The following is a 72,089-nucleotide window of genomic DNA, read 5'->3' on the forward strand; positions in this document are numbered from 1 at the left end:
TTATACAGCACATTTCAGACATGGATGCAACGCAATGGTTTCACAGGGGGAAAAAAAACAGAAATATTTAGTACACAACAAACGGAGGATAAAAAACAAGATTAACAACTGAAAGACTAATGAACATACTAAGGAAATGCCATTGATTAAAATATTAACAATTGGATGCAACATCCAACCCAAAATATCAGCTTGTTTTACTACATTGTTTGTTGTTACGTTTCCAAGCAAGAAAAATCTAAAATGTTGCTCAAACCGAAGAGGAACTAATAAAGAGTCACTGACAACAACCACAACTAAACATGTGGGTTTTTAGGAGGGGCTCTGAAAGACACTATGGGGGTGTCCACTGAAAGTTGACTAGTAACAACAACTGGGACCTAAAAGACACCCACCATGAGACCCACTAAATCTGCCCAAGAAGAGGAAAACAAACGAAAAACCCACACCAAACTTAAAGACAGGACGCAAACCAAAAAAGCGGAGCAACTAAAGGTGTTGACTCGCCACATCTATCAAGACAACTGGAGCACTGGGCCAGACACTCTTAAATAGAACCTGGACCAGCTCAGGTGAAACACCTTCCCACTAACGAGATGGACAAGTCAGCACAGGTGTAACACATACTGACTAACGAGGTGACCAATCAGTGCGTCCTACGTGCTAACGAGCTAGACGTGCTAACGAGCTAACACCAATCAGTGCACCGAAGACAAATTTCAGTTGTACAACTGACTTGGTATCCCCCTTTCCTACGTGCTAAAGTCCAACCTCAAAACATAAATGGAAAAACCAAAGCCTGAAACACCTTCCCCCTTAAGACAACAAATATATCCAATGTTTTTGTTGGACAAGTTTGCTTACCAACAACAGAAAACAACTTCCATTTCACATAATCATCTACAATGCTTCACCTTCTACAAAATAAGCATGGTGTCTACTGGCTGTCAACAATTAAAAACAAGAAAAAAACACGTATTTCTAAATAATAATATACAATCGTGTTATTTTTTTGTCCTATAGAATCCTAAAACTCACTAGCTTCTAGAACTCTCGTCTTCCTAAAACTCACTAGCTTCTAGAACTATCGTCCCCTTGGAACGAGCACAAACAAAACTCATCTCCAATACGGAAAAACGTGTCAAAATAAATTGTGATCCATGGTAACGCACTGACTAAACGCAAAACACAAATCTTTTTAACTGCCCAGCCTTGAGACAATCAGCAACCAAGTTGTCCTTACCACAGACATGTCTGATTTCAAGAGGCAACTCCTGCAATATCTGTAGTAACTTTCCCCCTCACTGCAGAGCTTCTCTCTCTTTTCAGGGTTCACTAGATAGGCATGTTGTTGGATCGGGCCCAGTCCCCAATGTCATGCTCTAGTACATTTGGGTTGGCACATGTGAGAATTAACCCTAATATTCTAAAAGCAGGGCAACAATGTCAATAAAATTCTCAGTTGGTTACATAAATAATTATGATTACTAAATGTTACATGAAATGTAAATATGAAATATTTGGTTGCATAGTCCTTTTTTCAAAGTATTTTCAATGACATTTTTCTAGGTGGGATAGCCCAATGTCAAAACACAGTTCTAACGTGTACAAATCAATAACCAATATGCAGAAACAGTTTGTGATATATTGAAAACCTAAACATAAAATGGGCCATACTGCATACACAAACATCTGCCACAACAATCATATTACTTTTTAAAAACAAGCACCTTATAAACTGAACAAGCTCCAAAAACGCTGTTGTTTTGACAAGTAGCAATAAATCACTGATATCGATAAGGGGTGAAATCAGGTTGTACGGGATGTTGAAACTAACACAACTAAAAAAACACATGGAAATGGGAGATATCTGTTAACTCACTGATTAGAGGACAACCTTTCAGAAGACAGTCAGCTACATTTTGGACTGATGCATTTCAATTTAGGGGTCGCTAAACAAAGGAACACAACACTTATTTGTCATAACTCATCGCTAAAATAATTTGTGCGAGAGGAGGAAGATGAGGTTGCATGTCCTGTTAAAACTAACAGCTCAAAAACCACACGGAATCTGGGAATAATGTGTACAACCCTGGTTAGAGGACAATTTGTAGAAAACAGCTCGCTACATTTTGAAGTGTTGCATTTTGATTCAAGTGGGTCACCAACGTGGTAAGTGTAACACAACTCTTTTTGTGTTAGTCACTTTTTGTTAAATCACATAAATAGTACTCTTTCAATTCAGAGCCTGGATTTTCCCACTGAGGCTAATATCCATATCATGTTGAAATCAATAGAACGGGGGAAACCGTTTAGGGTTCTACATTGTGACATCATTAAAATACTCCAACTACAATGTTTAAACATTCTACATTGTGACATTGATTAATTGATATCATGAAACAACTCCGTCATGTATTTTCTGATGTTTGATCAGATATCTTTTATCAGAGTATCTCTTCCCACATTGATCACAGCTAAAACGTTTCTCCCCTGTGTGTGTTCTTTGGTGTCTAGTCAGGCTGCTTAGCCAAGTAAAACTATTCCCACATTGGTTACAGCTATAAGATTTCTCTCCTGTGTGTGTTCTTTTGTGTCTAGTCAGGCTGCTTAGCCGAGTAAAACTATTCCCACATTGGTTACAGCTATAAGATTTCTCTCCTGTGTGTGTTCTTTTGTGTCTAGTCCACATGCTAGGCTTAGTAAAACTCATTCCACATTGAGCACAGCTATAAGGTTTCTCTCCTGTGTGTGTTCTCTGGTGTGCTGTCAGGCCCCCAGATGAAACAAAACTCTTCCCACATTGATTACAGCTATAAGATTTCTCTCCTGTGTGTGTTCTCTGGTGTACAACAAGACAGCTAGACTTAGTAAAAATCTTCCCACATGCATCACAGCTATATGATTTCTTTCTTGTGTGTATTCTCTGGTGACCTATCAGGGCGATTACCCTAGCAAAACTCTTCCCACATTGATCACAGCTATAAGGTTTCTCTCCTGTGTGTGTTCTTTGGTGTATAATAACATAACTAGATTTATAAAAACTCTTCCCACATTGATCACAGCTATAAGGTTTCTCTCCTGTGTGTGTTCTCTGGTGTGATATCAGGCTGGTTGACAGAGGAAAACTCTTCCCACAGTCAGAGCAGAAGTAAGGTTTCTCTCTTGTGTGCTTTCTCAGGTGTATTTTAAGTTCTGATGAAAATTTAAACATTTTCCCACAATCAGAGCAGCAGTAAGAATTATCACTTGTGTGAATTCTCCGGTGTAGTTTAATGCCTGATGAGGTGCATCTTTTCCCACAGTCAGAGCAGCGGTGAGATCTCTTCCCTGTGGTTCTCCGCTGGTGTTTCTTGAGGTGTTCTGATGTGGAGAGACTCTTCTCTGCCCTGTCAGCATCATGAGGTTGTTGAGGCTCCCTAGAGGATCCAGGATAGTGAAGTTTCTCTCCTGTGTGAACAACAAAGTCAAACAGATGGTTAATGGCCCACAACAGCGGAAATCCACTGTAAAAGGTGATGCCAACAGTGTAGCCATGATGTTCTACAACAATTGACGTCTGTAATGAATGTAATGATTACTTGACATTTGTCTTAAAATGAGCAAGAATAGTCATATTTTGTCTTGTTTTCACATTAGTAGTAACATCGATGATTGTAGGCTAGAAATAAATTAAAGTTGTTGAATTAAGCAGTGTGCCAGACAACTTTTGGTCTCCAATATAGGCCCCTTTCTGTGTTTGCTAAAATTGCGGCATGAGGGCAATGCACATGCAATTTGGTTGTAGAAACTCCTCCCAGCTAATGAGGAAACAGATAGTTATGGATGTACTATATCTGCCTGGAGCAAAAATGGTGAGAAAAGATTTTAGTTTTTCACAATGTATTCTGAATGTGAATGGGGGAAAACTCAGGGGAGTAACCTCCATTTCCAGGTTGCTTATGAGTACATTTCACATTACTTTGGATTATAATTGTAAGGCTCATTTGAATCTTTTTATTTAAATTTTTATTTCACCTTAATTTAACCAGGTAGGGAAGTTGAGAACAAGTTCTCATTTACAATTGTGACCTGGCCAAGATAAAGCAAAGCAGTTCGACAACATCCAACAACACAGAGTTACACATGGAGTAAAACAAATATACAGTCAATAATACAGTAGAAAAATAAGTATATGTACGATGTGAGCAAATGAGGTGAGATAAGGGAGGTAAAGGCAAAAAAGTCCATGGTGGCAAAGTAAATACAATATAGCAAGTAAAACACTGGAATGGTAGATTTGTAGTAGAAGAAAGTAGAGTGCAAAGTAGAAGTAGAGATAATGGGGTGCAAAGGAGCAAAATAAAATAAATAAATACAGTAGGGGAAGAGGTAGTTGTTTGGGCTAAATTATAGATGGGCTATGTACAGGTGCAGTGATCTGTGAGCAGCTGACAGCTGGTGACAGCTGACAGCTGGTGCTTAAAGCTAGTGAGGGAGATGAGTGTTTCCAGTTTCAGAGATTTTTGTAGTTCGTTCCAGTCATTGGCAGCAGAGAACTGGAAAGAGAGACGGCCAAAGGAGGAATTGGCTTTGGGGGTGACCAGAGAGATATACCTGCTGGAGCGCGTGCTACAGGTGGGTGCTGCTATGGTGACCAGTAAGCGGAGATAAGGGGGGACTTTACCTTGCAGGGTCTTGTAGATGACCTGGAGCCAGTGGGTTTGGCGACGATTATGAAGCGAAGACCAGCCAATGAGAGCGTACAGGTCGCAGTGGTGGGTAGTATATGGGGCTTTGGTGACAAAATGGATGGCACTGTGATAGACTGCATCCAGTTTGCTGAGTAGAGTGTTGGAGTGCTGAGTAGAGTGTTGGTCAGTTTTACATTTACATTTACGTCATTTAGCAGACGCTCTTATCCAGAGCGACTTACAAATTGGTGCATTCACCTTATGATATCCAGTGGGACAACCACTTTACAATAGTACATCTATAGCTTTTTTTGGGGGGGGGGGGGGGGGTTAGAAGGATTACTTAATCCTATCCCAGGTATTCCTTAAAGAGGTGGGGTTTCAGGTGTCTCCGGAAGGTGGTGATTGACTCCGCTGTCCTGGCGTCGTGAGGGAGCTTGTTCCACCATTGGGGTGCCAGAGCAGCGAACAGTTTTGACTGGGCTGAGCGGGAACTGTGCTTCCGCAGAGGTAGGGAGGCGAGCGGGCCAGAGGTACATTTCACACTACTTTGGATTATAATTGTAAGGCTCATTTGAATCTCCTGCTTAATACGTTTGTGTTATTGTCGCAAATCAACCACTTTGTACTTAAAAAAAACACTTCAACCAGAAAAAATGCCCTTTGGCTAGCTTTTCCATCAAGGTGACAATGAGGGTTTGTACACTGTTTGAACACTGTTTATTTGGCCCATAACTTCACCTAACAACAAATATAGGAAAATAGCTCTGTGTGTTGTACAATAGCCTATCCATCAACGAACAGTTCTCTACACATTATGACCAAAGTAGGAATGTTGGATCCAACATGGAGCACGGCATAACTGTCTTTACCAGAGTAATGAATGAAGAAGCACTTTGGTTGTTGTTGCATGTCGTGATGTTAGTCATGAGACTGCCATTCAGAAAATGATTTCCTGGATCAGCTGATGATAGTTGAACATGTGACTGTAACTAAACAGCTACAGTATTAAGAATTGTGTGTAATTATTGAAGAACCGCGTTAATGACAGTAACCATTTGGGTGTTGTCAATAAAGTTACTATATATATACATATATATATATTAACCTTTATTTAACCAGGTAGGCCAGTTGAGAACAAGTTCTCATTTACAACTGTGACCTGGCCAAGATAAAGCAAAGCAGTGCGACAAAAACAACAGTTACACGTGGGATAAACAAACGTACAGTCAATAACACAATAGAAAAATCTATATACAGTGTGTGCAAATGGAGTAAGGAGGCAAGACAATAAATATGCCATAGTCGCAGAGTAATTACAATTTAGCAGATTAACACTGGAGTGATAGATGAGCAGATGATGATGTGCAAGTAGAAATACTGGTGTGCAAAAGAGCAAAAAAAGTTAATAAAAACATGGGGATGAGGTAGGTAGTTGGATGGGCTATTTACAGATAGGCTGTGTTCAGCTGCAGCGATCGGTAAGCTGCTCAGATAGCTGATGCTTAAAGTTAGTGAGGGAGATATATGTCTCCAACTTCAGCGATTTTTGCAATTCGTTCCAGTCATTGGCAGCAGACAACTGGAAGGAAAGGCGGCCAAAGGAGGTGTTAGCTTTGGGGATGACTAGTGAGATATACCACCTGGAGCGCGTGCTATGGGTGGGTGTTGCTATGGTGACCAGTGAGCTGAGAAGGCGGAGCTTAACCTAGCAAAGGCTTATAGATGTCCTGGAGCCAGTGGGTTTGGCGACGAATATGTAGCGAGGGCCAGACGACAAGAGCATACAGGTCGCAGTGGTGGGTGGTATATGGGGCTTTAGTGACAAAACGGATGGCACTGTGATAGACTGCATCCAGTTTGCTGAGTAGAGGGTTGGAGGCTATTTTGTAAATGACATCGGCGAAGTTAACCTCTTACATCTAGACGTTCCGCTAGCGGAACACCTGCTCCAATATCCAATGATAGGCGTGGCGCGAATTACAAATTCCTCAAAAATACAAAAACTTCAATTTTTCAAACATATGACTATTTCACAGCATTTTAAAGACAAGACTCTCCTTTATCTAACCACAATGTCCGATTTCAAAAAGGCTTTACAGCGAAAGCAAAACATTAGATTATGTCAGCAGAGTACCAATCCAGAAATAATCAGACACCCATTTTTCAAGCTAGCATATAATGTCACAAAAACCCAGAAGACAGCTAAATGCAGCACTAACCTTTGATAATCTTCATCAGATGACAACCCTAGGACATTATGTTATACAATACATGCATGTTTTGTTCAATCAAGTTCATATTTATATCAAAAAACAGCTTTTTACATTAGCATGTGACGTTCAGAACTAGCATACCCCCCGCAAACTTCCGGAGGAATTTGCTAACAATTTACTAAATTACTCACGATAAACGCTCACAAAAAGCATAACAATTATTTTAAGAATTATAGATACAGAACTCCTCTATGCACTCGATATGTCCGATTTTAAAATAGCTTTTTGGTGAAAGCACATTTTGCAATATTCTAAGTACATAGCCCAGCCATCACGGGCTAGCTATTTAGACACCCGGCAAGTTTAGCACTCACCAATATCAGATTTACTATTATAAAAGTTTGATTACCTTTTGTTGTCTTCGTCAGAATGCACACCCAGGACTGCTACTTCAATAACAAATGTTGGTTTGGTCCAAAATAATCCATCGTTATATCCGAATAGCGGCGTTTTGTTCGTGTGTTCCAGACACTATCCGAAATGGTAAAGAAGTGTCGCGCGCATGGCGCAATTCGTGACAATAAAATTCTAAATATTCCATTACCGTACTTCGAAGCATGTCAACCGCTGTTTAAAACCAATTTTTATGCCATTTATCTCGTAGAAAAGCGATAATATTCCGACCGGGAATCTGCAATAAACTAAACAGCCGAATTAAAATACTCCACGGGGGCTAATCGCGCACGCGCCTCACTCCATTGTCACCTAATGGGACACTTGAATAAGATGATAATCTGTTTCAGCCTGAGGCTGCCTCGTCAACCTTCATGATTTTCCCGCGTCCTGAGAGCCTATTGGAGCCCTGGGAATTGTCACGTTACAGCTAAGATCCTTACTTTTCAATAAACAGATGCAAGACGCACGACTCCTTGTCAGACAGGCCACTTCCTGCATGAAACCTTGTCAGGTTTTTGCCTGCCATAGGAGGGAGTTCTGTTATACTCACAGACACCATTCAAACAGTTTTAGAAACTTTAGGGTCTTTTCTATCCAAACCTGAACAATAGTATGCATATTCTAGCTTCTGAGTTGGTGTAGGAGGCAGTTAAAAATGGGCACATATTTTTTCCAAAATTCTCAATACTGCCCCCTAGCCCAAACAGGTTAAAAAACATTGGATACAGCAAACTCTGAAATTATTTAGTATTTCTGTGCCCACAAACTGTTTTCCCAGCGTAACATAAGGAGCCACTAAATGATACGAAGGTCGAGTGCATTTTCATTCACGCCTCGCTGGAAGCCCCGCCTTCCACAGGTGATGAGCGTGAGGCTCGGGTTTATTCCTTAAATTTAATACCACTCTTCACCGACCCAGGAAAGGGCGGGGACAAACAGGTGTTGTACCTCGTTTCCCTCCTTCAGGGAACACTAATTATAGTGTTAGGTTCTAATTTTTCTGAGTAAATAACTCACGGACACTAGAGAAGCTTAACCAAGTTTAATTCTTCCCAAAGGGTCGTTACAGCTGTAATTCAGACAAAAACATGTTCTCACCATCACAAGTATATATACCCCACTTTGAACACGCCTCCTTCTCCTTACATCTTCTGGTTCGACAGGAAGAGGGTAACAGGATACTAAACCCTTATTACTCCCTTCAGGGGATCTGACCTGACCTCCTGACCTCAACCCCTCCTTCGCCTAATCCACAGATGTCCATCCGCTTCCCCTATAGCAATCCTGTGATCCTCTCCCGTCCACCCAGCACATTCCACAGCCACTCTGTCTTTCTAAAGATCTCACTCCTTTATATACTCTGCGTCTGATCTATCATATCTTTAATACCTCAATGTTAAAAGTTTAGCCAGAATCCAACAATAGTCATAAAGTTATGCTCATTTCAGTCGATCAACTTCGGTACAACATACTATGGGAAAATCATACCCCATGCCAACCCAAACGGATACTAAATGAAACGGCCCCAGGCAGACCACCCAGACGTGACCCTGCAAGATGCGTCAGTTTTGTCAAGTTATTAATTGCCTTTTGTTTGAAACTCTCCTGTCAATGTTGAGTAAGGACGCACACCTAATTACGCATATAGAAGTAGGACTAGTCTACCTGGCCTGTGTGCAAATGTAGGCCTATAAATGTGCCCATTTGGGGATGTCTGATAGTATTTCTGATTGTCTTAATGCACCACCACTAATGAGTTGTGGAGCTTCTCAAAGCAAATGTTTCTTCACCTCAAACAGCAAGTGCACCTCAGCCACGCTCAAGGTCCTAAACGATATCTTAACCGCCATCGATAAGAAACAATACTGTGCAGCCGTATTCATTGACCTGGCCAAGGCTTTCGACTGTCAATCACCACATCCTCATCGGTAGACTCAATAGCCTTGGTTTCTCAAATGATTGCCTCGCCTGGTTCACCAACTACTTCTCAGATAGAGTTCAGTGTGTCAAATCGGAGGGCCTGTTGTCCGGGCCTCTGGCATTCTCTATGGGGGTACCACAGGATTCAATTCTTGGGCCGACTCTCTTCTCTGTATACATCAATGATGTCGCTCTTACTGCTGGTGAGTCTCTGATCCACCTCTATGCAGATGACACCATTCTGTATACTTCTGGCCCTTCTTTGGACACTGTGTTAACAACCCTCCAGACGAGCTTCAATGCCATACAACTCTCCTTCCGTGGCCTCCAACTGCTCTTAAATACAAGTAAAACTAAATGCATGCTCTTCACCGATCGCTGCCTGCACCTGCCTGCCCGTTCAGCATCACTACTCTGGACGGTTCTGACTTAGAATATGTGAACAACTACAAATACCTAGGTGTCTGGTTAGACTGTAAACTCTCCTTCCAGTCTCACATCAAACATCTCCAATCCAAAGTTAAATCTAGAATTGGCTTCCTATTTCGCAACAAAGCATCTTTCACTCATGCTGCCAAACATACCCTCGTAAACCTGACCATCCTACCAATCCTCGACTTCGGCGATGTCATTTACAAAATAGCCTCCAATACCCTACTCAATAAATTGGATGCAGTCTATCACAGTGCCATCCGTTTTGTCACCAAAGCCCCATATACTACCCACCACTGCGACCTGTACGCTCTCGTTGGCTGGCCCTCGCTTCATACTCGTCGCCAAACCCACTGGCTCCAGGTTATCTACAAGACCCTGCTAGGTAAAGTTTCCCCTTATCTCAGCTCGCTGGTCACCATAGCAGCACCCATCTGTAGCACGCGCTCCAGCAGGTATATCTCTGGTAACCCCCAAAGCCAATTCCCCCTTCGGCCGCCTCTCCTTCCAGTTCTCTGCTGCCAATGACTGGAACGAACTACAAACATTTCTGAAACTGGAAACACTTATCTCCCTCACTAGCTTTAAGCACCAGCTGTCAGAGCAGGTCACAGATCACTGCACCTGTACATAGCCCATCTATAATTTATCCCAAACAACTACCTCTTCCCCTACTGTATTTATTTATTTATTTTTGCTCCTTTGCACCCCATTATTTCTACTTTGCACTTCCTTCTACTTCAAATCTACCATTCCAGTGTTTTACTCGCTATATTGTTTTTACTTTGCCACCACGGCCTTTTGCCTTTACCTCCCTTATCTCACCTCATCTGCTCACATTGTATATAGAGTTTTTTTTCTACTGTATTAAAGACTGTTTGTTTTACTCCATGTGTAACTCTGTGTTGTTGTATGTTGTCGAACTGCTTTGCTTTATCTTGGCCAGGTCGCAATTGTAAATGAGAACTTGTTCTCAACTTGCCTACCTGGTTAAATAAAGGTGATTTTTTTTTTTTTAAGATCAATGTCTTTGTTTTATAGAAAGTACTCACTGTATTTACTGGTGTTAATCAGCTCCCCAGTCTTCTCTTCTTCGTCCTCCTCTAATGTGACAGTAATCTCCCCCTCTTCATCCTTCATTCCAAAAACGTCTTCATCTTCTTTCACTTCATCCTCCACTCCAAAAACTGCATCCTCCTCCTCTTTCACTCTGAAGGCGTCTTTCTCTGTAACGTCTTTCTCTTCATCTTTCACTGTAACAGCCTCACCCTCTACTTGTTTTTGTATTGTAACAGCCTCCTCCTCTCCCTCCTCTTTAACGAGAGCCTCTTTCTCCGTCCAGCAGACCTCTTCTTTAGCAGGAGGAGAGTAGCTTAGTGAACTCATGGTCGGGAATAATAGCTAGATAGCATTAGCGATTAGACTAGTGCGAACTTGACCAGACAGCTAGTTGACTTACAACGTAAATATTACATCAAATGGGGTAGCCAGTTGTTTCCACATAAGTATGTTTAAATCATAGTGGCAATTAAACCACGAAATTGTCTAAAGAGATTGAATGTTCCGACTTTGTTGGCTAGCGAGCTACCGAGGTGGCTGCAGTTGTTGAAGAAGCGTTCCGTCCACTAGATTATACGTCACACTAGAAACATCGCCTGAAAGACACATATCGCCATCTGCTGTCTGGAGGGAGGAAACGCAGTTGAGGAGGGAAAACTTTTTTTCTTCTTCATTGAATTATAATATTATAAAGCAGTTTAGGGAAAAGTTTTTTCCTCTCCATTAAATATGAATATTATATTAACACGTACAAAGAGCAACAAGTGTTGTTTGATTAGTTCAGATTTTTTTATGAGAATTTAAAACAAACTCTACATCGACTCCACATCTGTATTTCTGATTCGGTCAAATAACTAGATATCAAAATAAGTACCTAGTTATTGATACCCTTGATAAAGATGAGCAAAAATGTATGTATAAAATAAATAAATAAACTTTACCCACTTCCAGGATATTTTAGCCCAAAACCTGGTTACCTCTCTGCTAGGAGGCTGAAACTTGGCCATAAGTGGATCTTCCAGCAAGACACATCAACATTCACGAAGAAATGGTTAATTGGGCACAAAATCATCATTTTCAATGGCGATCTCAGTCTTCGGACTTGAACTCCATTGAAAACCTGTGGTTTGAATTGAACAGGGCAGTCCAGAAGCGCAGACAAAATAAATCAAGGACATGGAGAGATTCTGTTTGGAGGAATGGTCTAAGATCTGACCCAATGTGTTCTCTAATCTCATAAAACATTTCAGTGTCGTTAGTCTCCCAATGGGAGGGTGCTGGAGTATTGAAAACATGGTGGCAATAATTCAGACCACTACCTTTTGAGAATTACATGTTAAACTAAATCTCTTTCTCTGAGCAATTGTATTAGTATAAAATAATATAATTTCCCTATATTTTTGACACAATATAGCTCAGTATTTTAATTCTTTATTTTATAGAGTCGTTTTGCTCATCTTTATCAAGGGTGTCAACAATTTTGTCCCCCACTGTACCTCCATACTGCTCCTACATGGTGTAACAATACATCACGTAGATGTATATAATGAACAGACTAGGTCTATACTGCTCCTACATGGTGTAACAATACATCACATAGATGTATATAATGAACAGACTAGGTCTATACTGCTCCTACATGGTGTAACAAGACATCATGTAGATGTATATAATGAACAGACTAGGTCTATAGTGCTCCTACATGGTGTAACAATACATCATGTAGATGTATATAATGAACAGACTAGGTCTATACTGCTCCTACATGGTGTAACAATACATCATGTCGATGTATATAATAAACAGACTAGGTCTATACTGCTCCTACATGGTGTAACAATACATCACATAGATGTATATAATGAACAGACTAGGTCTATACTGCTCCTACATGGTGTAACAAGACATCACGTAGATGTATATAATGAACAGACTAGGTCTATACTGCTCCTACATGGTGTAACAATACATCATGTAGATGTATATAATAAACAGACTAGGTCTATACTGCTCCTACATGGTGTAACAATACATCATATAGATGTATATAATAAACAGACTAGGTCTATACTGCTCCCACATGGTGTAACAATACATCATGTAGATGTATATAATAAACAGACTAGGTCTATACTGCTCCCACATGGTGTAACAATACATCATGTAGATGTACACTACCTTTCAAAAGTTTGGGGTCACTTAGAAATGTCCTTGTTTTTGAAAGAAAAGAAGAAAAAAAAGTCCATTAAAATAACATCAAATTGATCAGAAAACAGTGTCGACATTGTTAATGTTGTAAATGACTATTGTAGCTGGAAGAAGTATAATCCACCTAAACTAACAGAACCGGGCTAATAAACTGGCTGGTGTTCATGAGTTTATAAAACACATACTTTATACATGTCATAAATTACCTGCATTGATGAGACACACAGTGTGGATGAATGATCAGTAGTCGACAGGATATAAATAGCACTCCTAAAGAAGATGCAGTGTGGATGAATGATCAGTAGTCGACAGGATATAAATAACACTCCTAAAGAAGATGCAGTGTGGATGAATGATCAGGATATAAATAGCACTCCTAAAGAAGATGCAGTGTGGATGAATGATCAGGATATAAATAGCACTCCTAAAGAAGATACAGTGTGGATGAATGATCAGGATATAAATAGCACTCCTAACGAAGATGCAGTGTGGATGAATGATCAGTAGTCGACAGGATATAAATAGCACTCCTAAAGAAGATGCAGTGTGGATGAATGATCAGTAGTCGACAGGATATAAATAGCACTCCTAAAGAAAATGCAGTGTGGATGAATGATCAGTAGTCGACAGGATACAAATAGCACTCCTAAAGAAGATGCCAGTTCAGTTAGCTACCTAATGAATTTTCCAGTTTGCTACCAACTTGAAAGAGGGAACTTTAGCATAAAACCCACATGGAAAACTGAGATTCAGCAAATAACATATAAAGACTGGTTTATTTGACACCAAACCAACAACAGAAACAGAAACTACTAATGTACAATGTAAAAGGTGCATTTTATGATGTAATGTCAACTTTATACATTTCTATCCCGGGACCATTCCATTTTCAACTCAACCACAGCAACTCCCCATAAATCTGCTGTGGATTACCCAGAATCCCGAAATAAATTAATACATATGTGATAATTCAAAAACATAACTGTTTGTGCTTATAGATCTTCAATACAACTAGGTTACTAAGTCTTTAACCACACTGTGTTGTTACACTGGTTCCTACCCTTTAACTTTTTGTCTGAAAATTAAATATACATTTTACTCAACTGCGTTACCCACTCCAGTCAGCAGATGGCGGTGTGGGAATTTAAGGCAATGCTGTTGGTGTGACGTATAATGTAGTGGACGGAACGCTTCTTTCAACAGCAGCAACAGTTAATCAGCCACCTAGGTAGCTTGCTAGACAAAATAGCCGAACCAATAAAGCTCTTTAGACGCTTTAGTGTATATTATCCACTGTGTTTTCAACCCACTTCTGTCGTCTAGTTAGGTATCCGATTTAATGTAATATAGACGATGTTGTTGTTATTAGTCAGCAAGCGGGCTGGTTAAGTTAGCATTAGCCTAGCTAGCTAACATCTCCGACCATGATTTCACTAAGCTACTCTCCTCCTGCTAAAGTAGAAGAGGTCTGCTGGACGGAGAAAGAAGCTGTCGTGAAAGAGGAGGAAGAAGAGGAGGCTGTTTCAATACAAAAACAAGTACAGGGTGAGGCTGTTACAGTGAAAGAAGAAGAGAAAGACGCGTTCAGAGTGAAAGAGGAGGCGGATGTTACAGTAAAAGAAGAGGCCGAAAAAGAGGAGGATGCAGTTTTTGGAGTGAAAGAGGAGGAGGGGGAGATGACTGTCACATCCAAAAAGGAGGTGGAAGAAGAGGAGGAAACTGGATATCTGGGCCCGGTTTCCCAAACGCATCTTAAGGCGTCTAATGGTTCTAACGGTGAACTTAGCCATAAGATGGTTTTGAGAAACCGTTCCCTGATTAACACTAGTAAGTACTGTCTTAAAACAGAGGCACAAACTCTGCAGGTGTTGAACTGATGTGTGGTGTTAAAGGGGAAATCTGCAATTACAACATCCATTTTTTGACTTTTTAAATTATTTATTTATAGCCATTGATTCATATTCTTGAAGAATATAACACATGCCTCATGAGCTTAGTTCAACTGTTGTACCCCATCAGAACCCAGAATAAGCTTTTTTTACTCCAATGTTTAGAAACAATGTAAATCAACACTGTATAGCCTCAACATGGTTAAAACTATAATGTTGATATCATGGATAGTTAGTCCTTGCATCCATAGGTCTGTCTATGAATTTGAGAGTAGTTACATTTCTCCAGACCCATCATCATCTTATTTCCTAAACAGTGGTGGAATTACAGCTTTGTTATTGTTTCAACTGCAGATTGGTTCATTGATTGATGTGGCTTGTTTAAAGGGACAACCTAGGTTTTAAACAGAAACAAAATGGCTGCCCAGATACTTGGTTTTGTAAACAGCTGAGGGATGGGGAAGGAGAAATGTAACCACTCAAATTCATAGAGAAAGCTATTGTAGCAACCTTAACCCAAAACCTAGCGACCTCGTTAAGAAGTTCAGACATCTTACCGAGATTACATTTCATTCATGAATTGGTTTGAAATCTTTGTTTTAAACCCTTCTCAAAGTTGGTGCCTTGATGGATTTGTAAAAAAACAGGTTTATCATAAAAAAATATTTTAATATGTTTGAAATTGATACCTTTATATAACTAGGCAACTCAGTTAAGAACAAATTCTTATTTACAATGATGGCCTACCCCGGACGACGCTGGGCCAATTGTGCGCCGCCCTATGGAACTCCCAATCAAGGCTGGTTGTGATACAGCCTAGATTTGAACCAGGGTGTCTAGTGATGCCTCAAGCACTGAGATGCAGTGTCTTAGACCGCTGCGCCACTCGGGATCCCTTAAATCATGTTCTAGTGCTGTCCCCAACAAAAATAATTATTGGTCAACCAAGTGTGTTGGTCAACCAAGTCATCTGTTCTTTCTACCAATCGCCCCATGTGTTTTAATAAAATCAACTATATGTACAGAACTTGTCTGATGCTTTAAGCACGCTGTTTGATTAAATAATTACAGATACACCAGTTACGAGATGGAGCCAGTCGTCAAGATAACCTAACCAGAAGAAAGAGAACTCTTCCCGAAACCCCCCCTCCTCCGCTGCCTTTATGCTCCTGAAGTTTTCGGTAATAGACCACACCAGCGGTATCTTACCATTTCTACCGATTTGCGTTTCTATTGATTTTCATATTCACATTTTACTGGAACAGTTTCATTTAATTTATAATATTATTGAAAAATCATTGTCTGTGATTAATCTACATTCTATCTAAATCTACATAAAAATTATACAAATCTAAAAGTAACTTTTATTGCCATTGCCAACTATGTAAAAAAATGGCCTACATAAAGCCAACAAATAAAAACATTGCAGCCTGCAGGTAAAAAATATCCTGATAAAAATAAATCATATGTTGTACCTAGTTTCCCTCCTTCAGGGAACAGTAGTTATAGTCATAACTTGTGGATTTAATAGTATGTTGTACCTAGTTTCCCTCCTTCAGGGAACAGTAGTTATAGTCATAACGTTACGCTTGTCATGTGATGAACTTGAACTTAAATACGGTATCTTGCTGTCAGACAGTTTTTTTTAAAATTCTGAAATGCACTCGAACTACGTATAATTTAGTGTCTCCTTATGTTACGCTGGGAAAACAGTTTATGGGCACAGAAATCCTAAATCATTTCAGAGTTTGCTAAATCCAATGGTTCTAACCGAGAGTCACCTTAACCTGTTAGGGCTAGGGGGCAGTATTTGCACGGCTGGATAAAAAAAATGTACCCGATTTAATCTGGTTACTAATCCTACCCAGTAACTAGAATATGCATATACGTATTATATATGGATAGAAAACACTCGAAAGTTTCTAAAACTGTTTGAATGGTGTCTGTGAGTATAACAGAACTCATTTGGCAGGCAAAACCCTGAGACATTTTCTGACAGGAAGTGGATACCTGATGTGTTGTATTACCTTTAAACCTATCCCATTGAAAAACACAGGGGCTGAGGAATATTTTGGCACTTCCTATTGCTTCCACTAGATGTCACCAGCCTTTACAAAGTGTTTTGAGTCTTCTGGAGGGAGATCTGACCGAACAAGAGCCATTGAACGATGATGGCCCATTAGACACCTGGCGCGCGAGTTCATGTTGGGTACCCTCGTTCCAATACGTTATAAAAGAGTATGCATTCGTCCACCTTGAATATTATTCATGTTCTGGTTAAAAAAGGCCCTAATGATTTATGCTATACAACGTTTGACATGTTTGAACGAACGTAAATATATTTTTTCCCCCTCGTTCATGACGAGAAGTCCGGCTGGCTTAGATCATGTGCTAACAAGACGGAGATTTTTGGACATAAATGATGAGCTTTTTTGAACAAAACTACATTCGTTATGGACCTGTGATACCTGGAAGTGACATCTGATGAAGAGAATCAAAGGTAATGGATTATTTACATAGTATTTTCGATTTTAGATCTCCCCAACATGACGTCTAGTCTGTATCGCAACACGTATTTTTCTGGGCGCAGTGCTCAGATTATTGCAAAGTGTGATTTCCCAGTAAGGTTATTTTTAAATCTGGCAAGTTGATTGCGTTCAAGAGATGTAAATCTATAATTCTTTAAATGACAATATAATATTTTACCAATGTTTTCTAATTTTAATTATTTAATTTGTGGTGTTGACTTGACTGCCGGTTATTGGAGGGAAACGATTTCCTCAACATCAATGCCATAGTAAAACGCTGTTTTTGGATGTAAATATGAACTTGATAGAACTAAAAATGCATGCATTGTCTAACATAATGTCCTAGGAGTGTCATCTGATGGAGATTTTGAATTGACAAAACATTACACACAACACTTGTAAATGTACTGTCCTAACATGATTAACACTAGTAAGTACTGTCTTGAATACAGAGGCACAAACTCTGCAGTTGTTGAACTGATGTTTGGTGTTAAAGCGGAAATCTGCAATAGCTACATCCATATTTTGACATTTAAATTATTTATTTATAGCCATTGATTCTTGAAGAATATAACACATGCCTCATGAGCTTAGTTCAACTGTTGTACCCATCAGAACACCAAATAAGCTTTTTTTTCTCCAATGTTTAGAAACAATGTAAATCAACACTGTATAGCCTCAACATGGTTAAAACTAAAATGTTGATATCATGGATGGTCAGTCCTTGCATCCATAGGTCTGTCTGTCTGTAGTTACATTTCTCCAACCCCATCATCATCTTATAACCAAAACAGTGGTGGGTTGACAGATTTGTTATTGTTTGAACTGCAAGTTGCCGCAAGTTGTGTGGGTTTTTTAAACAGCAACAAAATGGCTGCCTAGAGACTTGGTTTGGTAAACAGCTGAGGGATGGGGGAAGGAGAAAGCTATTGTATCAACCGTAACCCAACACCTAGCGACCTCGTCAAGAAGTTCAGACATCTTGGCGTGACAGTTAAGGTGTTGGTTGGACAGTTGCTGGACCCAGGTTTGAGTTCAGCTTAGGGCTACCCCCCTGAATTCACTACACTCTGAATACAAGGACTGGCCATCCATGATGTCATAATGATAGTTTAACCAGGTTTCTAGGCTATATAGTATATTCTAGAATTCATCCATTATGTCATAATGATAGTTTAACCAGGTTTCTAGGCTATATAGTATATTCTAGAATTCATCCATGATGTCATAATGATAGTTTAACCAGGTTTCTAGGCTATATAGTATATTCTATAACTGCCAGTGTAGATTTCCTGTGGAGGCGAATTATTAGAGCTGTTGATAAGTCATTGTATAATATTCAGCCATTTTTTTTTCATGCCATTACATTAAAGGCAAGACATACCTAGATTCAATTACATTCATGAATTGGTTTGAAACCTTTGTTTTAAACCCTTCTCAAAGTTGGTGCCTTGACGGATTTGTAAAACATTGTTTGTTATGAAACACTTTTTTTTTAATGTAACCTTTATTTAACTAGGCAAGTCAGTTAAGAACAAATTCTTATTTACAATGACTGCCTACCCTGGACGATGCTGGGCCAATTGTGCGCCGCCCTATGGGACTCCCAATCACGGCCGTTTGTGATACAGCCCGGATTTGAACCAGGGTGTCTGTAGTGACACCTCAAGCACTGAGATGCAGTGTCCGCTGCGCCACTCGGGAGCCCCAAAATAATGTTCTAGTGCTGTCCCCAACTAAAATACATCTTGGTCAACCAAGAGTCATCTGTTCTTTCTACTAATCGCCCCAAGTGTTTTTATCAAATCTAAATGTACTGAACTTGTCTGATGCTTTAAGCACGCTGTTTGATTAAAGAAAGACACACAAATGACTAGAGGGATCCAGTCATGTTCTTTCAGTTGGAGTGCCAATTTATCTTACCATTTCTACCAATCTCTGTGCCAGTTATGATTTTCATTTGCACATTTTTGTGGAACAGTTTCATTTAATTTATAATAGTATCTCAAAGTCATTGTCTGTGATTCATCTACATTCTATCTAAATCTAAATGAAAATTATACAAATCTAAAAGTAACTTTTATTGCCATTGCCAACTATGTAAAAATAGCCTACATAAAGCCAACAAATAAAAACATTGCAGCCTGCAGGTAGAAAATATCCTGATTAAAAATACATTTCCTAGAAATCACATTTGCTTCACATGGCCTGTCTACAACAAACTTGAAACATTGTATCAACTATCAACTGGGTCAGGAAACTCTGATAGCAGCTTGCAACATAGTATAACATATTCTGGGCCCTCAGTTTCCTGCTCCAGTGAGTTTGAGACAGACACAGCTGTAGGCTATTTGTTCAAGGGATTAGAAGTAATCAGGTATTTTATGACATTTCCACTGGATCAGAGCATTGCATTTTTCCCTTTCATGCTGAGTGGTTATCGAAAGGGTGAGAGCTGGAAATATTTTAAGAAATTACTTTGAGGAACTATTGTCATTTGCAATTGATTTTGATTAGACTTTGTTTACTTGCTGTTTGAGGTGAAGAAAAATTACTTTGAGAAGCTCCACAACTCATTAGTGGTGGTGCGTTAAGACAATCAGAAATACTACCAGACATCCCCAAATGGGCACATTTATAGACCTACATTTGCACACAGGCCAGGCAGACTAGTCCTACTTCTATATGTGTAATCAGGTGTGGGTCCTTACTCAACATTGACGGGAGTGTTTCAAACAAAAGACAATGAATAAATTGACAAAACTGACACGTCTTGAAGAGGTCAAGTCTGGGTGGTCTGCCATAGGCTGTTTCATTTAGTATCTGTAGGGGTTTGCTAAATCCAGTGGTTCTACCCGAGAGTCACCTTAACTTTATTGACAACACCCAAATGAATACTGTCATTAATGTGGTTCTTCAATAATTACACATAATATTTAACAGTCACATGTTCAACTATCATCAGCTGATCCAGGAAATCATTTTCTGAATGACAGTCACATGACAAACATTACGACATGCAACAACAACTAAAGTGCTTCTTCATTCATTACTCTGGTAAAGACAGTTATGCCGTGCTCCACATTGGATCCAACATCCCTAACAAATATATGTTTATAATGTGTTATTGTCTGCTTGATTTACAGTAGGGTCTCATTAGTCTGTTTGGACGCAGAGATACTTATCTCATAATGTGTAGAGAACTGTTTCTTGATGGATAGGCTATTGTACAACACACACAGCTATTTTCCTTTATTCAGGACATTTAGAATGACAACACATTACAGAGTAGCCTAGTGGGATTATTCACAAAATTATCTGGTGATCAGGTTATGAAATGTCATGACAAAGACATTTTAGTTTCCATGTTTCACCTGAAATATTAAATGATTTATAGTCCTATGTCTATGTTATTGTTAGGTGAAGTTATGGGTCCTACAGTAGGTCTATGTTACTAGGTGAAGTTATGGGCCAATTTGTTAAACACTTAGTGTACAAACCCTCGCTGATGGCAAAGCTAGCCAAAGAGCATTCTACTGGATGAAGTGTTTTTTTAAAGTATAAATCAGTTGTTATGCGACAATAACACAGACATTATATTAAGCAGGAGATTCAAGCGAGCCTTACAATTATAATCCAAAAGTAGTGTGAAATGCACTCATAAGCAACCTGTAAATGGAGGCTATTTTTGCTGTCAGCCTATGAGAACTCCCCTGAGTTTTCCCCCACGGTGGTGAATTAGTAAATAGACACAGAGCTTAATGTGAGTTTCCTTGAGTAGCACTCTTGATCTTGCGATGATAGTGCGCTGTAATATTCAGAATACGTTGTGGAAAACTAAAATCTTTGCTCACCATTTTTGCTCCAGGCAGATATACTACATCCATAACTAGCGGTTTCCTCATTATCAGATATACTACATCCATAACTAGTGGTTTCCTCATTACCAGATATACTACATCTATAACTAGTGGTTTCCTCATTAGCAGATATACTACATCCGTAACTAGCGGTTTCCTCATTAGCAGATATACTACATCCGTAACTAGCGGTTTCCTCATTACCAGATACACTACATCCATAACTAGCGGTTTCCTCATTAGTAGGGAGGTGTTTCTGCAATCAAATTGTGTGTGCATTGCCCTCATGCCGCGATTTTATTGAACACAGAAAGGGGCCTATATTGGAGACCAAAAGTCATCTGGCACACTGCTTAGGATTTCAACAACTTGAATAACTTATTTCTAGTTACCACGAATGTGAAAACAAGACATTACTTGTTGCTAACTTGACTGTCTTAATTGTCAAATTATTTAACAGACGTCAATTGTTGTACAACTTCATGGGTACGCTCTGGGCATCACCCTTTCTGCTGTTGTGGGCCTTTAACCATCTGTCTAACTTTGTTGTTCACACAGGAGAGAGACGTGACTATCGTGGATCCTCTGGGGAGTCTAAACAACATCATGAAGCTGACGAGGCAGAGAAGAGTCTCTTCAGATCAGAACACCTCAAGAAACACCAGCAGAGACCCACAGGGAAGAAATCTTACTGCAAATCTTCATCGGAACTTAACATACACCAGCGAGTACACACAGGAGAGAAAGCTCACCACTGTTTTGATTGTGGGAAGAGTTACTCAAGATCAGATGCACTGAAAGTACACCTGAGAATTCACACTGGAGAGAAACCTTTTGGCTGTGATCAATGTGGGAAGAAATGGACTGTGTCAAACTCCTTGACAGTGCACCAGAGAATACACACAGGAGAGAAACCTTATAGCTGTTATCAATGTGGGAAGAGTTGTACTACATCTAGCCATCTAATTGCACACCAGAGAACACACACAGTAGAGAAATATTTTATCTGTGATCAATGTGGGAAGAGTTGTAATACATCTAGCCATCTAATTGTACACCAGAGAACACACACAGGAGAGAAACCTTATAGCTGTGGACAATGTCGGAAGAGTTTTGGTCAATCTGTCCATTTGACAGTGCACCAGAGAACACACACAGGAGAGAAACCTTTTAGCTGTAATCAATGTGGGAAGAGTTTTAGTACATCTGACTATACACCAGAGAACACACACAGGGGAGAAACTTTATAGCTGTGGTCAATGTGACAAGAGATTCTCCGATAAAAGATCTCTGATCAACCATCAGAAAATACATACATGAAGGAGTTGTTTCATGATATCAATGAAATATCCCACCTAGCAAAATGTAATTGAAAATACGTTGAAAAGAAGACTATGCCCTAAGTCCAATATACATTCGGTTTCAGTTGAAAGTTAAAAATATGTCTTTTCGGGTTGTTTTTTTCAATGACTTGAAAACAACTTAATTTCAACGTACTTGCAGCCTATACACATGGACGCAGTATAATAAATTAGTCTATAATCAATTTTATTAACAATCCTACATCACTTCAGTATTTCTTTACAACATTAACCTCTTACATCTAGATGTGCCGCTAGCGGAACGCCTCGCCAATATCCAATGATAGAGCGTGGCGCGAATTACAAACACCTCAGAAATCCAAAAACTTCAATTGTTCAAACATATGACTATTTTACACAATTTTAAAGACAAGACTCTCCTTTATCTAACCACATTGTCCGATTTCAAATAGGCTTTACAACGAAAGCAAAACATTAGACTATGTCAGGAGAGTACCCAGCCAGAAATAATCACACACCCATTTTTCAAGCTAGCATATAATGTCACAAAAACCAAAACCACAGCTAAATGCAGCACTAACCTTTGATGATCTTCATCAGATGACACTCCTAGGACATTATGTTATACAATACATGCATGTTTTGTTCAATAAAGTTCATATTTATATCAAAAAACAGCTTTTTACATTAGCATGTGACGTTCAGAACTAGCATACCCACCGAAAACTTCCGGTGAATTTACTAAATTACTCACGATAAACGTTCACAAAAAACAGAGCAATTATTTTAAGAATTATAGATACAGAACTCCTTTATGCAATCGCGGTGTCCAATTTTAAAATAGCTTTTCGATGAAAGCACATTTTGCAATATTCTGAGTAGATAGCCCGACCATCATGGCTAGCTATTTTGACACCCACCAAGTTTGGCACTCACCAATCTCAGATTTACTATAAGAAAAATTGGATTACCTTTACTGTTCTTCTTCAGAATGCACTCCCAGGACTTCTACTTCAATAACAAATGTTGGTTTGGTCCCAAATAATCCATAGTTATATCCAAATAGCTGCGTTTGTTCTTGCGTTCAAGACACTATCCGAAGGGTGACGCGCCGGCGCCTATCGTGACAAAAGATTTCTAAATATTCCATTACCGTACTTCGAAGCATGTCAAACACTGTTTAAAATCAATTTTTATGAGATTTTTCTCGTAAAATAGCGATAATATTCCGACCGGGAGACCTTGTTTTCGTTCAAACACTGAAAATGGAGTCTTCACATGCACGCGCACACCCGTGTCATTGTTCACAGAACGACCACTTTCCAAAAGCCCTACTGTTTTTCACCCAGGGACTGCAGAGTCATCATTCCCCGTTCTGGCGCCTTCTGAGAGCCTATGGGAGCCTTGGAAAATGTCACGTTACAGCAGAGATCCTCTATTTTTCATAAAGAGGCTATAGAAGGCTAAGAAATGGTCAGAGAGGGCACTTCCTGTATGGAATCTTCTCAGGTTTTGGCCTGCCATATGAGTTCTGTTATACTCACAGACACCATTCAAACAGTTTTAGAAACTTTAGGGTGTTTTCTATCGAAATAAAATAATTATATGCATATTCTAGTTTCTGGGCAGGAGTAATAACCAGATTAAATCGGGTACGTTTTTTATCCGGCTGTGAAAATACTGCCCCCTATCCTAAACAGGTTAAAATGCTAATCGTCTTTATTCCACTACTGAAGAAGCATGACTCAAATCACCTTATATTTCAAACATTCAGCCTGACAAAAGATACATGTTTTATTATTCCATGCCTCACCATTAAGTTAATTATTTCCAACACATATTAACAAAGGAGTGTACATTTGGTTTTGATATTTAATATTTAAAATTCATGTAACATTTAGTATACATAATTATTTATGCATCCAACTGACAATTGTTGGGTACAATTATATTGACATTGTTGCCCTGCTTTTAGAATATCAGGATTAATTCTCAGATGTGCCAACCCAAATGTACTAGAGCATGACATTGGGGACTGGGCCCCGATCCAACAACATGCCTATCTAGTGAACCCTGAAAAGAGAGAGAAGCTCTGCAGTGTGGTGGAAAATTACTACGGATATTAAGGAGCTAGTTCTAGAAGCTAGTAAGTTTTAGGAAGACGAGAGTTCTAGAAGCTAGTAAGTTTTAGTTAGACGAAAGTTCTAGAAGCTAGTGAGTTTTATTCTAAAGAAAGAAAAATGAGAAAAAAATAAGTTGATTGTATATTATTATTTAGAAATACGTTTTTTTTCTTGTTTTAATTGTTGACAGCCAGTAGACGCCATGTTTATATTGGTGAAGGTGAAGCATTGTAGTTGATTATAATGTGAAATGGAAGTTGCTTTCTGTTGGTGGTGAGCAAACTTGTCCAACAAAAATATAGGATATATTTGTCTTAATGGGGGAGGTGTTACAGGCTTTGGTTTTTCCATTTATGTTTTGAGGTTGGACTTTAGCACGTCTAGCTCGTTAGCACATATAGCTCGTTAGCACGTCTACCTCGTTAGCACGTTGTCGTGTCTTTGGCATCATTAACTTGAAGACATGTTTATCAAATAACTCTCTAATTATTATTACGGATTAAACTGATTAATCGTGTAACTGTAATTAACTAGAAGGTCGGGGCACCAAGGAAAATATTCAGATTACAAAGTTATAATTTTCCTAATATAACTTTCAGATATCATAATATCTGATCTATGAGTCTTCTGATTTACTGACTTATTATTTACCTCACGTCAATCTCATTCCAAATGTCGTAAATTGTTGGTTATCTGCACGAACCCAGTCTTCACTATGAGTCATCCATACATCAATTGTCATTTATTTACTAATCTAAATAATTCAACAGAAATGCAAAACAAACAGATATGGTTACAAGGAAATGATAGGAGAATGTGCCCTAGTGGGCTAAACCGGCATGGCGGCTTTTTAGACAAAAGGGGAGTGTGGGTCAGCTGAGAAGACACTACAGAGTTGATAAATATTAACAATTGAAATGCTAATCCTTTGCACATGAATGCTCACTCATTCGGGAACAATTGCAATCAATATATATATTTACGCTCAGTGTGTCGTCAGGATCTTTGTTGAAAAGTTCTGTTGGAGAGTTTTGTCCTCGCGTTCTCTCTCTGTCTCTCTCTCTCTCGGTTAGAATGGATATTTCAAAGTGACATTCATTAATGTCATTATAGAATGGATGTTTCATCGGTCTTCGTGTTCAATGATACCGAATTCCTAGCTGCAAACCAGTAATTAATATCAAAGACTTGTTATTATTCTGTATCGATAGTCTAATAGTTTAACCACGTGGTATGGTTAACCTCTTGGGGCTAGGTGGGACGCTAGCGTGCCACCCGTGGTACACTCCATCAACAGCAGGTGCATTTCAAGAGCGGCAAATTTGAATCCAAATAAATGTCAAAATTCAAATTTTTCAAAAATACAACTATTTTACACCATTTGAAAGATAAACGTCTCCTTAATCTAACCACGTTTTACGATTTCAAAAAGGTTTTACGGCGAAAGCATAAATTTAGAGTATGTTAGGACAGTACATTTACAAGAGTTGTGTGTAATGTTTTGTCAAGTCAAAGACAGGGTCACCAAAACCATAAAACCAGCTAAAATGATGCACTAACCTTTTACAATCTCCATCAGATGACACTCCTAGGACATTATGTTAGACAATGCATGCATTTTTAGTTCTATCAAGTTCATATTTATATCCAAAAACAGCGTTTTACTATGGCATTGATGTTGAGGAAATCGTTTCCCTCCAATAACCGGCAGTCAAGTCAGCGTCACAAATTAAATAATTAAAATTAGAAAACATTGGTAAAATATTATATTGTCATTTAAAGAATTATAGATTTACATCTCTTGAACGCAATCAACTTGCCAGATTTAAAAATAACCTTACTGGGAAATCACACTTTGCAATAATCTGAGCACTGCGCCCAGAAAAATACGCGTTGCGATACAGACTAGACGTCATGTTGGGGAGATCTAAAATCGAAAATACTATGTAAATAATCCATTACCTTTGATTCTCTTCATCAGATGTCACTTCCAGGTATCACAGGTCCATAACGAATGTAGTTTTGTTCAAAAAAGCTCATCATTTATGTCCAAAAATCTCCGTCTTGTTAGCACATGATGTAAGCCAGCCGGACTTCTCGTCATGAACGAGGGGAAAAAATATATTTCCGTTCGTTCAAACATGTCAAACGTTGTATAGCATAAATCATTAGGGCCTTTTTAACCAGAACATGAATAATATTCAAGGTGGACGAATGCATACTCTTTTATAACGTATTGGAACGAGGGTACCCAACATGAACTCGCGCGCCAGGTGTCTAATGGGCCATCATCGTTCAATGGCTCTTGTTCGGTCAGATCTCCCTCCAGAAGACTCAAAACACTTTGTAAAGGCTGGTGACATCTAGTGGAAGCAATAGGAAGTGCCAAAATATTCCTCAGCCCCTGTGTTTTTCAATGGGATAGGTTTAAAGGTAATACAACACATCAGGTATCCACTTCCTGTCAGAAAATGTCTCAGGGTTTTGCCTGCCAAATGAGTTCTGTTATACTCACAGACACCATTCAAACAGTTTTAGAAACTTTAGAGTGTTTTCTATCCATATATAATACGTATATGCATATTCTAGTTACTGGGTAGGATCCAGACGTGCAAATGCTGCCCCCTAGCCCCAACAGGTTAAAGTTCAGTAGAGGGATGCATGGTCAAACCTATTAGCCAACTCGTAATGGAGTGGAGGCCTGGTCTGGTGATAGAAACCCTGGGTGGGGGTTTTATTCGGAATGACAGAAAAAGCTGTCTCATGACGCCAGGTCTCGTCTGTTCATGGGGGCGTGCCGATGACTTGGTAAAACTTTAAACAGAAAATACAATTCTCTCACATTAACATCTTACAAGCATCCCAACATATTCCAAATAGCTTTATCCTTATTCATTAATTTTATACAACCATTTAGATGTAAGTCTCATAGCTGAGGTTATTATATAAACAGCGCCATCTTAATGTGGCCGTATTGTCTCTCATGAGCTTCACAAAATTGTACCAAACGGACCAGTTCGTAGCTGGATTCTTCACTGATCTTTTATACCTTCTCCAGAACATAAATGTCGTTCGGTTCTCCAATTCTGTGAGGTGGAAGAATCCTTTGTTCTCTATACTGTGGAAAATAAAGGAAAGCCGCGCACTCTAAGAGCTCAGATGCAAAAATTTAATAACCAACGTTTCGATAGCGAAGCTGTCTTCATCAGGGTATCATCACAAACACTGCAAGATGAGTCATTTATATAGTGTCAAGAGACACACAGGTGTTTGTAATCATGGCCAAGTATGGCCTAATATCATTGGTTAACTCAAATATTTTGATCTGAAGCCATTCTTGTGATAATTGTGATTTTGCCATTGTAATTGTTTGTTAGATACATTTTAGACTACAAATGCTATGATCGTATGCTATTCATTTGTTTGTTCTTTTTGTATGTTCTTTGTATGCCATTTAAAAAAAAATATTGTACCTAAAGAGGGCAAAGTCATGACAACTATAGCTCGTTAGCACGTAGGGTGGACTGATTGGTGTCACCTCGTTAGTCAGTATGTGTTACACCTGTGCTGGCTTGTCCATCTCGTTAGTGGGAAGGTGTTTCACCTGAGCTGGTCCAGGTTCTATTTAAGAGTGTCTGGCCCAGTGCTCCAGTTGGCTTGATAGATGTGGAGAGTCAACACCTTTAGTTGCTCCACCTTTTTGGTTTGCTTCCTGTCTTTAAGTTTGGTGTGGGTTTTTCTTTTGTTTTCCTCTTCTTGGGCAGATTCAGTGGGTCTCATGGTGGGTGTCTTTTATGTCCCAGTTGTTGTTACTAGTCAACTTTCAGTGGACACTGTGAGAGCAAAATTGCAAGATTATGTTATAATACTTGTATTGCATCAAATGGTTGTTTTATGCAACAGAATAGAGGGTTCTTAGAACTATTGTGTCTGTGTGTTCTACTGAGGATGGGCCTCTGGGAGAAAACACTGACAGGAGATTTACAATGTCTTTTGGGTGATAAAACCTAAAGAGACCGCATTCCAGAGCATGAGTTAATGTTTCTGTTCTATATGGTACCAGGGAGAGATGACCCCAGGGCCAGACCCTGGTCTCTACACAAAGAGTACTGTTTTTACAGCAGATACTGTCTGCTGTGAATTATAAGTATCTTTCATACATCATTAATCTTGTGACCCATTCTATACATCTGTTGTTTGTCATGTAGATTGAAAGGGGTGTATCTTGGCTGTAAAAGACCTTTGTACTTTTGTCTCATGGCTCTCAACGAATCATCTGGGGTTGATTCGTCGACCAGCCATCATTATCGTAGAGCACTCAATTGATTCACTTTATATGTGTGTGTTGTATTGATCTGCTCCCTTATTATTAAGTGAATAAAGATGTAGTTTCAGAATAACTCTGACTTGTGTGATAAGTTTCTCTTCATTTGATATGAACGAAATTAACCACATTTGTGGATGTTAATCTACACTTGGTGACTACTCCTGACGACCTGGGTAAATGGTGCACCAGGGATCCCTCTAACTTGGGATCTCAGGGAGACCACACTTTGGGAATGGAGCAGATGGACCCACCTTTGACCAGAGGCAGCGAGCCGAGCGAATACCACATCTCAAACCTAGTTTTTTTTTAAAGAGGTGAGTGAAACACGCAATGTGGAGTTTTTAGAAAAGCCTCGTAGGCTCTGAGTGTGTATTCCTGTGTGAAGGGGGCACCTTGGAGGTGTAAACAGGGCCCAGTCAGTAGGCTCTGAGTGTGTATTCCTGTGTGGAGGTGTAAACAGTGAGGCTCTGAGGCTGCTATCTGTGGGAACTGGATGAAAACTATAATCTGTGTTTACTAGTTAAGACCATTTATAAGATAGTAAGGTGCACCTGTAATTGTTTTAAACCTGGACCCCATTTTATAAGTATAGAAAGATGTAAATGTATGAGTTACATTATCCTAGGAACTAACCATGACATAGAAATGCCTTCCCTGTAGCTCAGTTGGTAGAGCATGGTGTTTGCAACACCAGGGTTGTGGGTTCGATTCCCACGGGGGGCCAGCACAAAAAAAAAAAAAAATAAATAAATAAATAAATAAATAAAAATGAATGAAATGTATGCATTCACTACTGTAAGTCGCTCTGGATAAGAGCGTCTGCTAAATGACTAAAATGTAAAATGTAAATGTAAATGTGAAAATATTCCTGCAGGTTAAAATATTGTTGAAAAACAACTAATTGATTAGTTATGTTTGAGAATAGTATTGTGTGACTGTGATATGAGAGTTGTGACTGTGGAAATGAGTCTTAATCTGTCGTCTGGATAGTAACATAGAAATATGCTTAATCAGATGATTGAAATGTGGATAATAAGCGGGAAGATATTTTAGAAAGCAGCTGAAGGTCTATAGTTCCTGGGAGGCTTGATTTTGCCGTGGTCTCTGGGAGGTTAGAGAACCGTTGAGGATCCCATGGTCATTGTCTGGGAAACAAAAGTTTATTTTTTGTTCTGCTGGGAGTATTTATGGAGAGCTGCTTCGTAGCTGTGGAGTCCTTGAAAAATCAAATGGAATGGTTGTCGTGACTACCTGAGAATTTCTTACATTTTATGTGGATTCTGTGAATATATGAAAATATGATGAATTGTATGTGTGTATAATCGATTACTAGAGATTTGATGAAGTAATACTGGGAATATAATTAGATACAATTTAAACAACCCATATGTAGACGAACGTAGGTTTTGAGTTGGTATCTTTAATGGATCATTTGATAAAGATGAGGTTTAAGCATTATTAAACTGTCTACAAAGTCTGGGCAATTGTCTCAGAAACTGATGGGAGTGTGTCCACTTTAGGGTAAGTTACCCTAACGATGTAACTATAAAACGCTTATTGGATTTTCTCCATCCAGGTTCTACATTTGAAATAAAACTGCCCTTAAGGCCTGAAAATTGGGTTTTTCCCAGTATGAGAGGAGTTGCTCGATTTATTGAATAAACCTTTTTCCATAAAGTAAGAGAATTAAGATGGAATCTCAAGCTGCTGCTCCAATACAGTATGAGGTGAGACGGTGAACTGATGTTGAACTGGGCAGTCAGCTGCTGCTGCTCCAATACAGTATGAGGTGAGACGGTGAACTGATGTTGAACTGGGCAGTCAGCTGCTGCTGCTCCAATACAGTATGAGGTGAGACGGTGAACTGATGTTGAACTGGGCAGTCAGCTACTGCTGCTCCAATACAGTATGAGGTGAGACGGTGAACTGATGTTGAACTGGGCAGTCAGCTGCTGCTGCTCCAATACAGTATGAGGTGAGACGGTGAACTGATGTTGAACTAGGCAGTCAGCTGCTGCTGCTCCAATACAGTATGAGGTGAGACGGTGAACTGATGTTGAACCGGGCAGTCAGCTACTGCTGCTCCAATACAGTATGAGGTGAGACAGTGAATATGTACATGTAGGTAGAGTTATTAAAGTGACTATGCATAGATGATAACAGAGAGGGGGGGGCTTCCTCTGACACCGCCTGGTATAGAGGTCCTGGGTGGCAGGAAGCTTGGCCCCATTGATGTACTGGGCTGTATGCACTACCCTCTGTAGTGCCTTGCAGTCGGAGGCAGAGCAGTTGCCATACCAGGCAGGGATGCAACCATTCAGAATGCTCTCATTTGTGCAGCTGTAGAATGTTTTGAGGATCTGAGGACCCATGCTAAATCTTTTCAGTCTCCTGAGGGGGAATAGGTTTTGTTGTGCCCTCTTCACGACTGTCTTGATGTGCTTGGACCATGATAGTTTGTTAGTGATGTGGACACCAAGGACCTTGAAGCTCTCAACCTGCTCCACTACAGCCCCGTCGATGAGAATGGGGGCGTGCTCGGTATTCCTTTTCCTGTAGTCCACAATCATCTCCTTTGTCTTGCTCACTTTGAGGGAGATGTTGTTTTCCTGGCACGACACGGCCAGGTCTCTGACCTCCTCCCTATAGGCTGTCTAGTCATTGTTGGTGATCAGGCTTACCACTGTTGTGGCATCGGCAAACTTAATGATGGTGTTGGAGTCGTGCCTGGCTGTGCAGTCATGAATGAACAGGGAGTACAGGAGGGGGCTGAGCACGCACCCCTGAGGGGCCCCTGTGTTGAGGATCAGCGTGGCGGATGTGTTGTTACTTACCCTTAAAAAACATGAGCTGGCTCACACCCAGAAAAATAGTTTGTGTAGGTGCTGACTAATGGCAAATAAACTATAAACTATCAAAATAAAGAAAGTCGCACACTCCATGTATAAACTCCCAGCAATTGAATGGGTATTTACCAACGTTTCGGCATCACTGTGCCTTCCTCAGGGTGATGTCTTGAATACTTGAACCAGGTTATGTAGACAAACAGTGCAATTAGTGTAACCAATGACAATAGTGATGGCTGTGTCATAATGATTAAGTTCATTAAAATGAATTAGTGAAACTGTAGTTTATGACATATTAAATATATTACTCTATTGTTATCATATAGAAACATCATGGAATATTGTACATCATATGAAATATATTACTCTATTGTTATCATATAGAAACATCATGGAATATTGTACATCATATTAGCATCAACATACATTATTGTTTCATTCAATTTCACATAATAAGGATATTTAATATTTTTAAGTTCAGAACCCATCACCTGCTATGTAAAAGAGACAGAAGAATGTACAATGGTCAATGCTATCTGGGATCCTTGGGACATCCCTACCCTAAACCCTAACCTTACCCCCTACCTTAAACATTTTAAATGTCAACTTCAACGGGCTAGGGACGTCTCAAGGATGTATCTCTACCTGAAAATACATGATCTAAGTGATTGATAGTTGGTATTCAGCAGTCATAAAGCCTTATTTACTTTAATGAACTACTAAAATAGTGATTTTGTCAGACAGCAGCTCTACACTTTATTGACTGACTGATCCATTCATCCTTCCATCCCTCCTCAGCCTTCCTCTCCTCTGAAGACCCAGTGAGGGTGGAGCTCAGTCAGAGAGCTGTTGAGGGACTGGTTAGGAAGAACACTTCTACAGCCAGAGAGGTGAGAGGTCACACATGGTTTAGATGGTAAATATTTATGTCCCCTTAGCGGTTCATCACATTAGCAAGAGGGAATATGTTCTATCATCTATGTTTATTTACATTAGTGCAAATTGTCCACTGATATTGGTGTAATTTCTCACCCCTTTTTGCTGTATGAAAGTTAATTTCCCCTCAGACACACACATTTGTTCTTTGTTATTACCCGAGCCACTGCCTGTTCAGCCTGCTATCATCCAGAAAGCGAGGTCAGTACAGGTACATCAAAGCTGGGACCGAGAGACAGAAGCTGTTTTTCAATCTCAAGGCCATCAGACTGTTAAATAGCATCACTAACACAGAGAGGCTGCTGCCTACATACACAGACTTGAAATCATTGGTCACTTTAAGGAATGGAACACTAGTCACTTTAATAATGTTTACATATCTGGCATTACTCATCTCATATGTATATACTGTATTCTATCCTATTCTACTGTATCTGTCTATGTATTACTCATCTCATATGTATATACTGTATTCTATCCTATTCTACTGTATCTGTCTATGTATTACTCATCTCATATGTATATACTGTATTCTATCCTATTCTACTGTATCTGTCTATGTATTTCTCATCTCATATGTATATACTGTATTCTATCCTATTCTACTGTATCTGTCTATGTATTACTCATCTCATATGTATATACTGTATTCTATCCTATTCTACTGTATCTTAGTCTATGTAATACTCATCTCATATGTATATACTGTATTCTATCCTATTCTACTGTATCTGTCTATGTATTACTCATCTCATATGTATATTCTGTATTCTATCCTATTCTACTGTATCTTAGTCTATGTATTACTCATCTCATATGTATATACTGTATTCTATCCTATTCTACTGTATCTGTCTATGTATTACTCATCTCATATGTATATACTGTATTCTATCCTATTCTACTGTATCTGTCTATGTATTACTCATCTCATATGTATATACTGTATTCTATCCTATTCTACTGTATCTGTCTATGTATTACTCATATCATATGTATATACTGTATTCTATCCTATCCTACTGTATCTGTCTATGTATTACTCATCTCATATGAATATACTGTATTCTATCCTATTCTACTGTATCTGTCTATGCCGCTCTGACATTGCTCGTCCATATATTTATATATTCTTATTCCATTACTTAGATTTGTGTGTATTAGGTATTTGTTGTGAAGTTGTTAGATATTACTGCACTGTTGGAGCTAGGAACACAAGCATTTAGTTAGATATTACTGCACTGTTGGAGCTAGGAACACAAGCATTTAGTTAGATATTACCGCACTGTTGGAGCTAGGAACACCAGAATTTAGTTAGATATTACTGCACTGTTGGATCTAGGAACACAAGCATTTAGTTAGATATTACTGCACTGTTGGAGCTAGGAACACAAGCATTTAGTTAGATATTACTGCACTGTTGGAGCTAGGAACACAAGCATTTAGTTAGATATTACTGCACTGTTGGAGCTAGGAACACCAGCATTTAGTTAGATATTACTGCACTGTTGGAGCTAGGAACACAAGCATTTAGTTAGATATTACTGCACTGTTGGAGCTAGGAACACAAGCATTTAGTTAGATATTACTGCACTGTTGGAGCTAGGAACACAAGCATTTAGTTAGATATTACTGCACTGTTGGAGCTAGGAACACCAGCATTTAGTTAGATATTACTGCACTGTTGGAGCTAGGAACACAAGCATTTAGTTAGATATTACTGCACTGTTGGAGCTAGGAACACCAGCATTTAGTTAGATATTACTGCACTGTTGGAGCTAGGAACACAAGCATTTAGTTAGATATTACCGCACTGTTGGAGCTAGGAACACAAGCTTTTAGTTAGATATTACTGCACTGTTGGAGCTAGGAACACAAGCATTTAGTTAGATATTACCGCACTGTTGGAGCTAGGAACACAAGCATTTAGTTAGATATTACTGCACTGTTGGAGCTAGGAACACAAGCATTTAGTTAGATATTACTGGACTGTTGGAGCTAGGAACACCAGCATTTAGTTAGATATTACTGCACTGTTGGAGCTAGGAACACCAGCATTTAGTTAGCTAGGAACACAAGCATTTAGTTAGATATTACTGCACTGTTGGAGCTAGGAACACAAGCATTTAGTTAGATATTACTGCACTGTTGGAGCTAGGAACACAAGCATTTAGTTAGATATTACTGCACTGTTGGAGCTAGGAACACCAGCATTTAGTTAGATATTACTGCACTGTTGGAGCTAGGAACACAAGCATTTAGTTAGATATTACTGCACTGTTGGAGCTAGGAACACAAGCAATTAGTTAGATATTACTGGACTGTTGGAGCTAGGAACACAAGCATTTCGCTATACCCGCAATAACAACTGCTAAACACATGTGACAAATAACATTTGATTTGTTATGAAGGGCACTTGTGTAAAATGTACTTTTCCCCACTCATCTTTTCACATTGCTTATGCATATTCAGTGGCCTGACTGTCTCCACACTATGTCAAAGGCCCATCCTGATAGATCTGAACCTAATGCAGTTTGCTGTGATCAGATGACAGAAACCACATTTAGGTGCCAGGTGTAACTGAGGCCATAGATGCTCCATATCCATTACTTGGAGTGTTTTATATAACTAAATGTGCTTCTGTGTTGCAGGGGCTGTCAAGAAATGGAACAGCAAGGCCATGACATAAGCAGAGCTGTGGGAGACCACCTCAAGCCCCTGGTAGAGCCGGGGGTGGTGTTTACCACTCCACCACACCTTCAGCAGGCTTGAAAAGTGAGATTGATACTGGTTTTCCATACTAACAGGGACCAAAAGTCTGTTGATTGGTCATTGGGTTAATTTGTTCAAATCAATCTTTATTTATACAGCACATGTCAGACATGGATGCAACACAAGGGCTTCACAGGAAAAAGCTAAGAAAATAAATAGAAATATTTTGTACACAAACATAAGAGGATAAAAAAACGGAAGAATAACGAGCTATACCTGCTAACGAGCTAGACGTGCTAACGAGCTATATGTGCTAAAGTCCAACCTCAAAACATAAAATGGAAAAACCAAAGACTAACACCTTAAAAGTTTGCTCACCATCAACAGAAAACAACTTCCATTTCACATTATAATCAATTACAATGCTTCATCTTCACTAATATAAACATGGTGTCTACTGGCTGTCAACAATTAAAAATAATAAGAAAAAAAATTCCCCCACTAGCTTCTAGAATTCTCGTCTTCCTAAAACTCACTAGCTTCTAGAACTCTCGTCCCCTTGGAACGAGCCCAAACAAAACTCATCTCCAATACGGAAAAACGTGCAGCCAAAATAAATTGTGATCCATGGCAACTCACTGACAAAACACAAACTTTTTGACTGCCCACCCTTGAGACAATCAAGTTGTCCTTACCACGGACATGTCTGATTTCAAAAGGAAACTCCTGCAATATCTGTAGTAACTTTCCACCTCACTGCAGAGCTTCTCTCTCTTTTCAGGGTTCACTAGATAGGTATGTTGTTGGATCGGGGCCCAGTCCCCAATGTCATGCTCTAGTACATTTGGGTTGGCACATGTGAGAATTAACCCTGATATTGTAAAAACAGGGCAACAATGTCAATATAATTGTACCCATAAATTGTCAGTTGGTTGCATGAATAAATATCATTAAATGTTACATGAAATGTAAATATGAAATATTTGATTGCATAGTCTTATTTTCTATGACTTTTCAATTACATTTTGCTAGGTGGGATAGCCCAATGTCAAAACACAGTTTTAACGTGTCCAAATCAATAACCAATATGCAGAAACAGTGTGATATATTGAAAACCTAAACATAAAATGTGCTATTTACGCACATCTGCCACAATAATCATATTACTTGTATTTTTTTAAACAAGCACCTTATAAACTGCACAAGCACCAGAAACACTGTTGCTTTGATAAGTAGCAATAAATCACTGATATCAATTAGGGGGAAATCAGGTTGTACGTGCTGTTGAAACTAACAACTAAACAAACATGGAAATGGGAGATATATTTTACCTCACTGGTTAGAGGACAACCTGCAGAAGACAGTCAGCTACATTTTGGAGTGATGCATTTCAATGTAGGGGTCGCCAATTGTTCGAGTCGCGTCAATTCAAATCTAGTATTAGAACAAACTATTTGGCAAAGAGTAACTCAAGTTTTCTTTGTTCTTTAATTAATGCAAACTCGTGTAGGGTAAATATGTGGTTCGTATACGGTCTCGCTGTGACACCACGCAGGGCAGACAGAGAAGAGAGAGTCTCATCCTATTGTTTTTCCTTTTATACTCTGACAGAGATAGTTCCCGCTCAATGCTGGCCTGTCAGAGGGAGGAGGAGCGTGGTTTAAACTTGCTCCTCCTATCGTCGGCGTGCAGGCTGGTGTAGTTCTTGTCTTCAGCAGTTGACTTATCCGTAGTTTATGTACTTATCATTGTAGCATAGCTTCCCCTGTATATTATATAGGTTATGCATACAAAAAGCCAGTTAAACCCTAACAATCCCCCTTTTCACACCCCTTGGGGTGTGAACATACTCCAATAAGAAATTTCAGGGAAATGTAGGATTCCCCCTTTTGACACCCTTTACGGTGTCACTCAACACAATTAGTATATCTTCCTTTTTATTGATTAGATTTTTATTTATAAACCCCCACATCCTTCCGGCTACACCTAACTTGTACTGGTTGACTACCAGTCACCCAGGAACTTCAAACCCTCTCTTTAGGAAAGACACATTTTACATAGGTTACATTCAATACATTTTACTTAAAAAACGTATAAAAAGAAAGCCCTCTTGCGACTGTGGCTACACCTAACATTTGTGAGACAGACACTTTGTCCCAGTACTTTAAACCTTCACATCCACCTGTCACTACATTCAATACATATGAAATTGTTGTGTATACTCTTTATTCAACCACTTCCTCTACAGCAAACCAAGGATCGTCCTCGGACAGATCCATCTCTTGCCCAGAGCTGGATTTAGTGTTCTCCGGGGTCAATTCCATCAAAGGCATCATTCCGGTTGCTCTGACCACCTCTGTAAGAGACTTTCTTAAGCAAGGGATTATACAGGCAGCACAACACATCAATAATAGGAACACAAGCACTAGGGTCAGAAATCCAGTAACCACCATAAATGTGTACTTACCAAAAAAGGTATCCATCCAATTTCCTTTGTCTACTCCCGCTTCACCCTTCATTTCAGCAGATAGTTTGTCCAGTCCCAATAGGGCTTTGGTAATGCTACCATCAGGGCTGGTGTTATTGGGGATATACGTACAGCACTGATCTCCAAACATCTTACACACTCCCCCTTGTTTAGCTAACATCATGTCAAGCGCCAACCGGTTTTGACCAGCCACCCTTGTGGTGGCTTCCAACTGCTCTGCCATACCGGTCAATGCTGTGCGGGTGTAATTCACAAACCTTTGTTGGTTATAGAAAATGTAGTTGATCCAGTTTCGCTGCTTCGCAACATCAATTGCTGGGCCAACGATTGGAAGGAGACGCCAAAAACCATCACCTCGGTTCAGGGCTTGAAACTCCTCTGGGACCCCTACAGGTACTCCCAACAAATTAGAATGGATTTCTTCCACCTCAGTCCAAGGGGCGCTTCTTCGGTGGTGACCCACGCTTCTAGGGGAGACGACACGTCCTAGTAACTGGTCAGCAGTAACATCTACAATGGTTAATGGTATTATCATGCTGGTAAGGGCACACGTACCCCGCCAGCTTCCTTTTAGTATGGGCCTCAGTTGCCTTCTAGGCACACACATCCACCATATATCTGCCCTGCCTTTCGTCTGGTTCCTGCCCTCCACTGGCCATGTTGAGTTCATTGTTACATTAGTTCCGCAATCTCCCATAGGTAAATCCCCATAATTAGGTCCCTGTCCTGTACCAGTGATGCAGCTATAATTACCTCCATAAGCCTTGACTCCCCCTGGAGCTCTCTGTGGCGGGACCTCTGGAAAAACTAGATTCAACGAATTACACATCCTGTTCTTAGGTTGTATTTCATAGAATCCTTCCAAAATACACAACCACCCTTCACCCTTCCCAAGGGCAAAGGGGTGGGTTGCTAACTCTGGTCTAGCTCTCCCACAAATTTCAATTTTTTTCTTCTCAGTGTTCTAGCAGTGTATCTCATATAGGCCAACCACATATTCTCTCTCCCTTCATATCCTGTCTCGGTTCCCAACTGGTCACTATCCGTAATGTCTTTCACATTTACAACTCTTACCGGATTAGGTCCCTCACTCGTTCGGGGAGTGGCAGTACTTAACGTGATGGGAGAGTCAGTGCTGTTTCCCCGTTTCTGGGCATATTCATGGGGTGTCAAGGATGTAACCCTTAACTCGAATAGTCCCATTACATCAGCCCCAGCCCTCACACCTCCCAGAGTATAGGTCCCAGCATCTGAGGATTTCACATTCTGTATGGTTAGTAGGATTTCATCACCTTTACATGAGGTACTTCTCGTTCCCTTCACCCCCCATATCATTGAAAACCTGTTCACCTTAGACACATCATTCATTGTATATGGGTAGTCTCTTCGCCACCCCCACAAGATTCCTATATTGGTGATCATATAATCCCAATATGGACACCATTTCCCCTCGCACAGGTATGTCTCTCGTTGTTTTGCATAGGGCACTAGTACATTACATCCCCCTGTTAGGAGTCTAGGACAGATATCACCAATTCTGTTTGCCCCATTTCTCCATGTCATTATTTTACACGGTTCTAGGGTCACAACTTGAGACTCCCCTTCCTTCAGGGTGATAACTATGTTCCCTTTAGCTCTATCTATACCCCTCAACATTGTCCACAACACACAGACCACCCATAGTACCCTCATTTCTCTGGCCTGTCGTTATGTCCTGCTGTACTTGGTCTAGAGTTCTCTCTGGGACAGTGTCTTTTGCACAGTGTGTTCTATGATACCACACGTCCTTTTTACGTGTGTTCACCCTTAATGAGTGACTTGATACCTCTTTTACTTGGAACGGTCCTTCCCACCTTGGTTCCGTCCACTTCCTGGAGTGCACCTTCACTCTCACCCAATCTCCCACCAGGATGTCTCTGTTCTCGTCTGTGGTCTCAACAGCTGGAGTGAGGATCTCCACCACCTGTTTGGACAGTCTTTCGACAAGAGAGGTTAGCGCCAGCATGTAGTCTGTGTATCTGATTTTAGCAATATCTAACCTAGGCATACTCAAATTGTCTGCTGGCGGCCCTGGCATTCTACGTCCTGTCAACAGTTCGTGGGGTGTGAGATGTGTGTCAGAACCAGGTGAGTTTCTCATTGCCATAAGGGCCAAAGGTAGCGCATCTATCCATTTCAGTTTTGTCCCTGCTATTATCTTTGCCATTTTCCGTTTCAGAGATTGATTAGCCCTCTCTACCAAACCCTGCGATTGGGGGTGATACACTGACCCAAACTTGTGGGTGATCCCTAACGCCTGTTCTACTTCCCTCAGGTGTTCATTCTTGAAGTGGGTACCATTGTCAGAACGGATCATCCGAGGGACTCCAAACCTTGGTATGAGGTCTCTTCTTAGCCATTTGATAACAGCTTTAGCATCTTCCCTCACTGTTGGGATGGCTTCCACCCATCTGGTGAACCTGTCGACCATTACTAACAGGTATCTTTTTCCTTCCACTCGATTATCCTGTCCCATGTCGGTAAAATCTATGCAAATGTCCTGAAATGGCGCATCAGGTATGGGGAAACTACCTATCACTGCTCCTAGTGATACTTTGTTATTGTAGCTTCTACATACTTCACAGCTTTCCGATATTTCCCTAGCCATGTCCATCATGTTGGGGTGATACCATGCCTTCTCAACCGCTCTTCCTACACTCTTCCACCCTCCATGCGCTTTCCCATGTTTCTCTCTAATGATCGACCTAAGGAGTTTGGCAGGTGCCACTGTTTTTCCGGTACTAGCCCTCCAGATTCCTTCGTGATCTCTTCTTGCCTCACGTCTACTCCACACATTCTGTTCATAGACATCTGCCGCCTCTTGCAACTGTCTTACTGTATCTCCCGTCAGGTCCTCCTGGCTCTGGGATGCCTGCTGCACCATCTGTTGTGCAGTGTAGCCTCCCGCTTCCTTAGCTGCCAGGTCAGCTCGGTCATTTCCTTATCTTACCTTTGTGCTCTCTTTGCTGTGTCCTTTACACTTCATGATTGCTACCCGTCCGGGCAACTTGATAGCCTCTATTAACTTCTGGACCTCTTGTTTATGCTTAACCGGTTCATTTGAGCTGGTCAAATACCCTCTTCTCATCCACTGTGGACCATCAATGTGGGCAATACCATGGGCATACGCAGAGTCTGTGTAGATAGTTACTTCTTTTCCTTGGCAGAGTTCCAGCGCTCTCCTTAGTGCTCTTAACTCAGCCAGCTGTGCCGAGGCTTCCGTTGGTCCCAGTTTCTTTGCCTCTAGCACTGTGTAGTCGCCTTTCTTATTCTGTCTTACCACAGCATAGGCTGCTATGTTTCCTTCTCCCGGGTCTTTTGACCTGTAGCAGCACCCGTCCGTAAATAAACTCTCTTTTGCCCCTTCTAACGGGGTGTTCTCTAGATCCATTCAAACCTTTATTTGTTTTGCTGCTCTGTCCTCGCATACATGCGGTTCACCTTCGCCCATTCCATCAGTCATGTTGGCGCCTATGGTGACATAGGTGATGTGTTTTGCTGTTATGGCTTTGATGATATTGGATTTTCTTTTGCTGGAAAGCGTAAATAGTTTTTATCCAATAAACGCTGTTACCCCATGGTCGGTGTTGATTTCCAGTTGGTGTCTCATCACAATGTGCGCAGTCTTCCCAACAGCTTTAGCAAGGGCAGCCATATGCCTGGCACAGTCGGTTTGTCCTGTTTCAATGTTATCCAACTTTGCACTGTAGTAGTGCAATACTCTCCTCTCCCCCTTTTGTTTCTGATACAGGACCGAATGTACATAACCCTCCTGTTCAGAAACATCCAGAGAAAACGGAACCGTATAGTCTGGCAGGGACAAGGCCTCAGCTTGGGCCAGGGCCTGTTTCAGTTGGATAAACACCGTTTCTGCTTCTGTAGTCCATTTCAGAACACCAGTAAGGTTCCTATTTCCAGCTTCCCTCAGGATATTCCTTAGTGGTTCAACTTTTTGACAGTATTCAGGGACATGCGTCCTACTATATCCCGTCAGACCCAGAAAAGACAATAGATGTTGAACTGTGGTAGGTTTGGGGTGCTCCAGAATAGACATCCGCTGTGCCATGGACACAGCCTGTCCTTTTCCAGATAACACCCTTTCCAGAAACGGAACTGTTCTCCTGCAACACTGCACTTTTTCCCTCTTGACTTTGTATCCTTTCCCTGCCACAAGAGTTAGCAACGCCACAGATGCTTGCAAACAGGACTCAGCCGTTGGAGCAGCAAGTAGTAGATCATCCACGTATTGTAACAGTGTGACACCCTCAGGGAGTATCAGTTCCTCTAGGTGTTCTTTGAGGATGGAATTGAAGATTCCCGGGGAATCGCGGTAGCCTTGTGGGATTCGAGAGTAGGTAAATTGCTGCCCCCTGTAGGTGAATGCAAAAAGTGGCTGAGATTCTTTATGCAAGGGTATGCAGAAAAATGCATTTGCTAAATCAACAACGGTAAACCAGTCCTGGTTAGGCGAAATATTCTGTAGTGCCAGATACGGGTCAGGAACTGGCCTAACATCTGGTATTGTTACATCATTTATTGGTCTGAAGTCCTGCACCATCCTCCATTTACCCGTATCACCCTTTTTCACAGGCAAAATCGGCGTGTTCCATTGTGAGACAGTAGGATAGATAACTGCACTTGTTTCCAGTCCTTCCAATGTAGGCTCACTACCCCTTTCCTTTTCCTCACTTAAACAACGTTTGACATGTTTGAACGAACTTAAATATATATTTTTTTGCTCATTACTGACGACAAGTCAGATGCACACGGTACATTTTCACTAGCCTTCGGAGCGCGCTAACACTATTGGGACATAAATTATTAACTTTTTTGAACAAAACTACATTTGTTATGGACCTGGGATTCCTAGAAGTGCCTTCTGATAAAGATAATCAAAGGTAAGGGATTATTTACAATAGTATTGTTGATGGTTGATCGTTCCAAGATGGCTCCAACATTTATAGCCTAGACTTTTTTTCTGGGCATACCACGTCGTTTATTGCAAAGTGTGATTTCCCAGTAAAGTTATTTTTAAATCTGGCAAAGAGATGGCATTCAAGACATGTTAATCTATAAGTCTTTGAATGACAATATTACATTTTAACAATGTTTTCGAATAGTAATTTTGTAAATTGTAGCGCTGATCATCGGAAGCATTTGAGGGAAAAGATTTTCTGAACGTCATGCGCCGATGTAAAATACTGTTTTTATATATAAATATGAACTTTATCGAACAAAAAATGCATGTGTTGTGTAACATGATATCCTAGGAGTGTCATCTGATGAAGGTTGTCAAAGGTTAGTGCTGCATTTAGCTGTGTTTTGGGTATTTGTGATGCATGCTAGTTGCTTTGAAAATGGCTGTGTGATTATTTCTGGCTGGGTACTCTGCTGACATAATCTAATGTTTTGCTTTTGCTGTAAAGCCTTTTTGAAATTGGACAACGTGGTTCGATTCAGGAGAGGTGTATCTATAAAACGGTGTAAAATAGTCATATGTTTGAGAAATTGAAGTTATAGCATTTATGAGGTTTTGCATTTAGCGCGACGCGATTCCACTGGCTGTTGATTAGGGTGGGACGCAAGCGTCCCACTGGCCCAGACAGGTTAAGGAGGAACCCCTGGCAGTTGGCAGCACTCCCGTCGTACTGCAGTGGCAAGGAGAGACGGATCCCACTGGGCTCAGGCGGGAAAGGGGCGTTCAGGAGAGAGCCCGGTTGTGCTCCCAGCAGTCCATTGTCTGGACAACGCGATCCATGGCGGCGCCCAGATTTACATTTAAGTAATTTAGCAGACGCTCTTATCCAGAGCGACTTACAGATGGTGAAGCATAACCGCATGCTCCTGGACACGCTCCTGGACACGCTCCTTCACCTACACGGCCGGGGTACCTTCTCCTGCTGACTCCATAGCCGGTCGGAGATTCTGTAATGGGTGCGTGTTGGTGGCAGGGAAGTCAGGAGCAGGAGAACGAACTTGGTAAAAACAGTTGTTTAATACAATTCCAAAAATCAAAAGTAGCAAAAGTGGGTACAAAACCGGTCGCACAACAACATAAAACATGCACATCACCTACAATCAAACAATCTCCGACAAGGACATGAGGGGAAACAGGGTTAAATACACAACATGTAATTGATGGGATTGGAACCAGGTGTGAAGGAAGACAAGACAAAACCAATGGAAAATGAAAAATGGATCAGTGAAGGCTAGAAGGCCGGTGACGTCGACCACCGAACACCGCCCGAACATCGATATTGTGATCTCTACAGCACTGTTGGCTGGTCGTCATTGACCTTGCGTAGGCTTAAACATTGGTATACACTGATTTATAAGGCCATATTGGGTAAAATGCCGTTTTATCTCTGTTCTTTTTTAGGTAACTAAATATAAATTACGGTCCCATTCTCATTTGCTTCTAACAGTACCAAAAATTAGAACAGGTCATGGTAGAAATAGTTTTAGTTACTCAGCTCCGTGGTCCTAGAATTCTCTCCTTAACATTTTTAAATTTGATGATCTAGTTTTCGTTGGTGGAGTTTAAACACGTCATCGATGTATATATCATAGAAGAGTGTAATTGTTTTTAGGCCAGCTGTTTTTAGTCAAGACGTTCGTGTTTTTAACGTAAAATGTTTTTGTTGTAATATGTGTGTTTATAGTTTTGTTTAATGTTGTATTAGTGTATCTAAGTTGTTTTGTCTGAAACCTTGTTCCCCCTGCTGCTATTGGACCAGATCTCTCTTGGAAAAGAGATGTTATCTCAATGAGAAAAACCTGGATAAATAAAGGTCAAAAAATAAAATAAAATAAAAATATTGTTTCATCGCTGAAACTCCCCAACGGCTCAGGAGGTGGAGTCATGCGTCCTCTGAAATATGACCCGCCAAACCGCGCTTCTTAACACCTGCCCGCTTAACCCGGAAGCCAGCTGCACCAATGTATCGGAAGAAACACTGTTCACCTGACGACCTAGGTCAGCCTGCAGGCGCCACAAGGAGTCGCTAGAGCAGTAAAGCCCCCCCTGGCCAAACCCTCCCCTAACCCAGGCACCACAAGGAGTCGCTAGAGTAGTAAAGCCCCCCCTGGCCAAACCCTCCCCTAACCCAGGCACCACAAGGAGTCGCTAGAGTAGTAAAGCCCCCCCTGGCCAAACCCTCCCCTAACCCAGGCACCACAAGGAGTCGCTAAAGTAGTAAAGCCCCCCTGGCCAAACCCTCCCCTAACCCAGGCGACACTTGGCCAATTGTGTGCCGCCCTATGGGACTCCCGATCACAGCAGGTTGTGGCACAGTCCGGGATCGAAGCCGGGTCTGTAGTGACGCGTCTAGCACTGCGATGCAGTACCTTAGACCGCTGCACCACTCGGGCATAACATTTTTTTAACCACTTCTGATGGTTGTTAAAAGTGGAATTTTGACATTATTACCGTTATATCAACACACTCCACACTCCCAACACTCCCACCTATCAATCTCTTTGGCACTGTAGACATCACGTCAATTGACAATAATGTTCCATACAACGTTGCATTCCATGTTTGAAAGGTCTATAATTTTCATTGAAGACAATCAAAGTTAACATTCCATAAAAGTTCATTGAAAGGCTGAGTCTCAAATAGTTGCCTGTCCCTTTTAATAGCCGGGCAATGGCCCACATTATAGCAAATACATTTTGGGTCTAAATTATAATTTATTTATATATTTTTTATAAAATGTCCATAATATCTGCATTAATCGTGGAATGATAGCGTGATTCACGATATTCCTAAACAAAAAAAGAAACTCGATCTTCTATTGTGTTATTGACTGAACGTTTGTTTATTCCATGTGGAACTCTGTGTTGTTCTTTGTTTATGTGTAACTCTGTGTTGTTGTTTTTGTCGCACTGCTTTGCTTTATCTTGGCCAGGTCGCAGTTGTAAATGACAACTTGTTCTCAACTGGCCACCTGGTTAAATAAAGGTAAAATAAAGCTAAAATAATAATACATAAAAATGTCAGAGCAGTATAGACCTAGTCTGTTCATTATATACATCTACATGATGTATTGTTACACCATGTAGGAGCAGTATAGACCTAATCTGTTCATTATATACATCTACATGATGTATTGTTACACCATGTAGGAGCAGTATAGACCTAGTCTGTTCATTATATACATCTACATGATGTATTGTTACACCATGTAGGATCAGTATAGACCTAGTCTGTTCATTATATACATCTACATGATGTATTGTTACACCAACAAAATGAAGGAAAATTATATTATTTTATAGTAACACAAAACGCGGAGAAAGAGATTTAGTTTAACACGTAATTCTCAAAAGGTCTGAATTATTGCTACCCATGTTGATTTGTGCCCAATTTACAATTTCTTTGTTGATGTGTCTTGCTGGAAGATTCACTTATGGCCAAGTTTCAGCCTCCTAGCAGAGAGGTAACCAGGTTTTGGGCTAAAATATCCTGGTAGTGGGTAAAGTTTATTTATTTATTTTATACAGTAATTTTTGCTCATCTTTATCAAGGGTATTAATAACTAGGTGCTTATTTTGACATCTAGTTATTTGACTGAATCAGAAATACAGATGTGGAGTCGATGTAGAGTTTGTTTTAAATTCTCATAAACAAATCTGAACTAATCAAACAACACTTGTTGCTCTTTGTACGTGTTAATAATAATATTATTATTTAATGGAGAGAGAAAAAAGGTTTCGCTAAACTGCTTTATAATATTATAATTACATGAAGAATAAAAAAAGTTTTCCCTCCTCAACTGCGTTTCCTCCCTCCAGACAGCAGATGGCGATATGTGTCTTTCAGGCGATGTTTCTAGTGTGACGTGTAATCTAGTGGACGGAACGCTTCTTCAACAACTGCAGCCACCTCGGTAGCTCGCTAGCTTACAAAGTCGGAACAATCAAGTTCTTTATACGATTTCGTGGTTTAATTGCCACTCTGATTTAAACATACTTATGTGGAAACAACTAGCTACCCCATTTAATGTAATATTTACGTTGTAAGTCAACTAGCTGGCTGGTTAAGTTAGCACTAGTCTAGTCGCTAATGCTAACTAGCTATTATCCCCGACCATGAGTTCACTAAGTTACTCTCCTCCTGCTAAAGAAGAGGTCTGCTGGATGGAGAAAGAAGCTCTGGTGAAAGAGGAGGAGGAAGAGGAGGCTGTTACAATACAAAAACAAGTAGAGGGTGAGACTGTTACAGTGAAAGAAGAAGAGAAAGACGTTACGGAGAAAGACGCCTTCAAAGTGAAAGAGGAGGAGGATGCAGTTTTTGGAGTGGAGGATGAAGTGAAAGAAGATGAAGACGTTTTTGGAATGAAGGATGAAGAGGGGGAGATTACTGTCACATTAGAGGAGGACGAAGAAGAGAAGACTGGAGAACTAATTAACACTAGTAAATACAGTGAGTACTATCTAATAAAACAGGGACATTGATCTGATTAACACCAGTAAGTACAGTGAGTACTATCTAATAAAACAGGGACACAAGCCATTTTCAAGTCTTGCCATAGACTTTCAAGACGATTTAAGTCCAAACTGCAACTAGGTCACTCAGGAACATTCAATGTCATCTTGGTAAGCTCCTCCAGTGTAGATTTGGCCTTGTGGTTTAGGTTATTGTCATGTTAGTACAGTTTTCTGCATTCAGATCTCTGAAATGCTCTCTACCTATGTAACATTTAGTGTCTCCTTATGTTACGCTGGGAAAAGAGTTTTCATGGGCACAGAAATCCTAATTCATTTCAGAGTTTGCTAAATCCATTGGTTCTAACTGAGAGTCACCTTAATTTTATTGACAACACCCAAATGGATACTGTCATTAATGTGGTTCTTCAATAATTACACATAATACTTAATACTGTAGCTGTTTAGTTAGTCACATGTTCAACTATCATCAGCTGATCCAGGAAATCATTTTCTGAATGACAGTCACATGACAAACATCACGACATGCAACAACAACCAAAGTGCTTCTTCATTCATTACTCTGGTAAAGACAGTTATGCCGTGCTCCATGTTGGATCCAACATCCCTAACAAATTTATGTTTATAATGTGTTATTGTCTACTTGATTTATAGTAGGGTCTCGTTAGTCTGTTTGGACTCAGAGATACTTAGCTCATAATGTGTAGAGAACTGTTCCTTGATGGATAGGCTATTGTACAACACACAGAGCTATTTTCCTTTATTCAGGACATTTAGAATGATAACACATTACAGAGTAGCCTAGTGAGATTATTCACAAAATTATCTGGTGATCAGGTTATGAAATGTCATGACAAAGACATTTTAGTTTCCATGTTTCACCTGAAATATTAAATTATTTATAGTCCTAGGTCTATGTTGTTGTTAGGTGAAGTTATGGGTCCTACAGTAGGTCTATGTTATTGTTAGGTGAAGTTATGGGTCCTACAGTAGGTCTATGTTGTTGTTAGGTGAAGTTATGGGTCCTACAGTAAGTATACTTTGTTAGATGAAGTTATGGGCCAATTTGGGTACACATAGTTTGCAAACGCTCATTGACAGACTGGTAGCAAAGTTAGCCAAAGAGCATTTTACTGGTTAAAGTGTTTTTTTTTAAAGTGTAAAGCAGTTGATTTGCGACAACACATTATATTAAGCAGGACATTCAAAGGAGCCTTTCAATTATAATCCAAAAGTAATGTGAAATGTACTCATAAGCAACCTGGAAATGGCAGCTATTTTTGCTGGCAGCCTGTAAGTTTCCCCACTGTGGGGAATTAGTGAATAGACAACAGAGCTTCATGTTTCCTTGAGTAGTGTAACCGATGTGAAATGGCTAGTTAGTTAGCGGTGGTGCGCGCTAATAGCGTTTCAATCGGGTGACGTCACTCGCTCTGCGACCTGAAGTAGTTGTTCCCCTTGCTCTGCAAGGGCGGCTGCTTTTGTGGCGCGATGGGTAACGATGCTTCGTGGGTGTCAGTTGTTGATGTGTGCAGAGGGTCCCTGGTTCAAGCCCAGGTTGGGGCGAGGAGAGGGACGGAAGCTATACTGTTACATGTGGCACTCCTGATCTTTCTCTGTAATATTCAGAAGACCTTGTGAAAAACCAAAATCTTTTCTCACCATTTTTGATATACTACATCCATAACTAGTGGTTTCCTCATTACCAGATATACTACATCCATAACTAGTGGTTTCATCATTACCAGATATACTACATCCATAACTAGTGGTTTCCTCATTACCAGATATACTACATCCATAACTAGTGGTTTCATCATTACCAGATATACTACATCCATAACTAGTGGTTTCCTCATTACCAGATATACTACATCCATAACTAGTGGTTTCCTCATTACCAGATATATTACATCCATAACTAGTGGTTTCCTCATTACCAGATATATTACATCCATAACTAGTGGTTTCCTCATTACCAGATATACTACATCCATAACTAGTGGTTTCCTCATTACCAGATATACTACATCCATAACTAGTGGTTTCCTCATTACCAGATATACTACATCCATAACTAGTGGTTTCCTCATTACCAGATATACTACATCCATAACTAGTGGTTTCCTCATTACCAGATATACTACATCCATAACTAGTGGTTTCCTCATTACCAGATATACTACATCCATAACTAGTGGTTTCCTCATTACCAGATATACTACATCCATAACTAGTGGTTTCCTCATTACCAGATATATTACATCCATAACTAGTGGTTTCCTCATTACCAGATATACTACATCCATAACTAGTGGTTTCCTCATTACTAGATATACTACGTCCATAACTAGTGGTTTCCTCATTACCAGATATACTACATCCATAACTAGTGGTTTCCTCATTACCAGATATACTACATCCATAACTAGTGGTTTCCTCATTACCAGATATACTACATCCATAACTAGTGGTTTCCTCATTACCAGATATACTACATCCATAACTACTGGTTTCCTCATTACCAGATATACTACATCCATAACTAGCGGTTTCCTCATTACCAGATATACTACATCCATAACTAGCGGTTTCCTCATTACCAGATATACTACATCCATAACTAGCGGTTTCCTCATTACCAGATATACTACATCCATAGCTAGTGGTTTCCTCATTAACAGATATACTACATCCATAACTAGTGGTTTCCTCATTAGCAGATATACTACATCCATAACTAGTGGTTTCCTCATTACCAGATATACTACATCCATAACTAGTGGTTTCCTCATTACCAGATATACTACATCCATAACTATCGGTTTCCTCATTACCAGATATACTACATCCATAACTAGTGGTTTCCTCATTACCAGATATACTACATCCATAACTAGTGGTTTCCTTGTTAGCAGATATACTACATCCATAACTAGTGGTTTCCTCATTAGCAGATATACTACATCCATAACTAGTGGTTTCCTCATTAGCAGATATACTACATCCATAACTAGTGGTTTCATCATGACCAGATATACTACATCCATAACTATCGGTTTCCTAATTAGCAGATATACTACATCCATAACTAGTGGTTTCCTCATTACCAGATATACTACGTCCATAACTAGTGGTTTCCTCATTACCAGATATACTACATCCATAACTAGCGGTTTCCTCATTAGCTTGTAGGTGTTTCTACAACCAGATACAGTGCCTTGCGAAAGTATTCACCCCCTTGGCATTTTTCCTATTTTGTTGCATTACAACCTGTAATTTAAATGGATTTTTATTTGGATTTCATGTAATGGACATACACAAAATAGTCCAAATTGGTGAAGTGAAATGAAAAACAAACTTGTTTAATAAAATTCAAAACAATAAAAAAACTAAAAGTGGTGCGTGCATATGTATTCACCCCCTTTGCTATGAAGCCCCTAAATAAGATCTGGTGTAACCAATTATCTTCAGAAGTCACATAATTAGTTAAATAAAGTTCACCTGTGTGCAATCTAAGTGTCACATGATCTGTCACATGATCTCAGTGTATATATACACCTGTTCTGAAAGGGCCCAGAGTCTGCAACACCACTAAGCAAGGGGCACCACCAAGCAAGCGGCACTATGAAGACCAAGGAGCTCTAGCTTTATGGAAGAGTGGCCAAAAAAAAACTTTTAGGGACAGGCGTTCTGCTAGCGGAATGCCTCACCAATATCCAATGGTAGATAGAGCGTGGCGCGAAATACAAATACCTCAAAAATGTTATAACTTCAATTTCTCAAACATATGACTATTTTACACCATTTTAAAGACAAGTCTCTCGTTAATCTAACCACATTGTCCGATTTCAAAAAGGCTTTACAGCGAAAGCGAAACATTAGATTATGTCAGGAGAGTACCCTGCCAAAATAATCACACAGCCATTTTCAAAGCAAGCATATATGTCACAAAAACCAAAACCACAGCTAAATGCAGCACTAACCTTTGATGATCTTCATCAGATGACACTCCTAGGACATTATGTTACACAATACATGCATGTTTTGTTCAATCAAGTTCATATTTATATCAAAAAACAGCTTTTTACATTAGCATGTGATGTTCAGAACTAGCATACCCACCGCAAACTTCTAGTGAATTTACTAAATTACTCATGATAAACGTTCACAACCATTTTTTAAAGATATATAGATACAGAACTCCTTTATGCAATCACGGTGTCAGATTTTAAAATAGCTTTTCGGCGAAAGCACATTTTGCAATATTCTGAGTAGATAGCTCGGCCATCACAGGCTAGCTAATTTGACACCCACCAAGTTTGGTGCTCACTAAACTCAGAATTACTATAAGAAAAATTCGATTACCTTTGCTGTTCTTCGTCAGAATGCACTCCCAGGACTTCTACTTCAATAACAAATGTTGTTTTGGTTCCAAATAATCCATAGTTATATTCAAATAGCTTCGTTTTGTTCGTGCGTTGAGGTCACTATCCGAAGGGTGACGCGTGAGCGCATTTCGTGACAAAAAATGTCAAATATTCCTTTACCGTACTTCGAAGCATGTCAAACGCTGTTTAAAATCTATTTTTATGCTATTTTTCTCGTAAAATAGCGATAATATTCCAACCGGGCAACGTTGTATTCATTCAAAGGCTGAAAGAAAAAAATGGAGTCGTCTCGTGGACGTGCATCTCCAGTGTCACTGTTCCCAGCCTGACCACTAACAAATACTCCTGCTGTTCTTCGCCCAGAGACTGCAGACACCCCATTACACTTTCTGGCGCCTTCTGAGAGCCAATGGAAGCCTTAGAAAATGTCACGTTACAGCACAGATGCTGTATTTTCGATAGAGATGCTACAGAAGGACAATAAATTGTCAGACAGGGCACTTCCTGTATGGAATCTTCTCAAGTTTTGGCCAGCCATATGAGTTCTGTTATACTCACAGACACCATTCAAACAGTTTTAGAAACTTTAGAGTGTTTTCTATCCAAATCTACTAATTATACGCATATTCTAGTTTCTGGGCAGGAGTAGTAACCAGATTAAATCGGGTATGTTTTTTTGTCCTGCTGTGAAGATACTGCCCCCTATCCCAAATAGGTTAAAGAAGAAAATAAGCAAACACGTTTGGTGTTCGCCAAAAGGCATGTGGGAGACTACCCAAATATATGGTCAGATGAAATGAAAATTTTGCTTTTTGTCCATCAAGGAAAATGCTATGTCTGGCGCAAACCCAACACCTCTCATCACCCCGAGAACACCATCCCCACAGTGAAGCATGGTGGGGGCAGCATCATGCTGTAGGGATGTTTTTCATCTGCAGGGACTGGGAAACTGGTCAGAATTGAAGGTATGATGGGTGGCGCTAAATACAGGGAAATTCTTGAGGGAAACCTGTTTCAGTCTTCCAGAGATTTGAGACTGGGACGAAGGTTCACCTTCCAGCAGGACAATGACCCTAAGCATACTGCTAAAGCAACACTCGTGTGGTTTAAGGGGAAATATTTAAATGTCTTGGAATGGCCTGGTCAAAGCCCAGACCTCAATCTAGTTGAGAATCTGTGTTATGACTTAAAGATTAACCTGTTGGGGGTAGGGGGCAGTATTTGCACGGCCGGATAAAAAACGTACCCGATTTAATCTGGTTATTACTACTGTCCAGAAACTAGAATATGCATATAATTTTTGGCTTTGGATAGAAAACACCCTAAAGTTTCTAAAACTGTTTGAATGGTGTCTGTGAGTATAACAGAACTCATATGGCAGGCAAAATCCTGAGAAGATTCCTTACAGGAAGTGACCTGTCTGACAAGTTCTTGTTCTTCTTGGCTCTCTTTAATGAAAACTGAGGATCTTTGCTGTAACGTGACACTTCCTACGGCTCCCATAGGCTCTCAGAAGGTGGGAAAAAGCTGAATGATGTAATTCCAGCCACTGGCTGAAAAACATTAGCGCTTTTGGTAAGTGCTCTATCAGAGGACATTGGGACTGAGGCGCGTGCACGAGTCGACCCCATGTTTTTATTTTCTCTCTCTTTGAACGTAAACACGCTTTCCCGGTCGGAATATTATCGCTTTTTTACGAGAAAAATGGCATAAAAATTGATTTTAAACAGCGGTTGACATGCTTCGAAGTACGGTAATGGAATATTTTGAATTTTTTTTGTCACGAAATGCGTCGTGCGCGTCACCCTTCTTTACCATTCGGATAGTGTCTTGAACGCACGAACAAAACAGAGGATATTTGAACATAACTATGGATTATTTTGAACCAAACCAACATTTGTTATTGAAGTAGAAGTCCTGGGAGTGCATTCTGACGAAGAACAGCAAAGGTAATAACATTTTTCTTATAGTAAATCTGACTTTGGTGAGGGCTAAACCTAGTGGGTGTCTAAATAGCTAGCCCTGTGATGCCGGGCTATCTACTTAGAATATTGCAAAATGTGCTTTCACCGAAAAACTATTTTAAAATCAGACATAGCGAGTGCATAGAGGAGTTCTGTATCTATAATTCTTAAAATAATTATGTTTTTTGTGAACGTTTATCGTGAGTAATTTAGTAAATTCACCGGAAGTTTGCGGGGGGTATGCTAGTTCTGAACGTCACATGCTAATGTAAAAAGCTGGTTTTTGATATAAATATGAACTTGATTGAACAAAACATACATGTATTGTATAACATAATGTCCTAGGGTTGTCATCTGATGAAGATCATCAAAGGTTAGTGCTGCATTTAGCTGTGGTTTGGGTTTATGTGACATTATATGCTAGCTTGAAAAATGGGTGTCTGATTATTTCTGGCTGGTTACTCTGCTGACATAATCTAATGTTTTGCTTTCGTTGTAAAGCCTTTTTGAAATCGGACAGTGTGGTTAGATTAACGAGAGTCTTGTCTTTAAAATGGTGTAAAATAGTCATATGTTTGAGAAATTGAAGCAATAGCATTTCTAAGGTATTTGAAAAACGCGCCACGGGATTCAACTGGCTGTTGAGTAGGTGGGACGATTTCGTCCCGCCGACCCTAGAGAGGTTAATGTACACCAGCTGAACCCATCAAACTTGAAGGAGCTGAAGCAGTTTTGAATGGGCAAAAATCCCAGTGGCTAGATGTGCCAAGCTTATAGAGACATACCCCAAGAGACTTGCAGCTGTAATTGCTGCAAAAGGTGGCTCTACAAAGTATTGACTTTGGGGGGGTGAATAGTTATGCACGCTCAAGTTTTCTGGTTTTTTGTCTTATTGTTTGTTTCACAATAAAAAATATTTTGCATCTTCAAAGTGGTAGGCATGATCTGTAAATCAAATGATACAAACCCCCCAAAAATCTATTTTAATTCCAGGTTGTAAGGCAACAAAGTTGGAAAAATGCCAAGGGGGTGAATACTTTTGCAAGCCACTGTATACTACATCCATAACTAGTGATTTCCTCATTAGCATGGAGGAGTTTCTGCAACTAAATTGTGTGTGCATCGCCCTTGTGCGGCAATTTTAGCAAACACAGAAAGGGACCTATGTTGGTGACCAAAAGTTGCCCGGCACACTGCTTAGGGGTTCAGTAACTGTAAAAACGTATTTCTAGCCTACAATCATCGATGTTACTAATGATGTGAAAACAAGACAAAATATTGTTGCTCACTTGACTGTCGTAATATAATTGTAACATTCATTACAGACGTCAATTGTTGTACAACATCATGGCTATGCTGTTGGCATCACCTTTTATAGTGGATTTCTGCTGTTGTGGGCCTTTAACCATCTGTCTGACTTTGTTGTTCACACAGGAGAGAGAAGTGACTATCGAGGATCCTCTGGGGAGCCTCAACAAGCTCATGATGCTGATGAGGCAAATAAAAGTCTCTCCAGATCTAAACACCTCAAGAAACACCAGCAGAGACCCACAAGGAAGAAAACTCACCGCTGCTCTGACTGTGGGAAGAGTTTTGTTTCTTCAGGACATTTAAAATCACACCAGAGAACACACACGGGAGAGAAACCTTATAGCTGTGCTCAATGTGGGAAGAGATGCACTCAGTCAACAGACCTTAAAAAACATGAGAGAATACATACAGGAGAGAAACCTTTTAGCTGCTCTGACTGTGGAAAGAGTTTTGTTTTTTCAGGACAGTTAAAATCGCACCAGAGAACACACACGGGAGAGAAACCTTATAGCTGTGCTGAATGTGGGAAAAGATTCACTCAGTCAACAGACCTTAAAAAACATGAGAGAATACATACAGGAGAGAAACCTTATAGCTGCTCTGACTGTGGACAGAGTTTTGTTTTTTCAGGACAGTTAAGATTACACCAGAGAACACACACGGGAGAGAATCCTTATAGATGTGCTCAATGTGGGAGGAGTTTTACTCAGTCAAGCAGCTTGATAGTACACCAGAGAACACACACAGGAGAGAAACCTCATAGCTGTGATCAATGTGGGAAGAGTTTTGTTTCATCTAGCACTCTGACTACACACCAGAGAACACACACGGGAGAGAAACCTTATAGCTGTAATCAATGTGGGAAGAGTTTTTCTCAGCCAAACGGCCTGATAGTTCACCGGCGAGTACACACAGGAGAGAAACCTCATAGTTGTGATCAATGTGACAAGAGATACTCTGATAAAAGATCTCTGATTAAACATCAGAAAATACATGAAGGAGTTGTTTCATGATATCAATGAATTAATGTCACAATGTAGAATGTCAATTTAAATGCATCACTCTAAAATGTAACTGACTGTCTTCTGCAGGTTGTCTTCTAATCAGTGAGTTAAATTATATCTCCCATCTCCATGATTTAAAAAAAAGTTGTGTTATTTTCAACCGCACATACAACCTGATTTCCCCACTAAATGATATATCAGTGATTTATTGTGATTCATGCAGCCAACTGACAATTTTTGGGTACAATTATAATGACATTGTTGCCCTGCTTTTAGAATATCAGGGTTAATTGATTAACTTTATATGTGTACGTTGTATTGACCTGCTCCCTTATAAGTGAATAAAGATTTAGTTTAAGAATAACTCTGACTTGTGTGATAAGTTTGTCTCCTCAATTGATATTAAAGAAATTAACCACCACATTTGAAAAAAAACTGCCCTGTCCTGAAAATTCGGGGGGGGGTTCTTCCCAATATGAGAGGAGTTGCTAAATTTATTGAATAAACCTTTTTCCATAAAGTCAGAGTGAAACCCACCTTCTAACAAGTTCTTTGAAGAAGAACCTTTTGGGCATGTTTTTCATTGACCAAGAACTCTACGGTTCTTAGGGGATCTGAGAACAACTCCAGTTGAACCCTTCATTTTTAGAGTGTAGTCGGCTCTATTTACTCTGTGATTCAAACATGCTGATTACGATCAAGTCAGCTGCTGCTGCTCCAATACAGTATGAGGTGAGACGGTGAACTGATGTTGAACTGGGCAGTCAATCAATCATTCTGTACTATGAGTCTATCAAATCAAATTGTATTAGTCACATGCGCCGAATACAACAGGTGTAGACCTTACAGTGAAATGCTTACTTACAAGCCCCTAACCAACAATGCAGTTTTAAAAAGTACAAATAAGAATAAGAAATAAAAGGAACAAGAATGAAAGAGCAGAAGTTAAATAACAATAGCTAGACTATATACAGGGGGTACCGGTACAGAGTCATTGTGCAGGGGCACTGGTTAGTCGAGGTAACTCAGGTAATATGTACATGTAGGTAGAGTTATTAAAGTGACTATGCATAGATGATAACAGAGAGTGGGGGGGGGGGCTTCCTCTGACACCGCCTATTATAGAGGTCCTGGATGGCAGGAAGCTTGGCTCCAGTGATGTACTGCGCTGTACGCATTCCCCCCTGTAGTGCCATGCGGTTGGAGTAAGAGCAGTTGCAATACCAGGCAGGGATTTAACCAGTCAGGATGCTCTCGATGGTGCAGCTGTAGAACCTTTTGAGGATCTGAGGACCCATGCTAAATCTTTTCAGTCTCCTGAGGGGGAATAGGTTTTGTCGTGCCCTCTTCACGATTGTCTTAGTGTGCTTGGACCATGATAGTGTCATGACGTTGCCCCCTTTGGGTAAAGCGAACACAGTTGACCCCCCTCCCCCTGCACCAGGCCTTTTCTATGCACCATCCCCCGACCTCTATACTTCTGACACCAGGCTCTGTAAGAGCAGTCGTAAATTCCTATGAGGAGATTCTCTCCTCATGGCCACAGTATAGAGACAGAGTGGGTTTCATAGAGAACAAAGGAGTTCTTCCACCTCACAGAACTGGAGAACCGAACGACATTTATGTTCTGGAGAAGGTATAAAAGATCGGTGAAGAATCCAGCTACGAACTGGTCCGTTTGGTACAATTTTGTGAAACTCATGAGAGACAATACTGCAACATTACCATAATCATGTTTATAGAAGAGTCTCAGGTATGAGACTTACATCTAATGGTTGTATAAAATGGATGAATAAGGATGAAGCTATTTGTAAAATTGTGTAATGTGATTTTGGACTGTTTAATGAAGAGAACTCCAATTCCCTTTGGAGTTTAACTAAATCAGAGGACCGCCCATGAACACAGACAGGACCCGGCGTCATGAGACAGCCTTTTTCTGCTCTTCTGAATAAAACCCCCACCTAGGTTTTCTATCACCAGACCGAGCTTACCTCAATTACGAGATGGCTAAAGGTTGGAGACCAGCTTACCTCGATAACGAGAGGGCCAAGGTTTGACCATGCATTTCTCTTGATGAACTTTTAACGTGGTTAAACTCTTAGACTAATGATACCGACAGAATAAGAACAAGTCTTTGATATTAATTACTAGTCTGCAGCTAGGAATTCGGTATCATTGAACCCGAAGACCGACAACCGCCGAAACAGCTATTCTATAATGACATGAATGAATGTTACTCTGAACTATCCATTCTAACCACGACAGAGAGCGAGAGAGGGCGGACAAACTCTCCAACAGAAACTAACTTTTCAACAGAGATCCCGATGACACACTGAGCGTAAATATATATATTGATTGCAATTACTCCCGAATGAGTGAGCGTTCATGTGCAAAGGATTAGCATTTCAATTGTTATAATTATCAACACTCCCCATTCCCCTTTCATTTCTTTGTAACCATTGTTTGTTTGTTATGCATTTCTGTGAATTACTTAGTTAGTAAATAAATGATTTTAAGACAATTGATGTATGGATGACTCATAGTGAAGACTGGGTTCGTGCAGATAACCAACAATTTACGACGTTTGGAATGAGACTGACGCGAGGTAAAGAATACGTAATTAATCAGAAGACTAATTGATCAGATATTAAAATATCTGAAAGTTATATTAGGAAAATTATAACTTTGTAATCTGAATATTTTCCTTGGTGCCCCAAATTCCTAGTTAATTACAGTTACATGATTAATCAGGTTAATCGCGTAATAATAATTACAGAGAGTTATTTGATAAATATGTCTTCAGTTTTAATGATGCCAAAGACACGACAATAGTTTGTTAGTGATGTGGACACCAGGGAACTTGAAGCTCTCAACCTGCCCCACTACAGCCCCGTCAATAAGAATGGGGGCGTGCTCTGTCTTCCTTTTCCTGTAGTCCACAATCATCTCCTTTGTCTTGATCACTTTGAGGGAGAGGTTGTTTTCCTGGCACCACACGGCCAGGTCTCTGACCTCCTCCCTATAGGCTGTCTCATCGTTGTTGGTGATCAGGCTTACCACTGTTGTGGCATCGGCAAACTTAATGATGGTGTTGGAGTCGTGCCTGGCCGTGCAGTCATGAGTGAACAGGGAGTACAGGAGGGGGCTGAGCACGCACCCCTGAGGGGCCCCTGTGTTGAGGATCAGCGTGGCGGATGTGTTGTTACCTACCCTTAAAAAACATGAGCTGGCTCACACCCAGAAAAATAGTTTGTGTAGGTGCTGACTAACGGCAAATAAACTATAAACTATCAAAATAAAGAAAGTCGCACATTCCATGTATAAACTCCCAGCAATTGAATGGGTATTTACCAACGTTTCGGCATCACTGTGCCTTCCTCAGGGTGATGTCATGAATACTTGAACCAGGTTATGTAGACAAACAGTGCAATTAGTGTAACCAATGACAATAGTGAGGGCTGTGTCATAATGATTAAGTTAATTAAAATGAATTAGTGAAACTGTTAAATAGTATATGACATATTAAATATTTTACTGTATTGTTATCATATAGAAACATCATGGAATATTGTACATCATAGTAAATATATTACTCTATTGTTATCATATAGAAACATCATGGAATATTGTACATTATATTAGCATCAACATACATTATTGTTTCATTCAATTTCACATAATAAGAATATTTAATATTTTCAAGTTCAGAAGTCAGAACCCATCACCTGCTATGTAAAAGAGACAGAAGAATGCACAATGGTCAATGCTATCTGGGATCCTTGGGACATCCCTACCCTAAACCCTAACCTTACCCCCTACCTTAACCATTTTAAATGTCAACTTCAACAGGCTAGGGACGTTCCAAGGATGTATCTCTACCTGAAAATACATGATCTAAGTGATTGATAGTTGGTATTCAGCGGTCATAAAGCCTTATTTACTTTAATGAACTACTAAAATAGTGATTTTGTCAGACAGCAGCTCTACACTTTATTGACTGACTGATCCATTCATCCTTCCATCCCTCCTCAGCCTTCCTCTCCTCTGAAGACCCAGTGAGGGTGGAGCTCAGTCAGAGAGCTGTTGAGGGACTGGTTAGGAAGAACACTTCTACAGCCAGAGAGGTGAGAGGTCACACGTGGTTTAGATGGTAAATATTTATGTCCCCTTAGTGGTTCATCACGTCAGCAAAAGGGAATATGTTCCATCATCTATGTTTATTTACATTAGTACAAATTGTCCACTGATATTGGTGTAATTTCTCACCCCTTTTGGCTGTATGAAAGTTAATTTCCCCTCAGGCACACATTTGTTCTTTGATATTATGAAGGTCATTTGTGTATAATGTACTTTTCCTCACATCTCTTTACATTGCTTATGCATATTCAGTGGCCTGACTGCGTCCAGACTATGTTAAAGGACCATCCTGGTAGATCTGAACCTAATGCAGCTTGGAGTGATCAGATGACAGAAGTCACATTTAGGTGCCAGGTGTAACTGAGGCCGTAGATGCTCCATATCCATTACTTTGAGTGTTTTATATAATATGACTAAATGTGTTTCTTTCTGTGTTGCAGGGGCAGTCAAGAAATGGAACAGCAAGGCAACAGAACATGACATAAGCAGTGCTGTGGGAGACCACCTCAAGCCCCTGGTATAGCCGGGGGTGGTGTTTACCACTCCACCACACCTTCAGCAGGCTGGAAAAGTGGGATTGATCTGTTTGATCCATTTGTTAGTTTCAGTTTCCAGTAGTTGAACCCTTTAACATATTGTTGATTTATACATTTTTCATCTTCAACAAATGGACTGGGTTGGTTGAAAAGTGATACTAAACTTACATACCATAGTGGAAGATACACTGAATTTCATACTAAGATGGACCAAGATATGTGTTGCTTTTACACAGATTTGTTCATTGGTTTAGCAAGAGTCTGTTGATTGGTCAGTCATTGGATTAATTTGTTTTGCAATAAGTTCAAATCAAATCAAGCTTTACTTATACAGCACATTTCAGACATGGATGCAACACAATGGCTTCACATGAAAAAGAATATTTAGTACACAACAAACATACAATGATAAAAAACACAACACACTGACAGACTAATGAGCAAGGAAAATCAATTGATTAAAATATTAGGAATAGGATGCAATATCCAACCCATAAAATATAAGCTTGTTTGTTGCTACGTTCTCCAGCAAGAAAACCAAAAATGTCCCTCAAACAGAAGAGGGATCTAACAACAACAAACAAAACAGGTGTGGTTTTAGGAGGGGTTCTGATAGACACTATGGGGGTGTCCACTGAAAGTTGACTAGTAACAACAACTGGGACCTAAAAGACACCCACCATGAGACCCACTAAATCTGCCCAAGAAGAGACAAACAAAAGAAAAACCCACACCAAACTTAAAGACAGGAAGCAAACCAAAAAGGTGGAGCAACTAAAGGTGTTGACTCTCCACATCTATCAAGCCAACTGGAGCACTGGGCCAGACACTCTTAAATAGAACCTGGACCAGCTCAGGTGAAACACCTTCCCACTAATGAGATGGACAAGCCAGCACAGGTGTAACACATACTGACTAACGAGGTGACACCAATCAGTGCTAACGAGCTACACGTGCTAACGAGCTAGACGTGCTAAAATCCAAACCTCAAAACATAAATGGAAAAACCAAAGCCTGTAACACCTTCCCCCTTAAGACAACAAATATATCCTATATTTTTGTTGGACAAGTTTGCTCACCACCAACAGAAAACAACTTCCATTTCACATAATCATCTACAAAGCTTCACCTTCACCAATATAAACATGGTGTCTACTGGCTTTCAACAATTAAAAACAAGAAAAAAAACTTGTAATACTCACTAGCTTCTAGAACTCTTGTCCCCTTGGAATGAGCCCAAACAAAACTAATCTCCAATACAGGAAAAACGTGCGGTCAAAACTCAAATCTTTTTGACTGCCCACCCTTGAGACAATCAGCAACCAAGTTGTCCTTACCACGGACATGACTGATTTCAAGAGGAAACTCCTGCAATATCCGTAGTAACTTTCCACCTCACTGCAGAGCTTCTCTCTCTTTTCAGGGTTCACTCGATAGGCATGTTGTTGGATCGGGGCCCAGTCCCCAATGTCATGCTCTAGTACATTTGGGTTGGCACATCTGAGAATGAACCCTGATATTCTAAAAGCAGGGCAACAATGTCAATATAATTGTACCAACAAATTATCAGTTGGTTGCATTAATAATAATCATTACCAAATGCTACATGAATTGGAAATATTAAATATTTGGTTGCATAGTCTTATTTTCAACGGCTTTTCAATTACATTTTGCTAGGTGGGATAGCCCAATGTCAAAACACAGTTTTAACATGTCCAAATCAATAACCAATATGCAGAAACAGTTTGTGATGAATTGAAAACCTAAACATAAAATATACTATATACACAAACATCTGCCACAATAATCATATTACTTGTATTTTTTAAACAAGCACCTTATAAACTGCACAAGCACCAGAAACACTGTTGTTTTGATAAGTAGCAATAAATCACTGATATCAATTAGGGGGAAATCAGTTTGTTCCTGATGTTGAAACTAACAAACCTAAAAAACACATGGAAATGGGAGATATCTTTTACCTCACTGATTAGAGGACAACCTGCAGAAGACAGTCAGCTACATTTTGGAGTGATACATTTAAATGTAGGGGTTGCTAAACAAAGGAACACAACCCTTATTTGTCATAACTCATCGATATCATGTTGAAATCAATTGTGCGAGAGGAGGGAGATGAGGTTGTATGTCCTGTTAAAACTAACAGCTCAAAAACCACACGGAATCTGGGAATAATGTGTACATCCCTGGTTAGAGGACAATTTGTAGAAAACAGCTAGCTACATTTTGAAGTGTTGAATTTTGATTCAAGTGGGTCACCAACGTGGTAAGTGGAACACAACTCTTTTTTTGTTAGTCACTTTTTGTTAAATCACATAAATAGTACTCCTCCATTTCAGAGCCTGGATTTTTCCCCTGAGGCTAATATCCATATCATGTTGAAATCAATAGAACAGGGGGCAAATGTTTAGGGTTCTACATTGTGACATTATTAAAATACTCCTACTACAATGTTAAAACATTCTACATTGTGACATTAATTCATTGATATCATGAAACAACTCCTTCACATATTTTCTGATGTTTAATCAGAGATCTTTGATCAGAGTATCTCTTCCCACAGTGATCACAGCTATAAGGTTTTTCTCCTGTGTGTGTTCTCTGATGAAGAGTTAGATAGCAAGATGTAGAAAAACTCTTCCCACAGTGATCACAGCTATAAGATTTCTCTCCTGTGTGTGTCCGCTGGTGTACTATCAGGTTGCTTAGCTGAGTAAAACTCTTCCCACATTGAGTACAGCTATAGGGTTTCTCTCCTGTGTGTGTTCTCTGGTGATGAGTCAGACTGCTCGACTTAGTAAACTGCTTCCCACATTGACCACAGCTATAAGGTTTCTCTTCTGTGTGTGTTCTCTGGTGTGATGTCAGGCTGGTTGACTGAGTAAAACTCTTCCCACATTGAGTACAGCTACAAGGTTTCTCTCCTGTGTGTGTTCTCTGGTGTGGTATCAGGCTGGTTGAATGAGTAAACTCTTTCCACATTGAGTACAGCTATAACGTTTCTCTCCTGTGTGTGTTCTCTGGTGTTTTGTCAGACAGCCAGATGCACTGAAAGTCTTTCCACATTGATCACAGCTATATGGTTTCTCTCCTGTGTGTATTCTCTGATGTATAGTGAGATAGCTAGATCTGGTAAATCTCTTCCCACATTGATCACAGCTGTAAGGTTTCTCTCCAGTGTGAATTCTTTGATGTATTTTAAGGTATGATGAAGTGTTAAATCTTTTCCCACAGCCAGAGCAGCAGTTAGATTTCTTCCCTGTGGGTCTCTGCTGGTGTTTCTTTAGGAGTTCTGATCTGGAGAGACTTTTCTCTGCCTCTTCAGCATCATGTTGTTGTTGAGGCTCCCCAGAGGATCCCCGATAGTCGCGTCTCTCTCCTGTGTGAAGAACAAAGTCAGACAGATGGTTAAAGGCCCACAACAGCAGAAATCAAATCAAATGTATTTATATAGCCCTTCTTACATCAGCTGATGTCATAAAGTGCTGTACAGAAGAAACCCAGCCTAAAACCCCAAACAGCAAGCAATGCAGGTGTAGAAGCACGGTGGCTAGGAAAAACTCCCTAGAAAGACCAGAACCGGCTGTGCCGGGTGGAGATTATAACAGAACATGGCCAAGATGTTCAAATGTTCATAGATGACCAGCAGGGTCAAATAATAATAATCACAGTGGTTGTAGAGGGTGCAACAGGTCAGCACCTCAGGAGTAAATGTCAGTTGGCTTTTCATAGCCGATCATTGAGAGTATCTCTACCGCTCCTGCTGTCTCTGGAGAGTTGAAAACAGCAGGTCTGCAGGTCTGGGACTGTTTATTTGAGGTGATGCCTAGAGCATACCCATGAAGTTGTACAACAATTGACGTCTGTTAAATTATTTGACAATTAAGACAGTCAAGTTAGCAACAAGTCATATGTTGTCTTGTTTTCACATTAGTGGTAACTAGAAATAAGTTATTAAAGTTGGTGAAACTCTAAGTAGTGTGCCAGACAACCATTGGTCTCCAATATAGGCCCCTTTCTGTGTTTGATAAAATTGCAGCACGAGGGCAATGCGCACACAATTTGATTGTAGAAACTCCTCCCTGCTAATGAGGAAACCACTAGTTATGGATGTAGTATATCTGGTAATGAGGAAACCACTAGTTATGGATGTAGTATATCTGGTAATGAGGAAACCGCTAGTTATGGATGTAGTATATCTGGTAATGAGGAAACCACTAGTTATGGATGTTGTATATCTGCATGGAGCAAAAATGGTGAGCAAAGATTTTAGTTTTTCACAATGTATTGTGAATATTACAGCACAAGATCAGGAGTGCTACTCAAGGACACTCACATTAAGCTCTGTGTCTATTCACTAATTCACCACCGTGGGGGAAAACTCAGGGGAGTTCTCATAGGCTGACAGCAAAAATAGCCTCCATTTACAGGTTACTTATGAGTGCATTTCACACTACTTTTGGATTATAATTGTAAGGCTCGCTTGAATCACCTGCTTAATAAGTTTGTGTTATTGTCGCAAATCAACTGATTTATACTATAAATCAAGCAGACAATAACACATTATAAACATCAATTTGTTAGGGATGTTGGATCCAACGTGGAGCACGGCATAACTGTCTTTACCAGAGTAATGAATGAAGAAGCACTTAGGTTGTTGTTGCATGTCGTGATGTTTGTCATGTGACTGTCATTCAGAAAATGATTTCCTGGATCAGCTGATGATAGTTGAACATGTGACTGTAACTAAACAGCTACAGTATTAAGTATTATGTGTAATTATTGAAGAACCACATTAATGACAGTATCCATTTGGGTGTTTCAATAAAGTTAAGGTGACTCAGATCCATTGGATTTATCAAACTCTGAAATGATTTAGTATTTCTGTGCCCGTAAATTATTTTTCCAGCGTAACGTAAGGAGCCATTAAATGTTACATAGTTCGAGTGCATTTTTTTAACTTAGAAATTGCACTGTTGGTTAGAGCCTGTAAGTCAGCATTTCACTGTAACACCTGTTGTATTTGGCGCACGTGACAAATACATTTTGATTTGATAGAGGTAGAACTAGTCTACCGGGCCTGTGTGCAACTGTAGGCCTATAAATGTGCCCATTTGGGGATGTCTGATAGTATTTCTGATTGTCTTAATGCAGCACCACTAATGAGTTGTGGAGCTTCTCAAAGCAAATGTTTCTTCACCTCAAACAGCAAGTAAACAAAGTCTTATCAAAATCAATTGCGAATGACAATAGTTCCTCAAAGTATTTTCGTCAAATATTGCCAGCTCTCGCCCTTTCGATAAACACTTGTCATAAAAGGGAAAAATGTAATGCGCTGATCCAGTGGAAATGTCAGAAAATACCTGATTACTTCTTATCCTTTGCACAAATAGCCTACAGCTGTGCCTGTCCAGAACTCACTGGAAACTCTGAAGGCCCAGAATATTTTATACAATGTTGCAAGCTTGGAGTTTCTGGCCAACCCAGTTGATAGTTGATACAATGTTTCAAGTTCGTGGTAGACAGGCCATGTGCAGCCAATGTGAATTATAGGATATTTATTTTTATCAGGATATTTTCTACCTGCAGAATGCAATGTTTTTATTTGTTGGCTTTATGGAGGCTATTTTTTTACATAGTTGGCAATGGCAATAAAAGTTACTTTTAGATTTGTATAATTTTCATTTAGATTTAGATAGAATGTAGATTAATCACAGACAATGATTTTGAGATACTATTATAAATTAAATGAAACTGTTCCAGTAAAATGTACATATGAAAATCGTAACCGGCACGCAGGTTGGTAGAAATGGTAAGATACATTGCCACTCCAAATGGAAAAGGTTGCCGACCGCTGGTGTAGCCCATTACCGGAAACTTCAGGAGCATAACGGCAGAATTGTTCTCCTTCTGGTTAGGTCTTGATGGTCTTGATCTCTTGATCTCTGGCTCCCTCGAGTCATTTGTGTGTCTTAATTATTTGATCAAACAGTGTGCTTAAAGCATCAGACCAGTTCAGTACATATAGTTGATTTTATTAAAACACATGGGGTGTGTCTACATATGGAAGAATACACATAACATTTCAACCAATCGATTGGTAGAAATAACAGATGACTCTAGTTGGGGACAGCACTAGAACATGATTTTGGGGCCCCTGAGTGGCGCAGCGGTCTAAAACACTGTATCTCAGTGCTTGAGGCGTCACTACAGACACCCCGGTTCGAGTCCAGGCAGTGTCACAACCGGCCGTGATTGAAAGATAAATAAATGTTACATTTTAAAAAATGAAATAAAACAGAGTTCATTCAGAAAGTTCACACCCCTTCCCTTTTTACACATTTTGTTACGTTACAGCTTAATTTGAAAATGGATTTTTTTTAAATAGAATCCTCATTCATCTACACACAATAATGAAAAAGTGAAAACAGGTAAAACACAGAAATACCTTATTTACTTAAGTATTCAGACCCTTTGCTATGAGACTCGAAATTGCTTTCGGGTGCATCCTGTTTCCATTAATCATCCTTGAGATGTATCTACAACTTGTTCGGAGTCCACCTGTGGTAAATTCAATTGATTGGACATGATTTGGAAGGCACACACCTGTCTATATAAGGTCCCAGAGTTGACAGTGGATGTCAGAGCAAAAACCAAGCAATGTGGACAAAGGAACTGTCCATAGAGCTCCGAGACAGGATTGTGTTGAGGCACAGATCTGGGGAAGGGTACCAAAAAAAATTCTGCAGCATTGAAGGTCCCTAAGAACACAGTGGCCTCCATTATTCTTAAATGGAATACTCTTCCTAGAGCTGGTCACCCGGCCAAACTGAGTGATTGGGGGAGAAGGGCCTTGGTCAGGGAGGTGACCAAAAACCTGATGGTCACTCTGACAGAGCTCCAGAGTTTATCTGTGGAGATGGGAGAACCTTCCAGAAGGACAACCATCTCTGCAGCACTCCACCAATCAGACCTTTATGGTAGATTGGCCAGATGGAAACCACTCCTCAGTAAAAGGCACATGACAACCTGCTTGGAGTTTGACAAAAGGCACCTTAACCTCTTGGGGCTAGGTGGGACGCTAGCGTGCCACCTGTGGTGCACTCCATCAACAGCAGGTGCATTTCAAGAGCGGCAAATTTGAATCCAAATAAATGTCAAAATTCAAATTTTTCAAAAATACAACTATGTTACACCATTTGAAAGATAAACATCTCCTTAATCTAACCACGTTTTACGATTTCAAAAAGGTTTTACGGCGAAAGCATAAATTTAGAGTATGTTAGGACAGTACATTTACAAGAGTTGTGTGTAATGTTTTGTCAAGTCAAAGACAGGGTCACCAAAACCATAAAACCAGCTAAAATGATACACTAACCTTTTACAATCTCCATCAGATGACACTCCTAGGACATTATGTTAGACAATGCATGCATTTTTAGTTCTATCAAGTTCATATTTATATACAAAAACAGCGTTTTACTATGGCATTGATGTTGAGGAAATCGTTTCCCTCCAATAACCGGCAGTCAAGTCAGCGTCAGAAATTAAATAATTAAAATTAGAAAACATTGGTAAAATATTATATTGTCATTTAAAGAATTATAGATTTACATCTTTTGAACGCAATCAACTTGCCAGATTTAAAAATAACCTTACTGGGAAATCACACTTTGCAATAATCTGAGCACTGTGCCCAGAAAAATACGCGTTGCGATACAGACTAGACGTCATGTTGGGGAGATCTAAAATCGAAAATACTATGTAAATAATCCATTACCTTTGATTCTCTTCATCAGATGTCACTTCCAGGTATCACAGGTCCATAACGAATGTAGTTTTGTTCAAAAAAGCTCATCATTTATGTCCAAAAATCTCCGTCTCGTTAGCACATGATGTAAGCCAGCCGGACTTCTCGTCATGAACGAGGGGAAAAAATATATTTCCGTTCGTTCAAACATGTCAAACGTTGTATAGCATAAATCATTAGGGCCTTTTTTAACCAGAACATGAATAATATTCAAGGTGGACGAATGCATAGCCTTTTATAACGTATTGGAACGAGGGTACCCAACATGAAGTAGCGCGCCAGGTGTCTAATGGGACATCACCGTTCCATGGCTCTTGTTCGGTCAGATCTCCCTCCAGAAGACTCAAAACACTTTGTAAAGGCTGGTGACATCTAGTGGAAGCAATAGGAAGTGCCAAAATATTCCTAAACCCCTGTGTTTTTCAATGGGAGAGGTTTAAAGTCAATACAACACATCAGGTATCCACTTCCTGTCAGAAAATGTCTCAGGGTTTTGCCTGCCAAATGAGTTCTGTTATACTCACAGACACCATTCAAACAGTTTTGGAAACTTTAGAGTGTTTTCTATCCATATATAATAAGTATATGCATATTCTAGTTACTGGGTAGGATTAGTAACCAGATTAAATCGGGTACATTTTTTTTATCCAGACGTGCAAATGCTGCCCCCTAGACCCAACAGGTTAAGACTCCGCAGACCATAAGAAACAAGATTCTCTGGCTTGATGAAACCAAGATTGAAGTCTTTGGCCTGAATGCCAAGTGTCATGTCTGGTGGAAACCTGGCACCATCCCTACGGTGAAGCATGGTGGTGGCAGCATCATGCTGTGGGGATGTTTTTCAGCAGCAGGGACTGGGAGACTAGTCAGGATCCAGGGAAATATTAACGGAGCAAAGTGCAGAGAGATCCTTGATGAAAGACCTGCTCCAGAGTGCTCAGGACCTCAGACTGGGACAAAGGTTCACCGTCCAACAGGACAACGACCTTAAGCACACAACCAAGACAACACAGGAGAGGCTTCGGTAGAAGTCTCTGAATGTCCTTGAGTGGCCCAGCCAGAGCCCGGACTTGAGCCCGATCTAACATCTCTGGAGAGACCTGAAAATAGCTCTGCAGTGATGTTCCCCATCCAACTTGACAGAGCTAGAGAGGATCTGCAGAGAAGGATGGGAGAAACTCCCCAAATGCAGGTGTGCCAAATAAATTAGCTAAATGAAAGGGGGGGGAAAATAATTTAATCCGTTTTTTAATAAGGCTTTAACTTAACAAAATGTGGAAAAAGTCAAGGGGTCTGAATACTTTCGGAATGCACTGTATACAGCAACAGTTCCCCCATAAGCATTCCTGTCTTTTCTGTAGATGTTATATCCCTGTATTGCGACTGCTGTATAAAAGGAATTATCTCAGTGAGTTTCAGAGAGGAACAGTACAGTGCATTCCAAATTCAATAGCCAGGCAAGTAAACAACATTTTTTCAAATAAAAACTTTTCCATAAAATGTCAGGGCGTATATAACACCCATCCAAGAGACTGTCAACCAATCGAGTTCACATTGTCATGCTGTGACATCTAATTCCCAGGAATGGGGTTCATATGAACCACAGAGACTGTGTGGGATAATAACATGGCCATGTCCAACCCTGCTTGTTCCCTCGACTCCGCTACCAACCACCAATCTCCAACAGGGCCCTTAACCTGTATCACTAGACACCTCATAGTGAGCTACAGGTAGGAATCAGCAATGAATCCCAATAATGAGACACCTCTGGGGAGGGGTGTCAGCAACATTTAAAAAAAAAATATATATATAGTGTTTTTACAAATCCGTCAAGACACCAACTTAGACTTTACCGTGAAATGCTTTACTTACAAGCCCTTAACCTCTATGGGCTAGGTGGGACGCTTGCTTACCTACTCAACAGCCAGTTGAATCCTGTGGCGCGTTATTCAAATCCTTAGATATGCTATTACTTCAATGTTTCAAAAATATGACTATTTTACACCATTTTAAAGATAAGACTCTCGTTAATCTAACCACACTGTCCGATTTCAAAAAGGCTTTACAACGAAAGCAAAACATTAGATTATGTCAGCAGAGTACCGAGCCAGAAATAATCAGACACCCATTTTTCAAGCTAGCATATAATGTCACATAAACCCAAACCACAGCTAAATGTAGCACTAACCTTTGATGATCTTCATCAGATGACAACCCTAGGACATTATGTTATACAATACATGCATGTTTTGTTCAATCAAGTTCATATTTATATCAAAAAACAGCTTTTTACATTAGCATGTGACTAGCATGTGACTAGCATTCCCACCGAACACTGCCGGTGAATTTACTAAATTACTCACGATAAACGTTCACAAAAAGCATAACAATTATTTTAAGAATTATAGATACAGAACTCCTCTATGCACTCGATATGTCCGATTTTAAAATAGCTTTTCGGTGAAAGCACATTTTGCAATATTCTCAGTAGATAGCCCGGCATCACAGGGCTAGCTATTTAGACACCCAGCAGGTTTAGCACTCATCAAAGTCAGATTTACTATAAGAAAAATGTTCTTACCTTTGTTGTCTTCGTCAGAATGCACTCCCAGGACTTCTACTTCAATAACAAATGTTGGTTTGGTCCAAAATAATCCATCGTTATATCCAAACAGCGGCGTTTTGTTCGTGCGTTCTAGACACTATCCTAAAGGCTAAATAAGGGTGACGAGCATGGCGCAATTCGTGACAAAAGAATTCTAAATATTCCATTACCGTACTTCGAAGCATGTCAACCGCTGTTTAAAATAAATTTTTATGCCATTTTTCTCATAAAAAAGCGTTAATATTCCGACCGGGAATCTGCGTTTAGATAAACAGACAAAGGAAAACAAAGCATTCGGTCGAAGCGGGCACGCGCCTAAGCCCATAGTACTCTGAGTGGCCACTTGCCAAAAGCGATAAAGTGTTTCAGCCAGAGCCTGCCTCGATATCGTTCAGCCTTTTCCCGGGCTCTGAGACACTATGGAAGACGTAGGAAGTGTCACGTTATTGCACAGATCCTGAGTCTTCAATAAAAAGAGCCAAGATGAAACACTACTTCTCAGACAGGCCACTTCCTGCTTGAAATCTTCTCAGGTTTTGGTCTGCCATAGGAGTTCTGTTATACTCACAGACACCATTCAAACAGTTTTAGAAACTTTAGGGTGTTTTCTATCCAAGGCCAATAATTATATGCATATTCTAGTTACTGGGCAGGAGTAGTAACCAGATTAAATTGGGTACGTTTTTTATCCAGCCGTGTCAATACTGCCCCCTATCCCCAACAGGTTAACCAACAGTGCAGTTCAAGAAGAAGAAAATATTTACCAAGTAGAATAAAATAAAAAGTAACAATAAAAAGTAACACAATGACAAAAACAATAACGAGGCTA

At 40.0% G+C, this 72,089-nt stretch overlaps 2 protein-coding genes and 1 pseudogene across 2 annotated transcripts; 1 reads left to right on the forward strand and 2 right to left on the reverse strand.

The window, feature by feature from the left end:
- Nucleotides 1-2,377: 2,377 nt before the first annotated feature.
- On the reverse strand, nucleotides 2,378-11,288 carry LOC123732503 (zinc finger protein 501-like). Its single transcript, XM_045711706.1, has 2 exons — nucleotides 10,750-11,288; nucleotides 2,378-3,450 (listed from the first exon to the last, which is right to left on the reverse strand). The coding sequence occupies exons 1-2, from the start codon at nucleotides 11,081-11,083 to the stop codon at nucleotides 2,396-2,398; spliced, it is 1,389 nt and encodes a 462-aa protein (XP_045567662.1). The 5' UTR covers nucleotides 11,084-11,288; the 3' UTR covers nucleotides 2,378-2,395.
- Nucleotides 11,289-47,351: 36,063 nt separating this feature from the next.
- Nucleotides 47,352-56,518, forward strand: LOC106592762 (gastrula zinc finger protein XlCGF17.1-like). The gene is made up of 2 exons (XM_014184087.2): nucleotides 47,352-47,461; nucleotides 55,274-56,518. The coding sequence occupies exons 1-2, from the start codon at nucleotides 47,374-47,376 to the stop codon at nucleotides 56,161-56,163; spliced, it is 978 nt and encodes a 325-aa protein (XP_014039562.2). The 5' UTR covers nucleotides 47,352-47,373; the 3' UTR covers nucleotides 56,164-56,518.
- Nucleotides 56,519-63,404: 6,886 nt separating this feature from the next.
- The window catches only part of LOC106594649 (gastrula zinc finger protein XlCGF17.1-like), a 10,529-nt pseudogene continuing 1,844 nt past the window's right edge, over nucleotides 63,405-72,089 (reverse strand).

The sequence above is a fragment of the Salmo salar genome, chromosome ssa02 (assembly GCF_905237065.1).
Source record: "Salmo salar chromosome ssa02, Ssal_v3.1, whole genome shotgun sequence".
NCBI classification, from domain to species: domain Eukaryota; kingdom Metazoa; phylum Chordata; class Actinopteri; order Salmoniformes; family Salmonidae; genus Salmo; species Salmo salar.

Bases quoted from the DNA above. Each gene is read 5' to 3' on its own strand.
- LOC123732503 (XM_045711706.1), bottom strand. From the start codon at position 11,083: ATGAGTTCACTAAGCTACTCTCCTCCTGCTAAAGAAGAGGTCTGCTGG. The intron at 3,451-10,749 runs GTGAGTACTTTC...TTGTTCACACAG, and splicing joins GATTAACACCAGTAAATACA to GAGAGAAACTTCACTATCCT.
- LOC106592762 (XM_014184087.2), top strand. From the start codon at position 47,374: ATGAAGGATGAAGAGGGGGAGATTACTGTCACATTAGAGGAGGACGAA. The intron at 47,462-55,273 runs GTGAGTACTATC...TTGTTCACACAG, and splicing joins AATTAACACTAGTAAATACA to GAGAGAGAAGTGACTATCGA.